The sequence below is a fragment of the Aplidium turbinatum genome, chromosome 15 (assembly GCF_918807975.1).
Source record: "Aplidium turbinatum chromosome 15, kaAplTurb1.1, whole genome shotgun sequence".
NCBI lineage: Eukaryota > Metazoa > Chordata > Ascidiacea > Aplousobranchia > Polyclinidae > Aplidium > Aplidium turbinatum.
In genome coordinates, this window is record NC_137486.1 from 22558097 (window position 1) to 22627914 (window position 69818).

General features: G+C 37.2%; 2 protein-coding genes across 2 annotated transcripts; both read left to right on the forward strand.

Moving 5' to 3' along the window:
- Positions 1–19896: 19896 nt before the first annotated feature.
- LOC145784081 (uncharacterized) lies at positions 19897–20637 on the forward strand. Its single transcript, XM_082595834.1, has one exon. It carries the CDS (start codon positions 19897–19899, stop codon positions 20635–20637), a length of 741 nt encoding a protein of 246 aa, XP_082451960.1.
- Positions 20638–25903: 5266 nt separating this feature from the next.
- Positions 25904–38291, forward strand: LOC145784083 (CD209 antigen-like protein 2). The gene is made up of 3 exons (XM_082595835.1): positions 25904–26135; positions 29695–29863; positions 38039–38291. The coding sequence occupies exons 1-3, from the start codon at positions 25904–25906 to the stop codon at positions 38289–38291; spliced, it is 654 nt and encodes a 217-aa protein (XP_082451961.1).
- Positions 38292–69818: the final 31527 nt, after the last annotated feature.

Genomic DNA, 69818 nt, shown 5'->3' on the forward strand with positions numbered 1-69818 from the left:
GAGACAATCAGAAGACGAAGACTACACCTGGTAGCTCACTACTCTACAAGTCAACAAAAAATAAGTGATATTTTTCTTTGGGATCCAAACTATGGCACTAGAAAAAGGGATCGACAAGCAAAATGGTGCATTAGCAAAGCAAACTTACAAAAAGCTTAAAAACAAATAAGTGTACACATGCTTATGTGTTAATTCTCACCTTCTTGGAACACTTAGGGCACTGAAGTGTCTCCTTTTTTTTGTCAGACTGGAGCTCGTGAACAGCTTCTTGAGCTCTCTTTTTGACCACCACCACCCTGCTTTTTTTGGTGATTTGCCTAGTATGACCAAAGGAGTTAATTTAAATACAGTGCATGCTAAATCATCACAAATATGTTTTTGTCTAAATTTTGACCATAAAGCATACACTACAGTGGACTCATAGACTGAACTAAAGCTCGACCGATCTCATTTTTTTTGGCTGAAGCTGATACCGATATATATCATGCTATAGCCTACTTCTTGATATGATACAATTTTTATAAAGAGATGAATTTCTTCAACCATAGACAGATAAAACCAAGCAACCACACGGCATTTAACAGAATAGATTAAAGTGAACGTAAACTATAAACTACGAACGTTTTCTCTTTTCGGCCATACACATTAGGGTGGGCCATTTTTGACTTATTTTCGAAATTCAAAAACGGCTAGTCATAAAAAGTGGCACATGCATGAAAAAATTACGTGTGAAAAATTTCACCAGTTTGGGGGTCCATCTTCTGCCCCCGCAGGGGGGTCAAACTTTCAATTTAAAAAAAGGGAAATTTCACTTTCCGTTTAAACATATTTTTTTTTTAATAATTTTTATAATATGTTATATAATATATATATTTATATATTATTTTTTTTTTATAATTGAAGGTGATGTTAGGTAAGATTGAATATTTTATTAAACGTTTACGTTGGAAGGCCTATTTTTTCGATCTTAACCAGCAGGATGTTTCTCAGTCTGACCATTTTAATAACTTTGGCTTTATGACTGAAAGAACACATCCACAGCATGGTGCTTTGATACCATTTGAGAATGGTTTATACGAGATGGTTCGTAATATTAAGTTCAAACCTATTTACAATTTTTTTCAGAGAAAACTAACTAATGACATTAAGAACATTAATAACTCTCCGGATCTGTTGATATCAGCAGATAAAACTACTAACTTATACAAAGTTAAAACCCAGGATTACAAAAAATTACTTAATGATAATGTATCGGCCAAATACAAAAAGGTGAACCCTGCTATCAGTGACACAATCAATACTGAGGCTAAAAGGATTGCCAAGGCGTTAAAGGTTGATGATCGGGTTGAAAAAGCATCAAGCAACCCAGCGTTTATTACACTAAAAGATCATAAACCTAACTTTACATCGCACCCTAAATGCAGGTTGATTAACCCTTCCAAGTCCCAGATTGGCCGTATAAGTAAACAATACTTGGACGCTATTTATGTAACCATCCGTGATGCATCACGACTGAATCAATTGAAAAACACAGACTCTGTGTTATCCTGGTTTAAGGCTATTCCATCTAAACGTCAATGCGCCTTTTTGAAATTTGACATTGTTGATTTTTACCCATCCATTACGGAGGAAATTTTGTGTAAAGCAATTGAGTTTGCCAAACCATTTATGGATTTGGATGATTGTATCATACAAACAATTTTCCATTCTAGGAAATCGTTGCTTTATGATGGTGGTGAAACTTGGGCTAAGAAAGATGGTTTGTTCGATGTTACAATGGGCTCATTTGATGGTGCTGAGATTTGTGAGTTGTCGGCTTGTTTTTTTTGAACGAACTTTCTGCTATTGTTGACAGAAATATGCTTGGGTTATATCGTGATGATGGTCTGGCTATTTTGCGTAATTTATCTGGTCCTAAAGTTGATCGTTTGAGAAAAAATGTCATTCAATTATTTAAACAACAAGGCTTAAATACTACTGTGGATACTGGCCTAATTGAAACTGACTTTCTTGACGCTACTTTGAATTTTGTTATCTGGTAAATTCTGGCCTTATCGAAAACCCAATAATGATCCAATTTACATCCATGCCCAGTCCAATCACCCACCCAACATTAGGAGATAAATCCCGACTATGATTGCAAAGCGATTGTCCGCCACATCATTTGGCCAAAATTAATTTGATAAGACCGCATCTGTTTATAATGATGCCCTTTTGAAAAGTGGTTTTGCGGAGAGAGTTTGCTACAACCCTGCTAATAACTTACGAACATCTAGGAAAAGGAGTCGGAAAATTTAATGGTTCAATCCTCCTTTCAGCTTACAAGTTGATAGCAATATTGGTAAGGAATTTTTCAATCTTGTTTCCATACACTTTCCGCCCCATCATAGATTGCACAAAATATTCAACAGTAACACTATAAAGCTGAGCTACAGTTGTACTCCGAATGTTGCAAGCATCATATCCTCCCATAATAAAGCAATATTACAGGCTGATAAGGAACCATCTCAGCCTGGTTGCAATTGTAGGGTGAAGCCAGATTGTCCTTTGAATGGGCAATGCTTGCAGAAGGCCGTTGTTTATAAAGCCACCATTGATAACGGCCCGAAGGTTCTTAATTACATTGGTTGTTGCGAAACTACTTTTAAAAAACGTTTTTCCAACCATAAATGTTCCTTCATGGATAGGTCTAAACGAAACAGCACTGAACTATCTTAGGCAGTTTGGGGCCTTAAGGACAAGGGCGTTGATCCTAAAATAACTTGGTCCATCCACACCTGTGCTCGGCCTTATAGTGGAGGTGGTCGTAATAATTGTGGCCTATGAATAGCTGAAAAGCAGGCCATTCTGAAGGCTGATAGTGGCCACCTTTTGAACAAGCGTTCCGAACTGGTGGGTAAATATCGTCATAGAAACAAATTAAAACTCAAAAACTTCAAAATAAAATAAATTCCTTTGATTTTCACAGGTTATTTTTTTTTTAATTTTCATTTGATTTTTACAGGTTATAAATCTCATTTAATTTTTACAGGTTTTAAAAACAGATTTCATTTCATTTGTTCAGGTTACTACAGGTTACATCATCACAGTTCCTTGTGATATTCACAGGTTATAATTTTGAAAAAATTAAATTTCATTTGATTTTTACAGTTTTTTTTTAACAAAACAATTTTCATTCAAATCAAAAAATAAAGAGCCGAAAATGTAGATACCAAACTCATGTTCAGCAAACAAACGTTTCGAAAATAAAATTTTCGAATATAAATGCTTACATTTATAACACTGAAGATGAAGACACTATAGTTTTTGAAACGTTTGTTTGCTGAACATGAGTTTGGTATCTACACTTTGGGCTCTTTATTTTTTGATTAGATTAACCAGGCGTTCCAACCATTTTGCTCCTAAATTTTCATTCATTTTGTTCAGATTACTACAGGTTGCAATGATCATCACAACTGCATTTTGCTTTTTGTGATGTCGTAGATGATGCCGTCAAGTTGCTTGGTTTCCAGTTGGACAAATTAATTGAAACGTTGTGGTAATGGATGGAGGTAGCCTTAGTAATTCTGAGGTTTTTTTCTGCAGATTGGATTACGGTTATAATATTTAATATCTTTTCAGGAATTAAAGGTTTAAAGTTTTTTTTTGCAGATTAAATTACAGTTGTAATATTTAACATCTTTTCAGGAATTATCGATTCATTACTTTTTGCATGTTTTTCAGACCTTCTGATGATCCGTTAGGTGAAACAATTTGTAAAGGCTTCAGATAGTAATAACTATATTTGATTTAATGTTTTTTTTAATTTTTTTACTTGCTAGTTATAAATTGTAAGTGGAATGTACCCAGAACTTTCTTATGTAAAGGCATGTTCGAAGCTTAAGGTTTACTGCCCCCGCATCGACGACCAAAATGCTGAATTTTCACCAATTTGAGATGCTATTTTGTCATTGCTCAATAAGCAAACTTGTCGCAAAAGGGCGAGATGGTATTCAAAAAATGGCCGATATCGCCGATACCGATATATTGGTCTACTCTACCCCATATATCGGTACATCTCAAAACAAAACAGAAGTATTTCAATCAAATTTAGACTAACAATAGCTATAAATAAAGAGCAGGTATTATGTTTTGATACTGTATTGTTATTGGCTGCTTAGCCTATTGTAGAAACACAAGCAGTTCAATTTCAAAACATTTGTCTGACAATCTGCTGCGTTTGGGACGCATAATGTCCTTTCGAAGTGAAAACATGCGTTCCACAGCAGCTTTGGATGGTGTTGGTGTGTTGTATTTCAAAAACATGTCTTGAAAACGTTAACTCAGAACGTTAAGTACTAGCAAACTTTAATATCAATCTTGTCTTCGAATTATATTAAAAACTTTCTCAAACACAAAATGTTACATTCCGGGGTTACATTCAACAACAATCAGAAAAAGAACTTCACATGAACAGGTACGTCTTATAAAATAACAATGATGCGTCATGTCATAAGTTTGGAAACAAAGTTAAATTATGTTCTAAATGGTAGTAAAAACAGAGAGAGACTGTTCACCAGGCATTTTATAATAAAAGTAATTTGCGTTCTTCTGGTGACTATTTACTAGGTTACCTCCTGATGTTAAAGATGATAACTAGCTTTTGTATTTCCGACGTTTCGTCAGTCAGCACGACTGACTTTATCAAGGTGGCTAAAACAGGTTAACACAACCTGTTCAGCAACGATGGCACAACACAAAAACGTACTGATAAAATGAATAAAGTAAGCAGCAAGAATCAGAATTAAAACACGCAACAAGACACCTAGAGGTTAAACTGAATGCAGTGAATGCCTAAAACCAGTAGGCTGCTTTCCAACAGCGTAAATTTATCTATCTATTGGGCCACCGTCAAGAAACATTGAAAAGTCATCAGACAAGACAGAAACCAAGGGAATTGGCAATAACAATGATAGAGAAGACGCACTGAGAATGGAAAAGGTGAAGTTAAAGTTAAAGTAATTTTTTGTACACAGAGGGAAAATTCTGACCATCTTTCTGGGACCAGAAAGATGGTCAGAATTTTCCCTCTGTGTACAAAAAATTACTTTAACTTTAACTTCACCTTTTCCATTCTCAGTGCGTCTTCTCTATCATTGTTATTGCCAATTCCCTTGGTTTCTGTCTTGTCTGATGACTTTTCAATGTTTCTTGACGGTGGCCCAATAGATAGATAAATTTACGCTGTTGGAAAGCAGCCTACTGGTTTTAGGCATTCACTGCATTCAGTTTAACCTCTAGGTGTCTTGTTGCGTGTTTTAATTCTGATTCTTGCTGCTTACTTTATTCATTTTATCAGTACGTTTTTGTGTTGTGCCATCGTTGCTGAACAGGTTGTGTTAACCTGTTTTAGCCACCTTGATAAAGTCAGTCGTGCTGACTGACGAAACGTCGGAAATACAAAAGCTAGTTATCATCTTTAACATCAGGAGGTAACCTAGTAAATAGTCACCAGAAGAACGCAAATTACTTTTATTATGTTCTAAATGATAAAAACCATTACATCTCAAATGCAAACTTAAAACAAAATGAGAAGCCTGTTGTTCTCTGTCCTGCACCAAAACACAGAACTGTGGTCGGGTTTTGATAAAGCTACACGCATATCATGTTGTACATTCAAACGATTTCGGTGTTTGGTTTTTATGGTAACAAAAGCCGAAAGTGCAGTTTCGCAGAGGTAAGTACAATCAAATGGAATCAGAAGTCTGATTGCTTTGCCAATGATTGATAGAATTGTTGCTGAGAGAACCAAAGTTCTTCCATAGTTTTAGTATTAAATTAAAGTTTGCATGCTCTCAAATCATAAAATTCATCTTTGTTGGAACCTTCGTCATCAACACTGTTCAAGTCAATAAGAAAAGGATTTCGAATCCATGCAACCCTTTGCTTTTCAACCTTTTGTTAGAAGTTATCTGCTCTAAGGGGGGGGGGGGGTGGGGGTTGGATCAAATTCAAACAGCTGTTACGTTTGCTATTTCAACAGAAATTGCACTTGTGTGAAAAAAAATCATTTGTCTATCAGTCTGAAAAGTCATTATTCTAAAATTTTATATATTAAACTTGATATTTCAATTTTTGTAAAGGTACCCAAAAACGATTATTTTGGTTTATCTTGCCGCCGTTTAATTACCGTACTAATCCGATTTCATGCAAAGTTCTGAAGAACAAAGAACTCGATTAACCGCACGAAGTGTGTGTGTGCGGTGGTGTGTGAACTCATTGCATTGATAAAGATTTACGACTTGCGACCATGAAAAACAAAACAAAAACGTAAAACGGCGGTATCGCCCCCGTTGAAAACCACTGTTTTACATTTTTGTCCTAAACTAATGCTTTCCAAAACTCATGGCTAGCTTCTAGTTTTATGAAACCAAACTTCTCATAAGTAACATCTTAGCCTGCTCGAATAGCTGTTTCCATCTTGGTTTGTGTATTTTCGGTCTACAATTGAGTTTGCAGTATGAATATTTTTAGTAGAGAGAAGACAATTGAACAAGCTGTTGAAATTATCTGAAATTTAGTTCAAATTAGGCGCTTTTGAAATGGTGGATTTGTGTCAAGTCGCATCACAAATATCATGCAGGCTACATCATAAGTCATTTCGCTTACGGATGCTTATAAACATGACTCATAAATTACATCCACTAAAAATACAGCATTTACATCATCAAAGCTAAGTTCAAAGCTCACTTTTTATTGAAGATCGTGTCAATCAATTTAAAAATACATTTTTAGTCTGCCAGCGTCGAAGCAATACAACAGCGAAGTGAGGAACATGCTTAAACAAAGGAAATGTGAAATAACCCACAGTCAGCAAATCTACATAAATTTAACGTTTACAAATGTTGAATCAATGTAAAAGGACTGAAATGCTGACTGGGTCCTTATTGTTTGAAACACAAAAAATACGCGTAAAGGCGACAAAGCGATACAATAGCAAAGCAGCAATTATGTTTCTGGCCCAAAAAAAAAATTAACTTTTGACTACAAAGATAAAAATGATTATAACGAAGCTTCAAAGTTTGTCCTAAAAAGTATTGCAGAGATACAATAAACATAATCATTTTCTGCCAGATTGTGAGAAGACTTCCTGGATTCTTTCCAAACATGTGCATGATTGGAAATTATTTTCTATAACTTTATATTGCCAAAAAATGGCTTGTTTGTTGAAATAACTTGCCTACAATTTTATAAAAAATTTTATGTCTACTACATTGAAGTGATGAAATTTTTTTGTGATTTTTTATAACATCCGAAAAGTAAAAAATAATAATGATGAATTATTTTACAAAACCGTGGTTTGTAAACACTTCACAAAAAATTGTTGGGAAAAATTTACTATTAGACGTAAAACGTTTGTAAAAGAAAATTGTCGGTTTACGTATTTATGATGTTTATTGCGCTGTTATCGAATTATAAACTGCCTTTGTTGTCTGTCTTTATGGTTGCCGGCCATCTTAACTTTTTTACGTCCGATGTCCTTTTAAAAGGACATCGTTTTGAATGCATCAGTATTGCATCATCATATTTTGATTGAATTATTTTGGACTTGCTAGTAGTTGTTTAGGGTCTGTTTCGGAAGGTGCTGATAAATATTTGCAAACAACATACTTTTTCTGAATTTTATGAAAGTTTATGAAAGTTTGAAAATTGTTGAAAAATGAGAAGAGCCCGATGAAGTGAAGTGAGGAGGAACATGCATATTTTATTGCCTATTGGTAATAGATATGAATTATGTTTCTTCATAGTTTGACACTCTGTAATATTGTGCTTCCTACTACACTCTAATTGGTGTAAGGTTTTGCTTCTTTTATTTGTTCATTTTGCTTTATATTTATTGTTGCCTTTTAAAAGGACACCGGCCACATGGCCACATTTTTTGGTTGTTTGTAACACTGTCAAAGAATATTGAACATTGTTTAAAAGCAGCACATTGTGCCTTGGAAGACTTAACCATCGTGTTTTCAACAACCATGTATATCTATCCGCACAAAAATTATGGTCCTACGGGCAGTCGTTCTATCCACCCTTCTCTATGCTTGTGAAACCTGGACATTATACCGCCGTGACATCAAACGTCTTGAAAATTTTCAGCAGAGGAAACTGGGTCAAATGCTAGGCATTCGTTGGGAAGATTATCTCACCAAAGATGCAATCCTTGTTCGCGCTAGGTTGCTTGCCCAGTTCAGAAGCCACCAAATTACAACACTGCCTTCGCTGGACAGGGCATGTCATGAGAAGGGACAACGAGGGGGGACAACTAGAGACAGGAAACCACCCCCCAGAAGACCAAAAATGAGATTGAAAGATCAGCTGAAAGTCTCCCTCAACCATGCAAACATTGATCTGGATTCATGGAAAAACCTTGCTAGTGACAAATTACTCTAGAGAAAAAGATCTAAAAAAGGCACGGAAATTTTCGAAAAAAAAAGATACAAAAAGTCCAAGAATAACGAACACTAGAAAAGCGAAAACTACCACGTCCCTCCCTCCATACAATCCATAGCCCCCATTCAATGTGACTTTTGCTCACGTCTTTTCTATCATACACTGGCATCCAAAGCCATATATGACATCACCATCCAAAGCCAAATTCGATTTGATGACGAAACCAATGGTCGGTCACGAGCTGGAGCCGACGACTGTCGGTGGCGTGTCGCTATGGTTTGTGCCGCCCGCGGTGGACCATGATTTTGCACCCCTGAACGTGTAAAGTAGGAACCAGCAAATAGAATTCGAGCCAAATTCGTTTCAGAAAATATTTTTACTATGCTTTTAAGTTTACGTTAAAAATATTCTGCCGCCACAAGCTTCCGACCGGGGGGGGGGACTGTCTAATGGGGGGCACCCTCCCACTGGCTACACCGATGGTTACCGTGAATATAATATGTTCATACAACAACTTTGAAACGTCCTTCAAGAAAGATCTGACAAATTTCTACTGAAACAAACACCATCTTATGTTAAGGTATCGTGAGATTTACATTTGACTATGTGGCCGGTGTCCTTTTAAAAGGCAAACAAAAAAATGCATCAAAAAAGCAAAAATCATCAAATTTTTTTAAACTAATTCAAAAGTTATGACAATACAACTTTGTGGCTGAAATATGTCCTAAAAAGAGCAATGGGAACTTGTGGCGGCTTTTAATGGGTTAGACCAGCATGCAAACTACGCGTTTATGGTATTTGCATCGTGTGATGATTCTCGAAAATTTCCCACAAAGTCTTTATTTTTATCGTATTTTTTTGTGCCTTTTCTGTCCTAAACTTGAAGTCACTGTGCAGCACAATCAACATCGGTTTTTAGACTCAGTCTTCATTGAAAACCTTTTGTGTGGTGCATCATTTCAAACAGTGTCTTTCCTTAAACTGTTACACAAACCGCCCAGAACCAGGTTGATTACACTGGTCTACAAAAAAATAATTTTTTTTTGTTCCATGAACTTTGAAGACTGATTTAGAGTAATTTTGGGGTGCTAAATCCGAGTCTGACCTCTGATTTATCCTATCACGTCAGGTTTGTGAAATATGATAACAACAAATTGTTACTTTCGTCAAAAGTGAAAGATTTGGCGTTGCGTTTACCACCAACATATGCAGTGCTGTAACGAAAGGTTAGTGTTAGACAGGCCAAAACAGCCTAAATATGGTTACTGAACAAGCATTGCCATAGGCCTGCTTAAATCTTTGTGGTTTCATGCAAAACATTGACGGGGGAGGGGGTCAATTACACTGATGGCCTCCTTTTAGCTTGTTATTACTGCCTTGTTAATAATGTTGCTTAGAAAACAAATTGGTATCAAAATTATAATTGGTAGGTGTATTTCTGCTACTTATGCACCACATGGCCTGGATTTCTGGATCTTGCACAATGTGTATGTGCAATAAACGCAATGTCAAATCTTCCACTTTTGACAAAAGTAACAATATGCTGTTATTATATCTCACAAACCTGACGTGATAGCATAAATCTGAGGTCAGATTCGGATTCAGCACCCCAAAATTACTCTCAGTTTTCAAAGTTTATAGAGCAAAAATCGTGTAGACCAGTGTTATGTATGTTACAGCCGTTGCCCGTTCGGCGTTATTGTATGTGTGGAATTATTAGATGTCTGACTAAATTCATGCCAAAGTCGAGCAAATTCTGCTTTCGGGATTCCTGCAGTTATTTGCGGCATTTCTTGTTGATCAGTTTAGGCACCATTTTTCCAAGATAAATGAAGACATCGGTATTGTTCGTCACTTAGATTTAGTTTTCTCAGCATTGTTTGTTCATTCTTTGATCCACTGGTTTGTCCCACTTTTGGTATAATCGAATCGTTTATAAATGGCGGTCTTCACAATAGCCGGCCTCTTATACATTGGCGCAACGTATCCAGATGTTTAATCAATGATCAAGAAATCTGATTTGTTGTTTGTCTTATGTGAAACCTCTCTTTATGCCTCATCTTTATGCCTTTATCAACACACAGTGCACGGTGAAACAAAAATACAGGACATAACAACAAGTAGGCGACATAATGCGGCGAAGGGCCATGTAGTCATCGAGTTAGCTGCTGCATGTAAATGGAGCCTATCTCATAAGTTTGAGTGTATCTCACAACTACTGTTTGCAAAAACGCTATTTCTCCGGCTTCTCCCAAAAGCATTTCCAGTGATACATTTCCTAAATTGCAAGTTTTGGCCAAACACGAATGAACTTTTCTATAGAACTTTTATTTCGAAAACAGGTTTTTCGTGTCTTTACCCAAGGGAAGATTTTTTATTGTAACGTTTTTAATTCGTCAATGAATATTATCTGGTTGAAACAACTGTTTTGAATAGTTTGTGGCCTACATACTATTTTGATGGTGGATTGCTAGTCTTCGTAAAGCTGATAACGCAAAAAACGTTTGCTATCATTGTTTCTAATTAACAACTTAGTGATCACTGGCTTTTTTTTGTAGCATAAGAAATCATCATCCGATCCGCCTGGCAATTTTTGGAAAAGTGAAAAAAAAACAAGTGCATGGCGTTACTGTGCTTCAAGTAATCAAAGGAAATATGAAGTGGGGGGCAAATCTGGCCTCCCTTTGAGGAGCAAAGTGAACCTTATCTTAATACCAGCTGTTTTCGTACGCGGAAAGCACGTCACGGGCGATCTTAGTCCCGTGCTAATTAAGCGCTTATTAACTGGAGCTATGAAAATCACAGAGCCAAAACATTTTACAAGATGATAGCCATGGATTGTATATTGTGTGTATATACGCGTATTGTGCCATGTGTATTCTGAGAAATATTTCACTACTGGAATAGGGCGTCCTCATAAAACCCCGTGTCGCTACAGAAAGGCTTAACCCTTCAAGTTACCCAAATTACATCCACATGAAATTAATTGAATATTGTTATTTAATTCTGTCAATTTCCAGCGCACTCACGGACCCCTGCAACCTTATCACGGACCCCTGGTTGGGAACCACTGATCTAGAAAAATAATTGCGTTTAGATTATTCTTTGACCCAACACACTGCACCATTGTTCGTCGCACTCGTTATTTGGACAAAACCATTTCATTAAAAACTAAATTTCTGTAAAAGTTAGAGTTAATCTGTAGAAGCTTTAAAATCAAGCGGCGCTGGTTCGACTTTAGGAGTGTGCGCTTGAGCAACGCATTCTTAGGACTGCACTCGATTTAGCGACAACTAGTGGATGGAATGATTCCCCGCAACAAGACTTCAACAATCAATGTGTTTACTTTGGAATCTAGAAATTATTTTGTTATTTAGACCTGTAGCCTACAATTTTTTTTATCATCCACGTCTAAAAACAAACGAGCTTTCAATTAACAATCTTAGTTATTGCAACGACCTTCATAAAAGCAGTTTGTAGAAATAAGGTTTTCCTTAAGTGGAAGAATAAATAAACTGCAGGCGACAATAAAAAAATACACAACTATTGTATGAACACACAAAATTTGCTTTGTGAATGTAAGTTTGAAAGAAAGACATTTTTTTAATCAAAAATATAAAAATCCTTCTTCCTTCACTATAGCGATTTGAAGTTAACAGAATCAAGACAAAGGAATTTCGGCCAAAAAGAAATTTTGTTTCTGGATTTGTAAATGAAACCACCATCAGTGAACATTGACCAGTCAAAGAACATACAGATCAAGGAACGTGTTTCTGAGTTCTAAAACTTTCCTGTGATTGATAATTTAAGTGAACTAATTTAAGTGAAATCTGTAATTAAACTAAACTTAAAGTATTGAAATTAATCAACTAAGATAAGCAATTTAAACAAAAATAATGAATCCAAACTGTAGATACTAAATTCATATTCAGCAAACTGTTCATAGCACTGAAGATGAAAATAGTTTAAACGTTTACTGAACATGAGTTCAGTGTCTACATTTTCAGCTCTTCCTCGATTAGAGTGACCAGGCGTTTCAACCAATTTGCTTCTAACTTGATCGCTTTCTCAATTAGTCAGTTTCATCTGGTAAAGACACAAAATCATTATTTTGATTTCGAGTTGATTTTGTTTTTAAATTTATTTTTTGTGTGAAATTTATTTCAAACAAGTTCTTCTCAGAACAGAGATTTTGTAGCCGACAAGTTATGATATGTTTGTTTCGGCTACATTTGGAAACGTTGAAACGATATAAATACAACAGTTTTAGTTGGCAAGATGATGGCTTGCTACAGTTTCCTCTTAATTGAACAAAGGTCATTTCGTTTAAGGGTATCCTGCATTTTTGAGGACTGCTCGCGCTCTTTTAGTCTTGTCCCTTGCTATTCAATAACAGCTTCTATCATTGGAGGGAATCATACTGGAAGAAGTTAGTCACGTGACTGTGAAGGAACAAACTTGATGTTGATCCAAAAAAAACAACTCAGTTTTCAGAAGCCAGTTAGACCTGATGACGTAATTATAAAGTTTGTGACGTTCACTTGTGAAATTTTCGTGACTGAGTCCGCTTCTGTCATCTGTGTTATGACGTCACACTTCATGTGTTGAAGTTCTGAACATTGCAACTTGTGGTCGTGACGCATCACGTGACACAAGTCGGTGAAAGAGCTCCCGATGTCGAATTGTTTAAAAGTATTTCCATTTGAACCAAAACTTTTACGTTGTATTTTCTACTATGTAGTTGAGGTTTGACCAGAACAAGGTATAATTTTGCAAACTAAATGCATGAAGCGTCTTTCTTGTCCTGTGCTTATTAGGAGTATGTCATAAAACATCAATGTATACATTGTGCTCAGGCCCGGATTTAGCTGATGGGAGGCCCGGGGCACTTTTAGAACGGGGGTCCCCAGTGCAAAAAATTTTTCGCGGCTACGGCGCGAAAAACCACCTCTACGACTACAGTAGCATTAATACAGCACTGCACAGCATTTTGCAGAAACGTCAAAGGCTGAAAGAAAAAATCACACAAAATCACATTTTCCACGTAGGGGGGCCCTTTACAAGTCGGGGGCCCGGGGCACCTGCACCCTCTGTCCCTCCCTAAATCCGGGCCTGATTGTGCCCTGAAATGAACGATGTTTTGTCACCAACTAGCTGAATCTGGGAGTCGAACCAGGATCGTATGACTGGAAACCAGGCGTTTTATTTGCTGCCAACTCGTGTGCATTAGGCTTATAGTTCGTCTATTGAAAATAACTGAACGTTTAAAAAATAAATAATGTTTTTAGATCTATGAATTGCTAAGTACAATTAGTTTCCTTTTCTGTCACTTATTTTTTTTGAAATCTAATTACCTTATTTTTTAAATGCAATCTTGTTGATTTGAGTCACTTCAGTCCATCTGACTCTGGAATGTTCTGAGAGGAAGTTGCAAGTTTCCAAAAAAAGATTTCGTCATAAACACTTTGCAGACCACGTCAGTGACGTGGTCTGCTTTGAGCAATATCAGTGAACGGCCTTGAGCAATATCAGTTGATCCTGTGAAAAGACAAGAATTCCTCGTTCCATCTCGGAGCACTGGAAGCAATCTTTATAAAAACTTTCCATCTAATCTCATGCCACCAAAAATAATCATTTACGCCTAACTTCTTCGTTAATTTTGAACTATTCTGGTCAACCAAATTTTCATTTCGTTTTTCTTCTACTATAAATGTTTCACCACATTTAGGTTTCCAGTCGTACGATCCTGGTTCGACTCCCAGATTCAGCTAGTTGGTGACAAAACATCGTTCATTTCAGGGCACAATCAGGCCCGGATTTAGGGGGGCAGAGGGTGCAGGTGCCCCGGGCCCCCGACTTTTAAAGAGCCGCCCTACGTGGAAAAAATGTGATTTTGTGTTGTTTTTCTTTCAGCCTTTGAATTTTCTACCAAATGCTATGCAGTGCTGGATTAATGCTACTGTAGACGTAGAGGTGGTTTTTCGCGCCGTAGCCCCAAAAATTTTTTTGCACAGGGGACCCCCCGATCTAAAAGTGCCCCGGGCCTCCCATCAGCTAACTCCGGGCCTGAGCACAATGTATACATTGATGTTTTATGACATACTCCTAATAACCACAGGAAAAGAAAGACGCTTCATGCATTTAGTTTGCAAAATTATACCTTATTCCTATCAAACCTCAACTACATAGTAAAAAATACAACGTATAAGTTTTGGTTCAAATGGAAATACTTTTAAACAATTCGACATCGGGAGCTCTTTCACCGACTTGAGTCACGTGATGCGTCACGACCACAAGTTGCAATGTTCAGAACTTCAACACATGAAGTGTGACGTCATAACACAGATGACAGAAGCGGATTCAGTCACGAAAATTTCACAAGTGAACGTCACAAACTTTATAATTACGTCATCAGGTCTAACTGGCTTCTGAAAACTGAGTTTTTTTTTGGATCAACATCAAGTTTGTTCCTTCACAGTCACGTGACTAACTTCTTCCAGTATGATTCCCTCCAATGATAGAAGCTGTTATTGAATAGCAAGAGACAAGACTGAAACAGCGCGAGCAGTCCTCAAAAATGCAGGATACCCTTAAACGAAATGACCTTTGTTCAATTAAGAGGAAACTGTAGCAAGCCATCATCTTGCCAACTAAAACTGTTGTATTTATATCGTTTCAACGTTTCCAAATGTAGCCGAAACAAACATATCATAACTTGTCGGCTACAAAATCTCTGTTCTGAGAAGAACTTGTTTGAAATAAATTTCACACAAAAAATAAATTTAAAAACAAAATCAACTCGAAATCAAAATAATGATTTTGTGTCTTTACCAGATGAAACTGACTAATTGAGAAAGCGATCAAGTTAGAAGCAAATTGGTTGAAACGCCTGGTCACTCTAATCGAAGAAGAGCTGAAAATGTAGACACTGAACTCATGTTCAGTAAACGTTTAAACTATTTTCATCTTCAGTGCTATGAACAGTTTGCTGAATATGAATTTAGTATCTACAGTTTGGATTCATTATTTTTGTTTAAATTGCTTATCTTAGTTGATTAATTTCAATACTTAAACTAATTTAAGTTAAATGTATAATTAAACTAAACTGAATCAATCACATGAAAGTTTTAGAACTCAGAAGCACGTTCCTTGATCTGTATGTTCTTTGACTGGTCAATGTTCACTGATGGTGGTTTCATTTACAAATCCAGGAACAAAATTTCTTTTTGGCCGAAATTCCTTTGTCTTGATTCTGTTAACTTCAAATCGCTATAGTGAAGGAAGAAAGATTTTTATGTTTTTGATTAAAAAAATGTCTTTCTTTCAAACTTACATTCACAAAGCAAATTTTGTGTGTTCATACAATAGTTGTGTATTTTTTTATTGTCGCCTGCAGTTTATTTATTCTTCCACTTAAGGCAAAACCTTATTTCTACAAACTGCTTTTATGAAGGTCGTTGCAATAACTAAGATTGTTAATTGAAAGCTCGTTTGTTTTTAGACGTGGATGATAAAAAAATTGTAGGCTACAGGTCTAAATAACAAAATAATTTCTAGATTCCAAAGTAAACACATTGATTGTTGAAGTCTTGTTGCGGGGAATCATTCCATCCACTAGTTGTCGCTAAATCGAGTGCAGTCCTAAGAATGCGTTGCTCAAGCGCGCACTCCTAAAGTCGAACCAGCGCCGCTTGATCTTAAAGCTTCTATAGACTAACTCTAACTTTTACAGAAATTTAGTTTTTAATGAAATGGTTTTGTCCAAATAACGAGTGCGACGAACAATGGTGCAGTGTGTTGGGTCAAACAATAATCTAAACGCAATTATTTTTCTAGATCAGTGGTTCCCAACCAGGGGTCCGTGATAAGGTTGCAGGGGTCCGTGAGTGCGCTGGAAATTGACAGAATTAAATAACAATATTCAATTAATTTCATGTGGATGTAATTTGGGTAACTTGAAGGGTTAAGTCTTTCTGTAGCGACACGGGGTTTCATGAGGACGCCCCATTCCAATAGTGAAATATTTCTCAGAATACCATGTTATGCATAGCCATGGATTGTATATTATACAATCCATGACTATCATCTTGTAAAATGTTTTGGCTCTGTGATTTTCATAGCTCCCGTTATTAACGATTAATTAGCAGGGGACTAAGATAGCCCGTGACGTGCTTTCCGCGTACGAAAACAGCTCGTATGATAAGGTTCACTTTGCTTCTCAAAGGGAGGCCAGATTTGCCCCCCACCTCATATTTCCTTTGATTACTTGAAGCACAGTAACGCCATGCACTTGGTTTTTCTTGACTTTTCCAAAAATTGCCAGGCGGATCGGATGATGATTTCTTATGCTACAAAAAAAGCCAGTGATCACTAAGTTGTTAATTAGAAACAATGATAGCAAACGTTTTTTGCGTTATCAGCTTTTTGCGTTATCGAAGAATCCTGGACGACGAGACTGCCGAGTGGCTGAAGATTTCCTGCCCTCCAATCTAGCCTGGAAAGATCGCTCATACGCCATCATCATCATCATCAGCTTTACGAAGACTAGCAATCCACCATCAAAATAGTATGTAGGTCACAAACTATTCAAAACAATTGTTTCAACCAGATAACATTCATTGACGAATAAGAAACGTTACAATAAGATATCTTCCCTTGGGTAAAGACACGAAAAACCTGGTTTTGAAATAAAAGTTCTATGTACTGTGTGTTGATAAAAACATAAAGACGAGGCATAAGGAGAGGTTTCACATAAGACAAACCAAAAATCAGATTTCTTGATCATTGATTAAACATCTGAATACGTTGCGCCAATGTATAAGAAGCCGGCTATTGTGAAGACCCACCATTTATAAACGATTCGATTATATTAAAAGTGGAACAACCAGTGGGTTAAAGAATGTACAAACAATGCTGAGAAAACTAAATCTAAGTGACGAACAATACCGATGTCTTCATTTATCTTGGAAAAATGGTGCCTAAACTTATCAACAAAAAATGCTGCAAGTAACGGCAGGAATCCCGAAAGCAGAATTTGCTCGACGTTTGGCATGAATTTAATCAGACATCTAATAATTCCACACATACAATAACGCCGAACGGGCTCTCAACGGCTGTAAGATACATAATCAACCTGGTTCTGGGCGGTTTGTGTAACAGTTTAAGGAAAGACACTGCTTGAAATGATGCACCCCACAATAGATTTTCAATGAAGACTGAGTCTAAAAACCGGTGTGGATTGTGCTGCACAGTAACTTCAAGTTTAGGACAGAAAAGGCACAAAAATATCACGATAAAAATAAAGACCTTGTGGGAAATTTGTGAGAATCATAACACGATGCAAATACCAAAAACGCGTAGTTTGCATGCTGCTCTAAGCTGGCCGGCAACCACAATAATAGACAATAAAGGCAGTTTATAATTCGATAACAGCGCAATAAACATTATAAATACGTAAACCGACAATTTTCTTTTACAAACGTTTTACGTCTAATAGTAAATTTTTCCCAACAAATTTTTGTGAAGTGTTTACAAACCACGGTTTTGTAAAATCATACATCATTATTATTTTTTACTTTTCGGATGTTGTAAAAAAACACCAGATATCACAAAAAAAATTTATTAGGCCTACTTCAATGTAGTAGGCATAACAAATTTTATAAAATTGTAAGCAAGTTGTTTCTACAAACAAGCCATTTTTTGGCAATATGAAGTTATAGAAAATAATTTGCAATCATGCACATGTTTGGAAAGAATCTAGGAAGTCTTCTCACAATCTGGCAGAAAATGATTATGTTTATTGTATCTCTGCAATATTTTTTACGACAAACTTTGAAGCTTCGTTATAATCATTTTTATCTTTGAAGTCAAAAGTTAATTTTTTTTTGTATCGTATTGTATAGGAACATAATTGCTGCTTTGCTATTGTATCGCTTTGTCGCCTTTACGCGTATTTTTTGTGTTTAAAACAATAAGGACCCAGTCAGCATTTCAGTCCTTTTACATTGATTCAACATTAATTGTAAACGTTAAATTTATGTAGATTTGCTGACTGTGGGTTATTTCACATTTCCTTTGTTTAAGCATATTCCTCACTTCGCTGTTATATTGTTTCGACGCTGGCAGACTAAAAATGTATTTTCAAATTGATTGACACGATCTTCAATAAAAAGTGAGCTTCGAACTTAGCGTTGATGATGTAAATGCTGTATTTTTAGTGGATGTAATTTATGAGTCATGTTTATAAACACCCGTAAGCGAAATGACTTATGATGTAGCCTGCATGATATTTGTGATGCGACTTGACACAAATCCACCATTTCAAAAGCGCCTAATTTGAACTTAGAAATTTCAGATAATTTCAACAGCTTGTTCAATTGTCTTCTCTCTACTAAAAATATTCATACTGCAAACTCAATTGTAGACCAAAAATACACAAACGAAGATGGAAACAGCTATTCGAGCAGGCTAAGGTGTTTCTTATGAGAAGTTTGGTTTCATAAAACTAGAAGCTAGCCATGAGTTTTGGAAAGCATTAGTTTAGGACAAAAATGTAAAACAGTGGTTCTCAACGGGGGCGATACCGCCGTTTTACGTTGTAAAACAACAAATGCAGTTTTGTTTTGCTTTTCAAAGTCCTGCAACAATATTACTCTGATTGTAACTATTTTAGAATTAATGAGTAGGCCTAGCCTACAATAAGATTTGCTCGCAAGTCGTAAATCTTTATCAATGCAATGAGTTCACACACCGCACACACACTTCGTGCGGTTGATCGAGCTCTTTGTTCTTCAGAACTTTGCATGAAATCGGATTAGTACGGCAATTAAACGGCGACAAGATAAACCAAATTATCGTTTTTGGGTACATTTGCAAAAATTAAAATATCAAGTTAAATATATAAAATTTTAGAATAATGACTTTTCAAACTTATAGACAAATAAATTTTTTTCACACCAGTGCAACTTCTGTTGAAATAGCCCCAGCGGATAACACGTAACAGTTGATTGAATTTGATCCAACCCCCCTCCTTGAGCAGATAACTTTTAACAGAAGTTTGAAAAGCAAAGGGTTGCATGGATTCGAAATCTTTTTTTTATTGACTTGAACAGTGTTGATGACAAAGATTCCAACAAAGATGAATTTATTGATTTGAGAATGTGATGAGAGGAACAACTCTTGTTACAGTACTGCATTGAGCATCAACTCCTTTCCTTGCCATTTGCTGTTCACGACTTCTGCTAAAAGCAAGCGTCCTAATTTAGTTTCTCGCTCTTTTGTTGTAAACGCTCTTTCAGTTAGTGTTGTCAGCTGTGAAGATGGTTGTGGTTTGGTGTAAGCTAGGCTATACGTAAGAGTATCTTATTGTATTGTACTTTATGTTTTCATATGTTTCGTTTTAAGTGAATAAAGCCTTATGTTAGGTTAATCTTGAGTCTACTTTATATGACAATTTATTCATTTAATAACATGAATAAGCATTTGAGGCCCAAAGAATTTGATGTTGATCCAAATGCACCTGAAGCTGCTAGGACGTGGGAACACTGGAAACTTACCTTTCAAAACTACGTTAAGAGAATCGACGACGCTACCGACGATGACAAACTGGCCGTTCTGATCAACCTTGTAAATACTTCCGTGTACTCGCTCATCAGTGAAGCCACAACCTATGACGATGTCCTGGCACGTCTTGAATTGATGTATCTGAAGCCGGTAAACGAGGTCTTCGCTAGACGCAAGCTTAATACATGTCGGCAAAAGCTGGGTGAGCCTCTCGAAGATTTTTTTCAAAGGCTGCAGAAACTTAGTACCGACTGCAATTTTAAAGCCGTTAGTCTTAAGGAAAACAAAGAAGCAGCCGTTCGAGATGCTTTTATTGCTGGAATTAACTCTGCGTATATTCGCCAGAGACTGCTGGAAGACAATGTGCTGCAACTTCAGCAAGCTTTCGACAAAGCTCAAGCACTTAACGATGCCCGGTTAAATGCCGAGTTGTACCATACACCGGATGTTCAGGATGTTATCGCTTGCCCTCTTGCTGAAAACGTTTCTACCGCAAGGACGCCTTATAAAAGTGAGTGTGCTGCCATGAAGCTAGAGATGTGTTTCTTTTGTGGTGCTAAACGGCACTCTCGGGCAAACTGTCCAGCGAAAGATTGCATTTGTTTTAACTGCCAAAAAAGGGGCATTTCGTTTAAGTTTGTCGAATGAAGAGGGGCTCCAAGGAAACGCCGAAACTTACAGCAGCTGCTTGTGACGAGTCAACAAATCTTTCTGTCTTGTGTCCTATGCAAAATTCTGATGACGACAAAGTTAATGTTGCTGTCACAATCAATGGTGTTTCTGGAAGAGGGCTCATCGACACAGGTGCTACCCGTGACCACATCAAGATGGACTTTGCTCGCCTCGCTAAACTTACTGTTGTCAAAAGAAACACGGAGAAAATTGACTTGGCAGTTGAAGGCGCATCTGTCAATACTTTTGGGTCTTGTTCTGCCTCAGTGGATCTATTAGATCGGAGCTATCGAGATATCGAATTCTCAGTGATGGATGGTTTGCTTTGGGTCCTCGGACGTGAGTTCCTAAAACAAAACCGTAGTGTCAATTTCAACTTTGGGGGACCTGATAACTCGTTACACTTAGGTGTTCTGGATGCGTTAAGAGCGGTCAAACCAGTGCAATTATTCGAACATTTGACCTCGGATTGTCGTCCATTTACTTCAAAATCTAGACGCTATTCAAAAGCTGATCAGGAGTTCATTGAAAGTCAAATTACTCAACTCCTTAAGGACGATATCATAGAACCCAGTTCTTCACCATGGCGGGCGCAGCTGGTTGTTGTCAAAAACGAAAACCACAAAAAGCGAATGTGTGTGGACTACAGCCAGACCGTAAATAGATTTACACATCTGGATGCGTATCCCCTTCCCAGTATGCAGAGTATTATCTTTGTTCGGGCGAAAAAATTACCATATTCTCTCGATGAAGTTCGTAACGTTGTACAAAGTTGTAGTATATGTGCCGAAGTAAAACCCAAATTTTACAAGCTTCCTCTAGCGCAAGTTATAAAAGCTACACAACCGTTCGAACGTATAAGTTTAGATTTTAAGGGTCCCTTGCCATCCTCAACTAAAAATCGATTTGTACTGACAATTGTTGATGAATTTTCACGTTTTCCATTTGCGTTTCCTTGTCGCAGTACAGATGCACAATCTGTAATTTCTTGTTTGAACAAATTGTTCTTTATGTTTGGAATGCCTGCCTATGTTCATTCCGATAGGGGCTCTGCATTCCTCTCGCGTAAACTCATCACTTACTTGCATAGCAGAGGAATTGCGTGTAGCCGCACATCTGTATACAATGCTCCTGGTAATGATCAGTGTGAGCGGTATAATGGGATCATATGGTCCGCAGTAAAACTTTCTTTGAAATCACGTAAACTTGACATATCGCAGTGGGAACTTGTATTGTCTGATGCTTTGCATTCAATTCGGTCACTGTTGTGTACTGCTACAAATGAAACACCCCACGAACGGCTATTTTCATTTAAACGTCGCTCATCCTTTAGTGTTTCCGTGCCTACGTGGTTGAGTACACATGGAAATGTGTATTTGAAGTCTCATAGTCGCTCTACTAAATACGATCCACTTGTTGAGGAAGTGGAGCTTGTTCATGCCACTCCAAACTATGCCCGCATTCGATTCCCTACAGGGAGAGAAACAACAGTATCGCTCAGAGATGTTGCACCGATAGGGCAGTCTTCATGTGAGCAGAATGTTTCGATGGACGCAGAACTGCCAGAGTCGTCGGACTCATTGCAGAGACATGACGTTGATGTTCCTACTGAACTTTCACGTGATGTTCCTGATAATTGTGATAATACTGATCGTGATCTTGACGTTTCATGTGAATCTAATGTACCTTCCCCTGTTGATTCCTCTCCGACTCCTCCAACTACCTTAAGGAGATCCACGCGTATAAGAAAACCTGTAGATCGTTATGAATGTGTTCCATACGTTTGAATTGTTTTTGCATAAACCTGTTTGCAAGTGTTTATGGTAATATTTTAGGGAGGATAAATGTGATGAGAGGGACAACTCTTGTTACAGTTCTGCATTGAGCATCAACTCCTTTACTTGCCATCTGCTGTTCACGACTTCTGCTAAAAGCAAGCGTCCTAATTTAGTTTCTCTCTCTTTTGTTGTAGACGCTCTTTCAGTTAGTGTTGTCAGCTGTGAAGATGGTTGTGGTTTGGTGTAAGCTAGGCTACACGTAAGAGTATCTTATTGTATTGTACTTTATGTTTTCAGATGTTTCGTTTTAAGTGAATAAAACCTTATTTTAGGTTAATCTTGAGTCTACTTTAAACGACAGAGAGCAAGCAAACTTTAATTTAATACTAAAACTATGGAAGAACTTTGGTTCTCTCAGCAACAATTCTATCAATCATTGGCAAAGCAATCAGACATCTGATTCCATTTGATTTTACTTACCTCTGCGAGACTGCACTTTCGGCTTTTGTTACCATAAAAACCAAACACCGAAATCGTTTGGATGTACAACATGATATGCGTGTAGCTTTATCAAAACCCGACCACAGTTCTGTGGTTTGGTGCAGGACAGAGAACAACAGGCTTCTCATTTTGTTTTAAGTTTGAACAGGATGCGTCATAAGTTTAGAAAAAAAAGAAAAAAAATGTTAAACATAGTACAATCTCAGCAATAAATTGGCCAAATTTGAGATGTAATGGTTTTTGTCATTTAGAACATAATTTAACTTTGTTTCCAAACTTATGACATGACGCATCATTGTTATTTTATAAGACGTACCTGTTCATGTGAAGTTCTTTTTCTGATTGTTGTTGAATGTAACCCCGGAATGTAACATTTTGTGTTTGAGAAAGTTTTTAATATAATTCGAAGACAACATTGATATTAAAGTTTGCTAGTACTTAACGTTCTGAGTTAACGTTTTCAAGACATGTTTTTGAAATACAACACACCAACACCATCCAGAGCTGCTGTGGAACGCATGTTTTCACTTCGAAAGGACATTATGCGTCCCAAACGCAGCAGATTGTCAGACAAATGTTTTGAAATTGAACTGCTTGTGTTTCTACAATAGGCTAAGCAGCCAATAACAATACAGTCTCAAAACATAATACCTGCTCTTTATTTATAGCTATTGTTAGTCTAAATTTGATTGAAATACTTCTGTTTTGTTTTGAGATGTACCGATATATGGGGTAGAGTAGACCAATATATCGGTATCGGCGATATCGGCCATTTTTTGAATACCATCTCGCCCTTTTGCGACAAGTTTGCTTATTGAGCAATGACAAAATAGCATCTCAAATTGGTGAAAATTCAGCATTTTGGTCGTCGATGCGGGGGCAGTAAACCTTAAGCTTCGAACATGCCTTTACATAAGAAAGTTCTGGGTACATTCCACTTACAATTTATAACTAGCCAGTAAAAAAATTAAAAAAAACATTAAATCAAATATAGTTATTACTATCTGAAGCCTTTACAAATTGTTTCACCTAACGGATCATCAGAAGGTCTGAAAAACATGCAAAAAGTAATGAATCGATAATTCCTGAAAAGATGTTAAATATTACAACTGTAATTTAATCTGCAAAAAAAACTTTAAACCTTTAATTCCTGAAAAGATATTAAATGTTATAACCGTAATCCAATCTGCAGAAAAAAACCTCAGAATTACTAAGGCTACCTCCATCCATTACTACAACGTTTCAATTAATTTGTCCAACTGGAAACCAAGCAACTTGACGGCATCATCTACGACATCACAAAAAGCAAAATGCAGTTGTGATGATCATTGCAACCTGTAGTAATCTGAACAAAATGAATGAAAATTTAGGAGCAAAATGGTTGGAACGCCTGGTTAATCTAATCAAAAAATAAAGAACCCAAAGTGTAGATACCAAACTCATGTTCAGCAAACAACCGTTTCGAAAACTATACTGTCTTCATCTTCAGTGTTATAAATGTAAGCATTTATATTCGAAAATTTTATTTTCGAAACATTTGTTTGCTGAACATGAGTTTGGTATCTACATTTTGGGCTCTTTATTTTTTGATTTGAATGAAAATTGTTTTGTTAAAAAAAACCTGTAAAAATTAAATGAGATTTATAACCTGTAAAAATCAAATAAAATTTAATTTTTTCAAAATTATAACCTGTGAAAATCACAAGGAACTGTGATGATGTAACCTGTAGTAACCTGAACAAATGAAATGAAATCTGTTTTTAAAACCTGTAAAAATTAAATGAGATTTATAACCTGTAAAAATCAAATAAAAATTAAAAAAAAAATAAGCTGTGAATAGCTTTATCGTGTAGCTTTATCAAAACCCGACCACAGTTCTGTGTTTTGGTGCAGGACAGAGAACAACAGGCTTCTCATTTTGTTTTAAGTTTGAACAGGATGCGTCATAAGTTTAGAAAAAAAAGAAAAAAAATGTTAAACATAGTACAATCTCAGCAATAAATTGGCCAAATTTGAGATGTAATGGTCTTTATCATTTAGAACATAATTTAACTTTGTTTCCAAACTTATGACATGACGCATCATTGTTATTTTATAAGACGTACCTGTTCATGTGAAGTTCTTTTCCTGATTGTTGTTGAATGTAACCCCGGAATGTAACATTTTGTGTTTGAGAGTTTTTTTTTAAATAATTCGAAGACAATATTAATTTTGAAGTTCGCTAGTATTTATGAATAATAGCAAGCGTAGTTTTGCAAAATTATTGGTTAGTTATGGTCAGCCTTAAAAATTTGGGGGGTTCGTAATCTTGATAATTTTTTGAAAGGAGTCCGTGAAAAGTGAAAAAGGAGTCCGTGAAAGTTCGCGAACCACTGGTCTGGATCCACCACTGCTTAGACTGAATTTCATACGAAACAAAGTGAAGTCAAAGAAGCTTTTGTTGCAGTAAAACATTTCGAAAGTTGGTTGTTGTTGTGATTCCATGAACGAATAATTGACAAATCAAAGCAGAAAAGCTTGAAATTAAGACAAAACCAAGAGGAATTGGAACAATTTGTTTAGTGTGTGTCCAATACAGTTAAATAACATTGCGTGAAGATACAGTTGTTATTGCCGCTTAACTATTGGGTGAGGTGGATGCCAAAGATTTGCAATGGAATGAAAGCACTCAAACCTCACCACTATTACCGCACATGCATTGAATCAATCTTCTGAAGCATTACGTCATCGGTAGGCCTAAGTGCTTCTGGTGACAATCGTGATTATCATCTAAAGAAGCAAAATAAGCTTCATCGCGTATTAACGGATGTGACGTAAATGAAGCAATTTCACGTTCATATATGGCTCGAAACGCGGATATATTTTGTCCACAATCGACTGAATAAATCATTTTTACAATTTTTTGTCTCAAGGTACAAGTCATAGTTTAAAATCTAACGCTGTTTAACATTTCTACGATCAAAATGAACAAGTTTGTGAAATGGGTCATTTTAGCTCTTTGCCTTTCAATTCCAGCAAGCCACGAAGAGCCGACGACTCTATGCAGAACATTTGATCCTGAGAAGGAATCTCCACCAAGCAGCAAGTGTGCTGAGACCGTGTATGTGCACTCAAACATCCAGCAAGGTGGACAGAATTTTCTCGGTGAAAGCAAGGAAGAAGATATAAAGCAAATCACTGAGCAGATCGTCAAAGGTAAGTTGTTGCTTTTATGTTTATTTGAATTATTATTGTTTACTAATTTGCTGGCTAAGTTGCATATTGGTACGTCAGTGTCCTAGTTAATGTTTTTGTTATTATTATTATTATTGTGAAACGAGTTATTTGCTAGATGATAGAAATTGTTTATGTGATGAGCAACAGATAAATGGAGTAACAAGTATGGGCCTTTCATTTCATTTCCCAAAATGTTAGCAATCAACTTTATTGTTCAGATAAGTTAATGGACCAGGAAAGAAGACTGAAATCAAAATGTACAGGTAAAAACAAAAATAATAGAAATGGGTTGATCATTAATTTAATTTAAAGATTAAATTTATCAACAATTTTGTAATTTGAAAAAAAAAAAACGCTTCTATTGCAAAAACAACTTTCAAATAAAATGTCTGAATGTTAAAACAAAAATAAAAACCAATGTCACAGAAGCGTTGTTGCCACATTTATTATCTTCAAATGTATGATGTAAATTAGTGAAACACTAATTATAAATTTTCAAATCTCCACATTCCTTAATTCTTATAAAACTAAATATAAAACTTTGTGGAATTGCTACCATTTTATCGTGTATGTTGAGTGCTGACTCTTCGGCATCGTTTGTTACTTGAGCACTCTGGCAGTGGCACTGTGGTTGTTGTTGTAGACATAGGTGACTGCTGATGTACACTTTCATTTTTTTATTGTTAATATAAACGTGATGTTTATTAATGTCGTATTGTTATTGTCGTATTATATTGTTATTGTTTCAGAGGAAATATCTTCGCTGCATGAACAACTCACAAATCAATCGAGTAAATAAAAACTGTTTATTTTAACTTTTTTTTTAAACAGTGTAAAACTTTGTGTGAAAAGACATTATTGCTTTCTCTATTTTAACTTGCAGTTTGCATATTAACTTTCAATTACCGTTCTCAGCACAAGCACTCTGACAGTAATGCTATTGAAGTAGGCTAACTACTTGGTGAACCATTCATTCAAAAGAAATCAACCAAAATTTTGTATGTAATTGCTGACGCACACTTTCATGTGTTAATATAATTGTGATGATTATTTAATTCGTATTGTTGATTCACTGTTTCAGATGAAATATCGTCTCTGAATGAACAACTAACAAATAGTTCAGGTAAATGTAACTCTGTATTTTAAAATCAGAGTGAAACTGTTCACCAGGCGTTTGATAATTAATGTGTCTTGCATTTTTCTGGTGACTATGGGATACTAGGCTACCGCCTGATGTTAAAGATGATGCCTAGTTTTTATTGCAGACGTTTCGTCATTCACACCGGGCAACCTGTTCAGCACCAATGGGACAACACAAAAATATACTGACGAAATAAATAAAATAGCAAGGAGTCGTGCTGACTGACGAAACGTCGGCAATAAAATCTAGGTATCATCTTTAACATCTGTATTTTAATTTTTATTAAATTTAAAATTTAATTTCAGGAGGTTTAACATGATGCATTACAATCACAAATATAACATAATTAAAAACACACTCTAACGTTTTTGACACGTACGTGTGTCCTCATCAGGAATTACATATCTGCAATATACCTAAAATGAAAATTGGAAGGTAAATTTGACTTTGCACTATAACTGTGACTGTATACCAACGACACTTCAGACTGAAAAGCACAAACTGAACAAATGACACAGGAATGATCACAAGTAAATTATACGGTGGAAAACAGATCATATGAGGTGTAAACTACAGGTATTTGACAAACAGTTAGAACACACACAAAAGGAACGATGAGCCACAGGCGAATAACTGCCGGTTGAGAGACGGATTATTACGTTTGATTCTTAAGGCTTCCATGATCTTAGTCTGAAAATCAGATCTACCTCGAGAGATGATTTTCAAAGTGCAAAGTCAAATTTACCTTACAATTTTCATTTTATGTATATTGCAGATATGTAATTCCTGATGAGGACACACGTACGTGTCGAAAACGTTAGAGTTTATTTTTAATTATGTTATATTTGTGTATGTAATACATCATGTTAAACCCGCTGAAGTTACTTTGTTTTATTTCTCTACGGTTCAACAAAGCAAAATCTCTACCAAAGCTTTAAAATTTAAATATATTTTAATTTTAACTTGGGTATTTTTTGGCATTACTCCGTTTCTTTTGTGTCTAAAAATGGCAACAAATTTATTTATTTTTCAGACAAGATAGCGGCTTTAGAAGGAAGACTGGTGTCCCAATTTACAGGTAAACACAAATAGACTCGACTTTATATCTGTTATTAAGCCTACTTCTTTAGCCAGTCTAATATTTGATATTTTGATACCACGACTCGACATAATCATTCCGAAAAATGAGAACCTTTGGCAACTTGACCGGAACAAATGGTCGATGCGCTGGGGCGATGTCAACTCAAGAATTGCACAATCCAAACAAGCTTTCACCAAAATGGCCAATCTAACTCAATATCTCAGAAGACTAGGATAAGAATTTTGCAGGTGTGCAAGTGGTCAGTTCTGGTGTATGGCTGTGTATTCTGGACTATATGACCACAGATGGAAAAGAAGATCAACGATGCAGAAATTTGCTTCATACAGAGAATGATGGGAATTAACTGGATGGATAGGATCACTAACGAAGAAATGAGGACACGCACTTGATTTACTTCTTGCAACCTCATAAGAACTGTTATAACAGCCAAATGACATTTATCGGGCACGTCTATCGCAAGTGCGGAATTAAGCATTCGGAAATGATGGGACGGTTTCCTAATCAGAGACATACCATGACATCAAAGGTGGAAATGAAATGGAATGAATGAAAACGGCTGAATTTTAACAGGGATTTTGTTACGAACAATGGACAATTAATAATAATTAGACAAACAAATCGAATTTGTTCCTGTACAGCATTGATGATAGATTATTTAAAAAGTATACCTGTTGAAAAAAAGGCTGTAAACAATCAAATGGTTTTCAACAACTTTTGAACAAATATTAAACATTGTTCCATCGGTTCGATTGCCCCTTCTGGGGTTTGTGTTGCGTTATTTTTACGTTATTTCACCTTTATTTTCAATGGCGTGACCTGCATGCTAACGCATACGTAAGAATTGGATCAACGCTTCTGCATTATAGGCTACTCACGGCAATTGTGTTAAGAAAAGTTGCGTCCTTTTGTGCTGAACCTCAGTGTTTGTTGAAATGAGATGCTGCATGGAAAGCTTTTAGGTTGTGCGATTTCTTAATTTGGATTTATAGGACGGTTTGCCAGTGATGGAGTGCAGGCTGTAGTTCGAGCTCTTCTTCTACCAAGAAGATAGTTTATTCTCACCAAGTATCCAGTAAAGAGAAGTTAAAATTTCGCTTATGGTATGATTTCAATCGGACAATATCAATAAACCATTCAACCCTTTATTCCTTGTTTTGTTTGTGAGGTAGATAGAACCGCATCAAGCCCTTGGTGGTTACGACCCGGCTCTACTAAAATAAGCAACAAGCAAGATAGAAGATCTGGTGGAACCAACATAAATATCTCAACTAAACATTATAAAAAAAATTTCTTAGCAATCCGAAACGGATTTGTAAGTTTGGATAACGGATGGATTGGACTGACCAATGGATGCCAATATAAAATATTACTTGACGAACAAAATTATACAACAAGCAGACAATCCTGCCAAGAAATTGGAGCTGATTTAGCAGTTTACGGCGTCAGAACTATGGAGAATAGAAGGTGAGGCTACAAGCACTGCTTGCAAAAGTTGTAAGATTACTAACAAATCAGTTTATCTATTAAAAATATATAAATACTTTTGTAACTAAATTGAATAAAACAGAGTTTCTTAACTTTTTTGTACTCGTAGCCTACTCCATGAGATTTAGTGAAATCTCCTTGCCCCTTGCCCACTATAGCCTAGCATATACAATGACGTACTGTAGGAGTGTAGGCATAGCCTACTTGCAAAACCTGCTGTTTGGAACTATTTAAAAGAGGAATTGACTGATCAGAAACCAGAACGAGAGACTGCATAGAGAATAGAGACCGCCGTTCTAATAGAGACCTCACGCCTTTGAGGAGGAGGAAATTTCTCCTTGACATCATTCCATTATGATATCACAATAGAGTTAGTTTTGCAAATTTTAGTACCTATGGTTTTATACTGACAAGAACCTTCAACACATCAACATAGGGCTTGTAATGAAAAAGGGTGGTTTGGTATGGTTTATTGGTTTATAATGGTAAGAACCGATTTTATTAAAGTGGTTTTGATCTCAATGTAGGCTAAGTTATAATTTCAAATTTTCCAACTTTGGCGTGGTTTGCGCTTGCAAAAATCGAATTACTTTTAATCGCAATTTAGGCTGACTAATAAATTGAAGAACATCTTGAAACAGCGAAAGAAGTTTAACATTTCAAATACGTAATTAGGCCAACTATTTGGCTAGCAAATCACATCAAGTGTTTAAGCTTTGAAACGCTGTCTGTTGCCGTCTTGCCAAATAGTAACACCATGGTGGCTTGGAAGTTTTCAAATTGCAATTTCTGGATTAGTCTTCACATTCATTTGGAATAAACATAGTTCTTTACTTGCTTTTAGGTAGATTCAATTCTTCATTCACACGTTAGGCTACCTTAACTGTAAGATTCTTTTGGCAAAGACCATGGCACATAACAATAGACTCGTAATGGCCAATGAAATTCAATATAATTTAGCCTATTTATTTATTAAGCTTTAATTTCAGACCTTGCGATTCATATGAAGCGAAGAGAACAAATCAGGCCCGTAGCCAGCCGGGGGCCAGGAAGGGCCTCGCCCCCCTGGCAAAATTCCAACATTCTCGAACAATAGCTACAATTATAATGATTTTGCCCATCTTTCCCGTTGCAGAGCTCTAACCTAGGCCCAATTAACTACAATTGTTTTGTTTAGTTAACAGCTAAGATGATTGAACAATTTCGTCCCCCCTACCCCCTCCTTTGGCAACCTCAACATCAGTGTTGTACGTTGACGCTGTCAATTTGACGGCGTCATTTAACGGCGTCAACTTTTTGTTGACGCTGAGGCTAGCGCCGTCAGTTTATTTTTTAGTTGACAGAAGTGATAGCGCCGTCAATTATTTTGTCGATTTTAAGCGTCAGGCGCTATGCGTCATTTTTTGTTTTCATGGAAAATCTCGTTTCGCAATAAGAGTTTCACAATGTATTCTGGCCAGCGCGACTTATCCTAATTACTCGCTTCCGCGTTGGTTGGAATGACTACCTGAAATACAAGCGGAAGAAGTTCGCCAAATGGTGATCACTCATATCGTGAGCAGTATCGAGAACGAGCGATCAGAAAGAGAAAGCAAAAAATCCATGAATGTCATCGCGGTGGTTGAAGGTACTTTATTTCAAAAGCTCTATGCCCTTGAAAAGAGCGATGTTGGTGCAGTGGACCTCGTTAAAAGATTTATATATGCTAAGCCATCACAGCACGCTTGGAACAGTGATAGGCCTACCTTTCCGAGTAAACGTTTTCAAGACTTGTTTTTGAAATACAACACACCAATACCATTCAGCGCTGCTGTGGAAGTCATGTTTTCACTTGGAAAGGACATTATGCGTCCCAAACGCAGCAGATTGTCAGACAAGCGTTTTGAAATGCTTGTGTTTCTACAAGGAAATAACTAAAAAGCTAAAGCAGCTAGTTATAACACAGTATCAAAACATAAAACCTGCTCGCTTTATTAATAGCTATTATTAACCTAAACTTGGTTGAAATACTTCCGTTTTGTGAGACCCTGACTAAAATAGCGCTACAAGTTAGCGCTGACGCCGTCAATTTCTTTAAGAGCTTACGCAGTACTTTACGCCGTAAAGTTTTTAGGTAATTCGCGCTGACGCTGACGCCGTCAATTTATTTCATTGACGCGTACAACAGTGCTCAACATGTTCAATTTAACCAAGGCCAACACGTGTTACAGTAGGTTGGTAGAAAAATTGTCAGAAACTGTGCAAAATGAAAATGTTTTGGGAAAGAATGATAACCTAACAGAGGGAATGGTTTTCCAGCAGGCCTACAAACCGGTACAAATTAGGCTATAGCCTAGTATTTGATATCAGCTCTCGCTATTCTCGGTACCATACCTAATTCTAAGAGTTAGTGATAATCAATTTGTGCAGTGATAAATCGCAAAATGTGCAGTGGTAAAGCAAGTGGTTTTTGAAGACAACGCGTACAAAATATAAACCCGTATTCTTTTAAGCAGTGTTTATTTTTTCTCGATTTAGATTTGTTTGTGAGACGGTTTGCATCGAAACATCCGCGACTGCAATTGCAATAGACTAGCTCACGGGTGTGTATAGGCGGAATGTAGCCTAATCATATATATCAAAATCCTCGGCACTAGCTTCTTCGAGCCAGTTGAAGTTTTTGCTCATAACAAGTAGGCTACCGCTACTTATACAACAAGTCAACAATTGCTGTGTTATGTTGGTCATTGTAATATGGTTGCCGTGATTTAACTAACGGATAAAATAAGAGACCAGTGTTGGTCTTAACACTAATCTGATATATTGCAATTTTTGTGGATACCGGTATTCAAGAGGTTAAAATGCAATTTTTGTGGATACCGGTATTTAAGAGGTAAAAAAAAGTTGGCCCTCGCTTGCTCTGTGGTCTGGCTACTGCCCTGCAACAAATTCAGTTGCATGCCACATGCACTATAAGCAGAGATGGGCGTGATCTTGATTTTGATCTTCAAGATCACTTTTTTTTGGTGATCTTGATCTAAGATCACTTTTTTTTGTGTGATCTTGATCTTGAAGAACAATAAGATCAAGATCACTTTAAAATTGAAGTTTACTTCCTAGATAGAGGCATTTTTTTAAAACTCATACTGTACAAAGTAGTTAGTGGCGACTGCCACTGCAGTGGTATGTGTTGAAACAATGGTATGTGGTATGTGTCGTATGGTATGTGTCGAACAAACGACGATTTAAAATCTCCTTTTAATCTGGTCAGTGTTGCCATTTCAAAATTGAAAAAGTTTTCGGTGTTGGTCATAATAAAGAAGTCAACTTCCGTGTAGCCTACTTTATGTTGACGTATAATAAAAAATGATTTAACTTTGTTCACAATTTCCATGTGTCAATTTTAAAGAAACGTTTGCTTTCTTTGACCCAATTTTAGATGTTTCAAAAGTCTAGAATGGCGGTGTTAAAAAATCTGGACTCTAGCCGACTTTGGTCATGTAAAGTGGTTTATTGCAGCAAAACCAGACCAAGACTTGTTTAGGGTCTGAGTATGGAGCGGTTTGTTTGACCACAAACCTCTGGAACTTTTTTGATAGCAGACAACAGTATCAAGGTTGTCAGATGGATAAATGGTGCAATAAACATTGACATAGGCCTAATACAGTAAAAGTTAAAACAACTAAGGAACACGAATAAAAACTCTCACATAAACCAGACAAAAATGTGGTAAAAAATGATGCAGTTCAAACTTTATTTACAGTAGAATTCGCCTATAGCGACACCTTTAGGGGATTGCAAAAACTGACGTTATAGCCGAATTGCCGTTATAGACGAACTACCACAAACTATTCCAAAACTGTATTTTTATTAAAAAAAGAGGTGTATAATCCAGTCAGGTTTACTGTGTACCACCAAACTGACAAAAGTCACGCAGAAAATACAGTAAACAAAGAAATTGTTTAAAAAAAATAACCTACAGCGAAAGGTACAGGAAATTTGCGCAATACAGCTCGTTACGTAGGCTACAGTAGTAGAAAAAAGGCATTGATCTTCAGCTGTTTCGGTTTTGACACGGATTTCTCTACCACATAGCGTTCAGCTTTTGCTAAATAATGTAGGATTTTCTCGCTATCGTCGTGACTTCGGATTTTTTCACGCGGGAAAAAAAGTTAACTCGGTTAATTAGTTTATACAGTAGGCTACTGCACGTACAACTGTTGCTTTGAGTTGTTTAAAGGTCAGCTGTAGAGCTGCCTTTTACACGTGATAGTTTTTCAACGGGGAAAAAAGTTAATTCAGTTAATTAAAGTCCCTGCTGCGAACGATCGACGTAGCAAAATAAAGGGAAGACATTTTGCAAGCAGCAGCGCTAACTGGATTAAAAGACTGACCGTTCATAGTGAAGGTGATGGCTTAAAACTTAAAGTGACGTTATAAACGAACAAAAGACATCTGGGGACCAATAAAGGGTGCTGTTACATGCAAATTGACGTTATAGGCGATGCTGTTGTAGCCGAACTACAATGTACGTAAAAGATAGGAATTCTGCCGGGACGGAGCGAAATGTGACGTAATAGGCGAATTGACGTTATAAACGAAGCCGTTATAGGCGAATTCTACTGCATTATAAATAAAACGCATAAAACTAATTGCTTTTTCAGTAGGCTACTACTGTAATTAACCTCGGCCTTGGGTGTGACGTTGCGATTCTACGCAAACTACGTCAACAATTGATAGGCCTAATAGCAACAGTCACTAACTCATTACAATTCTTAGGCCAGCGATCGAGTAGTTAAAAGTAAAAGTTAGCAATACCAACTATACACCTTTACCCAGGTTGCTTATACAGTAGTAACTATTTTTTGCAACATCATTGATCAAAAACTTTATTTTTTTTCAAGTACACAAAAAGTGATCTTGAAAGTGATCTTGTTCTTCAAGATCACGATCTTGATCTTCAAGATCACTTAGTTTGGTGATCTTGATCTTGATCTTCAAGATCACCAATACTGGTGATCTTGCCCATCTCTAACTATAAGACATGTAGGCTTGTGCAAGGGTGGTCGGACCTCTCGGCATGCGACAACTCAGCAATTCCATTTCAGCTACTGCCAAGTCAGCAGATGAGATTTACGTGCTCACGTCTGACTTGCTTAGTCATCGCTTGTTAAACTCATTTTGTTGACTTTTAACATGCCAAGTTATGGCTTGCTTAGTTTCATCATTTACCAACTTTAAAACTTCTGACAAGGTGGTTAAGAATTCAGGGGTACGACTGGGAAGTTTGAATGCGGGAAGCTTGTGTTGTAGGCTGCACTACAGGGCATTGGAGGAGTTTGGATTTTGGTAAAGGAAGAGTTATATAAAAATGTTGTAGAGGTTTTTAGACAAAGTGACATAATAATGGCGATGGTGTTCGAGCACGTAGCGTAATTTATACTCATGCAGCACAAAGGGATAAAGACCAGGCTTCTTTGAAGCTAAATTGATGATGATGATGAAAGTGGAAGATCCGATGCAGAAAAGGAAAGATTTTTAACAAAATGGCCCATATTTTTAACAAAGATTTATGACAAAATAGCCCATGAATGGAGCACAAAAAGTGATCATTAAATTGTATTGGGTCTTCGGAACTTTAGTGGGCACGTTGGCAAGCAAATAGATAAGTAAAGCTGTCAATGGAGGGTTTGGCGTGAAAGAAAGGAATCGTGATGGTAAGAAATTGTAGAAATTGTAATGGAACGCGACTACTTGAGTTCTGCGACGACAAGGACCTGCGTATTGCAAATACCTGGTGAAAGAGGAAGGAAAAAGAGTGACTTTCAGTGCAAGTGGAAATAAAACTGAAATTGGCTTTGGGTTGGTATGGAGAAAAAAAACAGAAAACTGGTGAAAGATGTAAAAGCGATACAATGCGAACTTCAATATAGAAGAACATAGCAAGAACATATAGAGGTGATAATGAACGAGGTCAACAATGGGATCAAATGGGCAATGAAAGCATGATGGCAATAAAAACATGATACAAATTCGTTATAATTACAGTATTTTTGCTGAAAATTGTTTTATTTTGAGAGGAGGCCCATTTTAGCATTGTTTCCCGACCAGTCTTAATTTTTCCCAGAGGCCCTGCCCTAAATGAGTAGCCTAAAGATACCCCTGGTTAAGAATCTCCACTGGACTAAACAAACAAAGTGTTCATTTCAATATCAGCAAACTAAACAAAAATATTTTGTTGCGATAAAAAAAGAAATGTCTCCAAGTTTCACTTAAAGAAAATTCATTTCGTTTGTTTGTAAAGTCAAAACGATTTGCCAGTTATATAATCTGACAAGTGACTAACTCTAGAGCAAACAACATGTAAAAAAACTCTGCTTTACTTAGAACAATCTTTATGCGGCGCAAACCGACAAATAAACAGGAAGAATAGAAATATATATTTTCGGGTGAAAGCCAAAGAGACAGGCAAGACACAACAATACCACAGGGTTGAGCATTATAACAATCATGGGCATGGCCAATATATTTTACGTAGCCTATTTACAAATAGTTTAACAGTCACACGTTTTCGGCTTACCTTAAGCCCTCATCAGGAGTATGAAAATATTTATAAAATGCAGTAAATTTCAACTTCTTTGAAGGTGACTAACTAACTGGCAAGAAACACGCAACGATTAAAAGCAATAGTGTGGACAGACAGACAGACGGAAAACAAATTACATTAGGAAAAGGCAACTGCGTAACTACAAAAGAATTTGCACCACGGGTACGTAATACAATTAACGTAAATTCTTTTGTAGTTACGCAGTTGCCTTTTCCTTAATGTAATTTTTGTAATTTTATAGTAGGCTAGCCTACATACAGCAAACATCAAAAAGGAAAATTCTTCTCTAGTTAGGTCTTATGTTAAACATTTTTTATGCACAAACCGAAAAATAAACAGGAAGAATAGAAACGCTACCAACTGTTGGGAAGCAGTAGCGTAGCCAGGAATTTTGAAAGAGGGGGTTTTGATCACCCAGCGGCGGGGGGTCTGGGGGGCCTCCCCCAGAAAATTTTGAAACTTTACTTTGAATTTGGTGCATTATGAGAGCATTTTCAACAAAAATGTGGGTACGAATATTCCTGTAAAATGGTGCTGTTCGGTGGCATAGCAAAACGATAAGATCATGTTTTCTTCGCATTTTTTGGAAATAAAGCTAAGTCTCTATATTTTCTTGTTGCTAATTCCTGGCTGAGATGTTTGGTATTGGCAAAACTCGCTCTATTAATGCAATTTTGTTTAAAATTAGGCAATTTTTTTTAGACTGAAAGCTTCATTTTCAATATCGTGACGTCACACGCATGCCAAAGGGGAGGGGTTGTAACCCCCAACCCCCCCCCCTCCCTTGGCTACGCCACTGGTGGGAAGCAATCAGTTGAGATTGTGCAGTGTAAAAATGTCTACAACTATTTACTGGTGAAAATTACCGAATAATATTGAATTAGGTTATGATGTCACCAATACTGGCAAAACTGTTTTACAAACTCAATATGACTAAGAGTTGATTTTGATTGACATGCTTGGTGAAACTGCAACATGTTAAAAGTACATAATATGGTAGAAGGGAATTTAGTAAAAAGTATTTGTAGATTTTTAGACTAAATTGTTTCCGAGTCTGCGTCTCGAAATTAGTTCTTCTACTTTATTGATGCATAGAAGGATCTGCAGTAGCAAAAAATTCTATTTCGCTGAGTCATAGATCGCATCTTCTGGATCCACATTGGTTTGGCTTCGGACTGGCAACAATTTTTTCACTTGATTGTAAATTTTCTGGTTTGATTTTTTAATGACCAGATTAATTAGCAAAGTTCAGTTTCACTTTTGTATATTGAATAATTAAAAAACCTAGCACGATTTTGAAATCTTGTTTTGAACTGACCTTTGACCATTTAACCTAAATCTGATTTTCTCTGAATTCATAATATTTCTGCTCATTGCTTGGTTGTTGCAATATTGTAAGATTTCGAAACCATGGAAATATTTTATACTGTATTAAGCAATTACTTATCTACAGTAATTGTTTAACATCACAAATACAATTGAATGACATGCAGCCATGAAAGCGGTGGTTGGTTATTTCATTTCCAATCTGCTTCATTGTTCTCATTCTTTGTTCACTGTGTTCTCAGGATCATACACGATGCTTTGAAGCGTCCAAGCGACATCGACATATGGATTGGAATGAATGACATCGACAAAGAGGGAACATGGAAATGGATCAATGGCGAACTTGTAACTGATCCTGATGCTGTGTGGGGAGGTGGGCAACCAGACGGTCTCATTTATGAGGATTGCGGGTCTATGTACTTTGACTCCCTACACAGCTACGACACCAGATGTTCGATCACCCTCCGACCTCTATGTGAAAAAAAATGGAATTAAACAATTACTAGCATACTTTACTCAATGAATAAAAATCTCGAGTGGAACATTATCGATTGTTACATGAAACATTTGTCCACTCATTGTTACGAAATAATTGTTATCAGCAAATCTAATAACGATTGACAACTTTGAATATTTGCGTTCCATATTCAACGTTGTTATTCGTTATTAGATTTGTTGACAACAATTATTTCGTAACAATGAATTGACAAATGTTTCACGTAACAATCGATGATGTTCCACTCGGGATTACCATTGTCATTAAGTTCGCTAGTAGTTGTTTTATAGTTTTTCAGCTTCGATCAAAAGTGAAAAAGATCGTGACGTAGTATGTGAATGTGTCGCAGTAAATTCCGAAATTTTTGGTGTGCCGTAGTCCAAAGAAGTTTCAAAATCACTTCCTTAAAACAGACACAGTTCAACAACAATACGAGATTTAACTTTATAACACAAAACTAAAGCAAACATTTTCGGCTATACGTATAATCTTTATCAAGCGTTTAAAAGAAAAAGTAATTATAGGCAATAATGCATAAAAAATACTAGAGAGAGACCCGTTCACTCCGTTAGCTCAGTGGTTACGCGTCTGGCTGAAGATCACGCGGCACTGTTTCGACTCTCGGGGTGTGCGATTGAGCAACGCATTTCAGGACTGCTCTCCATTCAGCGGCACCTAGTGAATGGAATAATTACCCGCCAACAAGACTTCAACAACCGGAAAACTTCACACTTCCAACCTCGGTAACCGGCCTTGCGTCAAGAGCCTCTACTAGTATGCGAAACTGCCAGGAATAACCTATATCACGGCTTTGTCAGTCCGAGCATAAAGATTCAAAACCAACTCTACATTGTCTACAAGTATGATAAACTATCAGGAATAACCTATCAAGGCTTTGTCAGTCCCAGGATAAAGATTCGAAACCAAACAAACCAAACACAGTGTAACATCAAAGGTATTGTTTAATCTTATCATTGAATAACTGCCTATTCTGCTCCCATACAAAATGACTACACAACACTTAAATATTTGATGGAGGAAAAGTTCAGAGGAAAAGTATCGAAGCAGATTGCGCAAGATAGATTAAAGCACAAAACGAGATACTTGCACAAAAAACAAAATCCAAAGAGTGAAGCACACAGAACTACAAACTTTATTTCTGTGTTATAATGGTACATGTCGTGTTGTTACTGAGCTATGTCTGTTTTAACCTCACTACCCAAGTTTGCCTTAGAAGGCTGCTGAAATGTGGTTAATTATTATTATTTCCACAAATTTTACAATGCTCTTGTTATTATGCCATAGTGACTTTTGTTAAATATATTTTGTTATTTGACAGCCATCAATACTAAAATCACATGACGTCATTGTTTCGAAAGCTCGTTTGTCTTTCACACAGCGCCAGATTCTTTCACACACACACAGACACACACACAGCGCCAGTGTCTTTCACACAGCGCCAGAGCCGCTTGTTGGCTCTTGACGTAATTGATTATGCTCGCGCCTTGCTTGAATATTCTCAGAAGATTTCACCTGATTGAAGAGTTGATTGGTACGTGGACCGCTATAATGGCATCTGGACTGGAAGCCAAACCATCTTGCCAGCTAATATGTCGAATTTATATCGTTTCAACGTCTCCAGACGTAGCCGGGGCAAAAAATATCATCGCTTGCCAGCTAAAAAATCACTGTTCTCAGAAGAACTTGTTTGAAATAAATTTCACACACAAAAAAGAATTATAAACAAGATTTACTGGATATCAAATGACTTTGTGACTTTACTGTGAAACTGACAAATTAAGAAAGTGATCAAATTAGAAGCTGTGATGAACCTTTAATTTATTGAAAGCTTTAATTAACTTAGAAGTGAAACATCTAAAAACACAAAGAGTTATTAAAAATAAAGCAAAAAACTGAGAATAGAATTAGGCATCTGACTAGCAACTTAACACTTGTAGCCTACAACTGATTGATTGATTGTTATGGTTTGTTTTATGTCGCTTTACATCATCTAAGCCCTAAGGTCTTTACCGACAGTCACTATTATAATTGCCATTTAGCACAGTTAGAACACAACAGGGCATAGTGAGGGGTACAATACGGCACAACACAACATAATCCGATGCAGTAGTTTAAACACATCATTAGTGGAAACGAAATTCTTGTAGGAGGTTAGGCCCACGAAAGTCAGATACTTCTTTGGAATTGCAGGTTCAGTGTAACAAACGGAAACAAAATAATGAAATCCCAGCCAGCAAGTCAATCACCTTCCACACCTAATCAATGTCTGTAGACGTTGAATCAATGCAAAAAGCGATCGATCTCTGGCTGGGAGCAGACAAGACACGGGTGCACTACAGTATAACATGGATGATTACAGTGATTAAAATAATAATTTAAATGAGCTTAATGCAGGAGTTTATAAAAGCCAGCAGATGTTTAATAAATGAAAAAAATAGAATTTCAACACTTTAAACCCTGATTAACGTAAAGTCAATAGAGGATCCGCGTAAAGCAGATAGGCTACAAAAGCATCTAGTTTAGTGAAAAAAATTGAATGCAGTAATATTGACGACATTCTAAAGTATATGTAGTTCAAACAGAAATAGAAAATGTTGGGTGGAAATTCAATGTTCATGACAAAGTACAAATTGAAATTCTTCTGTTGCAGATCGCGATTTCGGGTATTGAACCCTCTTCAGAACAACTTTATTAGCTCATAGCATCAGTAAAATTTACAGCAGTTCACTTAAGAAAATGACTAAAAATATTTATATGGTTGCTAAGGAACAAATTAGTCTGCGAAATTAGTCTGCGAGCAGTAATAATGACAATTTCTATGCAAATTATGAAGATTATTAGGTCATACAACCGACAGATGCAACAATAAAAAGCACGAAAATATTAAACATTCAGGCGAAGTATTTAAATTCTAACAACAAACAAAGGGGTCGGTCAGTCAAGCTGACATGCGCCTAAGCCTGGAACCAGTCAAGCCGGCCTCCTGTAGAATGATCCATAAAGGATGCGAAATACTTCTAAAATAAATGAAAAAAAGAGACTTTCGACACTTGAAACCCTGATTAATGTAAAGTCAATAGAGGATCCGCGTAAAGCAGATACAAAAGCATCTAGTTTAGTGAAAAAAATTGAATGCAGTAATATTGACGACATTTTAAAGTACATGTAGTTCAAACAGAAATAGAAAATGTTGGGTGGAAATTCAATGTTTATTAGGGTGGATCAAAAGTGGCAAAAAAAATTTTTTTTTTCAATTTTAATTGGCTAGATATGGCAAAAGTTGCCAATATATCACCATAACACAATGAAAAAAATTGAAGAAGTTTGAACAAGTTTTTGATCTCCTCCCGCGACATACAAATTTAGGCACTTATACATACAAGAACTGCATGGCAAACTTTTTTTCGATTTTAACTCGCTTTGCAGACATGGCAAAAGGTTCTAATATAACACCAAGTACAATGAAAACGTGTGTACTTAAGAGTTTTGACTTCACCCGCTTTCAGCATATTAATTTTAAAGTGACTTGGCGGATGCACCACCCGTGGTTCCAACAGGTAAACGCCTATTAACCATGACCATCAGATGGCCGAGTATAGACTCACAAGCTTAAACTTTATATGACTGGGTTGACAGGTGGCCCATTGACAAAGTCACTTCCTATTAATTTATGCGCTCATGCATACAAAGACTGCAAGCAATATAATAAACAGTTACAAATTGGAGTAAAATCACGTTTAGGCTTATATAAATGTTGGCATAAACTGACGAGAAGCAATTCGGGCACGAATGAAGCCGTCTCGATATTTCGGTCCACAAACTGCTTTAGATGCAACGGTAACCAACTTCGCGAGCCTTTCAACAGCCTGCGTGTGACATGGAAATTCGGGAAAAAATACAGTGGGAGTCACATCTATCATGATGAATTGCAGGAGCGCAGCATCCGTCATTATTTTAATTACAGGAGGCTCCGTGATAGGAAGATCTGTCCAGTTAATCAATTCGAAGTATTTCACTGCATCAAAATTAAGCTTTGAGGGAACTTTAAATTTTTGTATTTTTCCGCTGGGTTTTGCAGCTCTAGCTTTCATCACTCCACGCAGGCCTAGTTCTCGAGTATGTGGTCGATGGTAAGTTATCATAGCCAAAATTATATTTTCCGGATGAGCAAAGTATGAGTTGCGGTGCACTGCATAACTGGGTCGATAATTTTCTTGTGCTTCTGACTAAGATATCGTTATGTGGCTATCATGTGATGAATGTGTCTAGCAGCTCCATCTTTGCAAGATGAGTGTGATTTTATTGTAAACCACATTGGAGCATAAACACGGATAGTGAACATAACCAATGCTTGCCGTCTCCCATACGGATTGTTATTGCTGACATATAATCTAAGGGTTCTATTAATTAGCTGTAGTCACTAGTCAGCTATCGTGAGTGTCTGAGTGATACAAGCATCAGGGGCGCCGGAAGCGGGGGGGGAGGGCAGGGGGGGCGAATGCCCCCCTGCCCTCAAATTTTCTGCAGATGGAGGGGCAGGGGGGGCAATGGTGCCCTTTTAAAGTCATCGAAGCTGCTGCACATTTTGCAATATAACAATTTCTGCTATTCGCTTTTAGTCTAATTATAATCTTTCATTTTTGCCTCAAAATAATATTTACGGCACAAAATTTTGCAACACAATACAGGCCTTAAAACTCGTTTTTTTTTCGGCAGCCATCGTGGCCTACCGGGAGCTCTTTCTCGGCGGCCAAATCTGCGTGCTTGGAGGCCAAAATAAAAATAACGATAGCACAAGTAAATATAATTAAACTTGCAACAATGCTAAAATAATCACTTAGCTTTGTTGAAGTCTGGGCCTGGGCGACGTCCTACAATAGAATCGTTGCACCACGCAATAACTGCTTTATAGGGATTGTAATCCAGTACTATTCAAACAACACTCGCACGAGTGTCTCCAATGTGGCTGATTTTATAGAAGTTCGTCACTCCCCTAGAATTCTTTTTAGCAACGAAAAACAACGTTCGACATGACTGTGTTGACGATGATGGCAAGGTAATAAAATAAGTATTTCAATGATTAAAACATTACTTGTAGGCTTTAACTGCCCTTTATCAGAACTGACGACGCACTAGCAAGTGCGAAATATTTTTTCTGTTACATCTACTGACATCTGATCCCTGTTTCCTTAGCAATTGAGGTTTTAGCTATTTCAATGATGTACATTAATAAAAGAAGCATAGTTTTTGCAAAATATGATCAAAAAATGTTTTCCCCATTGATGTCAACTAACTTAGTTCTCCTTTTTAACAACGGTTCAATGCCCGACAACATCGAATCGATATAAAAACGACAATATTGCCAGCCGATGTAAATTAGCACTTCGGATTAACACTTTGTTGAAATAAACGTTGGGAATTACAAACAAGACTTACAGCGCTGGTGATCGCAGATAGATATATTCCATCAATAACAAATATTCCCGCACAATGCAACAGTGGCGATTATGACGCGCTGACCTAATTTTGCGTCACTCATTGATACTACATATTTTCGACAGTGAATCCACGATCATTCTATTGCGAAATTAAATAATTGGCTAGAAGAGACCGGCGGCCAAACTTGGCCGATTGAGGAGGTAGCACCGGCGGTTTATACAAGCAGGCTGCTTGAAGGCTTGACAGTAGGTTACATCATTATAACATAGCATAGTGCCCTTCTTTGTATACCGGATTATCATTATCGCTATATTTTATCTTAAAACTTGAAAAAAAAAGGCCTTTTAGTAAACAAAAGTGCCCCTTTTTCGTAATCTTGCCCCCCCCGTCAAAAATCGTTCCGGCGCCCCTGACAAGCATCCTGGGTTTCTCATCGCCAGATCAATGCTACATTCACCAATGCAGTCAAACTGGTACGCTGAATGGTGAAGATTGATGAAGGGAGTACCAAGTAATATTAAAACTAGGCCATCGCCCAGAAGGGTTACCCGTACTAGTCTAAGTGAACTGCCTTTTAATCTGTAAGAAGCGCATATAACTTTTATTAAACTTTGTGGAACCTGCAGTGCAAGCAAATTCCAATAATTGTAGGCTACTATAAAGCTTCTTTTATATCTAGAATTGTTTTGAAGAATCAAATGCTACATCAGCTAATTGTTTAAATTTGCATCGCATGCACGTTTTAAACTTTTGTAGTTTTGCCACCTTTTCCTTTTGTTGGTTTTGTTCCCGTTCACTATTTGTCACTTTATCATTACTGTTGTTTTCCGACAAAGAAAAATAAATTGAATTGAATTGAATTGAATTGAGATACCCAACCAAGTATTTTAGCAATGGTGATAAAACGGTCAATTGTAGCCTGTCTGTTTAAACACAAGTCGCTTATTATGACATCATAAAGCGCATAAGTGAGTCACACAGTATTTATGCTTTTGACCAATTTTGTGGGAGACTTTCTCCAACCCGATATTAGGGAAATAAAACCTTGCGGGGGCCGATCAAAAAATTGTCAAAACCAAAAAAAAATTTGCATGTATGTTTTTATGGGTATTTCGCACCTTTTTGACATACTAGCTTAGAAAAATAAAAATTTTGGATTTTTCGATCCACCCTAATGGGTAGTCGGACCGCTCGGCATGCGACGACTCAGCAATTACATTTCAGCTACTGCCAAGTCAGCAGATGAGATTTACGTGCTCACGTTGGACTTGCTTATAGTCATCGCTTGTCAAACTCATTTTGTTGACTTTTAACATGCCAAGTTATGGCTTGCTTAGTTTCATCATTCACCAACTTCAAAACTTCTGACAATGCTGTTAAGAATTCAGGGGTACGATTGGGAAGTTTGATTGTGGGAAGTTTGTGTTGTAGGCTACACTACAAGGACTGAAGTGAGTGAAGATCTGAGAATGAGGAAGGTAGAAGTTTGCTGTTTGCAGAAAGTCCGATGGAGGAACAAAGGAGCCAGGTTTTTGGGAGTCAAAAGAAGGAGATACAAGCTGCTGTGGTGGTCGGGCAGTGACATTGGCACCGGAGGAGTTAGGATTTTGGTAAAGGAAGAGTTATTTAAAAATGTTGTAGAGGTTCGTAGACAACGTGACATAGCAATGGCGATGGTGTTCGAGCACTTAGCGTAATTTATACTTATGCAGCACAAACAGATAAGGACCAGGCTTCTTTGAAGCAAAATCGATGATGATGATGAAAGATGATGAAAATCCGATGCAGAAAAAGACAGATTTTATAACAAAATGGCCCATGTAAGTGATCATTAAATTCTATTGGGTCTTGGAGACTTTAATGGGCGCGTTGGCCAACAAATTGATGGGTTTGAAGGTGTCCATGGAAGGTTTGGCGTCGGAGAAAGGAATTGTGATGGAAGGCGACAATTTGAATTCTGCGATGATAAGGACCTAAGTGTTACAAATACTTGGTTTAAGAAAGAGGAAGGTAGAGGTGACTTTCAGTGCAGGTGGAAATAAAACTGAACTTGACTTTGGGTTGGTATGCAGGAAAAACAGAAAACTGCTGAAAGATGTGAAAGCGATACCATGCGAACTTCATCATAGGTTGGTGGTTATCGACTTGGACAAGAACGGTCTGAAGAAAACTCTAAATAAAAAAGTGATAAAAAAAAAAATTGGAAGTCAGGCTATGCCGACACAAGGGAAAACAACAGGCAGGATGGATCGAGGAGATACGTGGTGGAGGAATTAAGAGGAGAAGAGGTGAGGGAAGTAATTGGGGAGAAAAAAGTTGCATACAAGGATTGGTGCAGAAATAGATCAGAAGAAACTAAGCTCAAGTACAAGCAATTGAAAAATCGGGCAAAGAGAATAGTTGCAAAAGCTATGAAGAAAGAAGCTGAGCAGTAATTGACCAAATTAAAAAACAGTCCTAACAAACTATATATAGTTTATAAAGGTTCTGAAGCGGGATGGGAAAGATGTGGATGGTGGACGATGCATTAAAGGAAGGGATGGACAACTTGGTTTCAGTGAGAACGTGGAAGAATTTGGAAAGAACATATGGAGATCTTCTTCTTCTATCGAGTCTTCTAAAGTTCGTTGACACACCACAGATCGACACATTCTTCCGCAACGGAGTTATACACTGACAGGTCCCACTTACTGCACCGGGTGGCAAGCCGAGGGCATATGGAGATGGTATTGAACGAGGAAAAGGATTGAAATCAAACAAAGTGTTCATTTCAATATCAACATTTACCAAACAAAAATATTTTGTTTTCATAAAAAAATCAATTTCTCTAACTTTCGCTTTTAAAGAAAATCAATTTCGTTTGTTCGTAAAATCAAAACGATTTGCCAATTATTCAAGCTGACGAGTGATTAAATCTATAGTACATAGGCTACAGCAAAAAGGAAAATTCTTCTCTACTTAGGTTTTATGACAATCTTTATGCACAAACCGAAAAATAAACAGGAACAATAGAAACGCTACCAACTGTTGGGAAGCAATCAGTTGAGATTGTGAAGTGTAAATATGTCTACAACACTGGTGAAAATTATCGAATAATATTAGGTTATGATGTCACAAATACCAGTGATGTACGCGCATACAAAAAATATTGACGCCGTCAGCGCAAACGCAAACGTTCGAAAAACCATACGCCGTATGCGTCAACGTAACTTGTAAAAAAAAGTTGGCGGGGTCAGCGTCAGCGCATACACTAGCGTAAACTAATTTTGTTTTTTAGATGCCAAACATTCACACGGTATAAACCACTCGAAACAAACAAGTTTTATTTTGAATTTCCACGAAGATACACAAGCATCTGAAAGTGTTCATCTGACATTTTGCTGTGTTTTGGTTCCAATATGTCTTTGCCCATTGAAAACATTCTTTCAACTGCAGCGCTGGAAGGTATTGGCGTGTTGTAGCGAAAAAAATACATTAAAAAGTATGCGTTGACGCTGTGCGCTAAAAAACCGCGAAAACTTTACAGCGTAGCCTCAAGCGCAAACTATCCAAAAAATGTGGTCGCAAGCGTTAGCATAAACAAAAAGTCTACGCCGCAAGTATGCGGCTTTGCGGCGTATACGTTTGCGGCGTATACGCACATCTCTGACAAATACTGGCAAAACTGTTTTATAAAGTGAATAAGATTAAGAGTTGATTTTGATTGACATGCTTGGTGAAACTGCTACATGTCGAAAGTCCATATGGTACAAACGAATTGAGTAAAAAGTATTTGTAGTTTTTTAGACTAAATTTGTTTCCGAGTCTTCACCTTGAAATTAGTTGTTCTACTTTATTGATGCATAGAAGAATCTGCAGTAGCAATAAATACTTTTTTGCTGAGTCATAGATCGCATCATTCTCTGGATCCACATTGGTATGGCTTCGGACTGGCCACAATTTTTTCACTTGATTGTAAATTTTCTAATATGATTTTTTAATCACCAGATGAATTAGGAAAGTTCTGTTTCACTTTTGTATATTGAACAATTAAAAGACCTAGCACGATTTTGAAATCTTGTTTTGAACTGACCTTTGATCTTTTAAACTAAATTTGACCTTTGACCTTTTAACTGACCTTTGACCTTTTAAACTTTTAAAACTGATTTTCTCTGAATTCATAATATTGTTGCTCAGTGGTTGGTTGTTGCAATATTGTAAGATTTCGAAACCTTGGAAATATTTTATTTTAAGCAATTACTTATCTACAGTAATTGTTTAACATCACTAAATACAATTGAATGACATGCAACCCTGAAAGCAGTGGTTGGTTGGTTATTTCATTTCCAATCCGCTTCATTGCTCTCATACTTTGTTCACTGTGTTCTCAGGATCATCAAGGACGCTTTAAATCCAAGAAACTTCAAGCATCCAAACTTCCACAAAAACTCCATATGGATTGGAATGACTGATATCGAGGTGGAGGGAACGTGGAGATGGATCAATGGCGATCTTGTAACTGATGCTGATGCTTTGTGGGCAAGCGGACAACCAGACAGTATACATGAAGATGATTATTGCGGGTCTGTGTACTTTGACACCCAACTCAGCTACGACACTCTATGCTCGAGACCTATCCGACCTCTATGTGAAATGAAATGGAATTAAACAATTAACAACCAACTTTACTCAATGGTAATAGAAATCCCGAGTGGAAAATCATCGATTGTTACGTGAAATATTTGTCCACTTATTGTTACGAAATAATTGTTATCAACAAATCTAATAACGAATAATAACGTTGAATATTTACGTTCCATATTCAACGTTGTCATTCGTTATTAGATTTGCAGATAACAATTACTTCGTAGGAATGAGTCAACAAATGTTTCATGTAACAATCGATGATATTCCACTCAGGATTTCTATTATCATTGAGTAAAGTTCGCTAGTAATTGTTTTATACTTTTTCGGCTTCGATCAAAAAGTTAATGAAAAAGACAGTGACGTAGTAAGTGATATATATATGTCGCAATAGATTCCGAAATTCTTTGGTGTGCCATAGTCCAAAGAAGTCTAAAAATCAATTCCTTAAAACAGACACAGCTCAGCAACAATACACTGGACAATGGACGCTGGACGAACTACACATGGAACACGGAGTGGCAAAACAACACCTCCCGACTCCGTGATTTCCTACCCGACGTCGATCCCCACCCTCCGGGAATGTTCCTCGCAAGACTTGCGTGGGTTCGGCTTAACCGCCTACGAACCGGCGTCGGTCGCTTTCGTTCAGACATGTGCAAATGGGGCCTGGCTCCCTCACCGGGATGCGAGAGTGGCGCCACAGACCAGACAGTAGATCATGTCGTCCATGACTGCCCAATGCATCAACCACCACATGGAACGCTTGGACTGAAGGCCCTGGATGACGAGACTGTCGAGTGGCTGATGACATCATGCCCAAACATATAGTCCGGAAGAACAGCTCATACGACGAAGAAGAAGCAACAATACGATTTTTGCATTACTTCAAAATACTGCATCAGATATTGTTTCAGTTGCATCATCTTTATGCATCATCTTATATCTGATGCAGTATTTTGAAGTAATGCAAAAATCGTCATAAATCAAGTCGGGTCTTAAACTTTTGGCTACGACTATATGTATCTTGTGACGTCACAGCATATAGCGTCACGGCTGGATGCGCGCGAGACCTCGCAAACGGGTATCAAACAAAAGCGGCCTTAGCGAGACGAGGGCAACAAAATTTGGATTTTTTTTGTTAAAACTCATGTTGTACACAATGACATCATGTTGAAACAAAAACTAGCAAAGTTAATTTGGGTTTCCCGCCCGTTAAGAAAAATAATTATACAATCCATAAAAAATACCAGAAAAACAAAGTATAGCATCAAAATATTGTTTAATCTAATCATTGAAAAACTGCCTATCCTGCTCCCATTCAAAATGACTGCACAACACAACGGATCAAGTATTTGATGGAGGAAAAGTTCAGAGGAAAAGTATCCAAGCAGATTGTACAAGATGGACCAAAGCACAAAACAAGATAATTGTACAAAAACAAAATCTAAAGAATGAAGCACACGGGAACACAAACTTTATTTCTGTGTTATAATGGTAAATGGCGTGATGTTACTGAGCTATGTCTGTTTTAACCTCTCTACCCAAGTTTGCCTTAGAAGGCTGCAGAACTGTGGCTAATTATTTTCACCAATTTCACAATGCTCTTGTTATTATACCATAGTGACCTTTGTTAAATATATTTTGTTATTTGACAGCCATCAATACTAAAATCACATGACGTCATTGTTCCGAAGGCTCGTTTGTCTTCACGCAGCGCCAGAGCCGTTTGTTGGCTCTTGGCGTAATTGATTGTGTTCGAACTTTGCTTGATTATTCTTAGTAGTTTTTACTTGAAGAGTTGATCGGTACATGGACGTCACTATAAAAGCATCTGGACTGGAAGCCAAACGCTGCCCTGCAACATGAGGCCTGAAAGGGTTATACTGGTGTTTTATACCAAATTTAAGAAATTTTGCGTTTTCGTTAAACATTGAATCAAATAATTTTTAAATTCCATCAGCTCCACGATATTGAAACAATGATGCAATGAGCGTCCATGTTTGCTCTATCGGTGGTAGCACAAAATAGCACAAAAACGCGGTTCGTGTGAACTGGGGTTGAAAACATTATTTGCAGCCAGCCGATATTTTAGGTTGTTGGAATACGTCATGTGAGGAAAGTAATCAATTGACGTCACACGATCAGTACAGATTTGTGCTTTCGTTCACAGTTGATATCTCAGTTCGTGCAATATTTTTGAAGTTGCGTTTGAAGAGTGGCTAGATCGCTACAATAAAGAAGATGATTGTTTGGTAATAAACGAGTTCAATTGCGTTTCTGCACAGACCGTAGCTCGGTTTCAAACATACATCGTAAGAATATCGCGCTGTGTTGCTTTGTTCAGTTTTGTGAAATATTCTAAAAACATTTAAAAACCATCGTAAACCTGAGTATCACGTCACTGACGCGTTCTTGAAAGTGTCTACGTTAAAAAATCAATGTTTTCAGAAGAACTTGTTTGAAATAAATTTCACACAAAAAAATATATAAACAAGAATAACTCGAAGTCAAATGATTTTGTGTCTTTACTGTGAAACTGACTAATTGAGAAAGTGATCAAGTTAGAAGCAAAATGGTTGAAACGCGTGATGTTCAACCTAATCAAAAAAGAGCTCAAAATGTAGACACTGAACTCATGTTCAGGAAACGTTTCGATAACAAACTATTTTCATCTTCAATGCTATGAACAGTTTGCTGAATATGAATTTAGTATCTATATATTGGATTCATTATTTTTGTTTAGATTGTTTATCTTAGTTGATTAATTCTAATACCTAACTAATTTAAGTTAAATGTGTAATTAAACTAAACTTAATAAATTACTTGAAAGTTTTTAAACTCACACTTTCCCTTGAACTGTATGTTCTTTGACTGGTCAATGTTCACTGATGGTGGTTTCATTTACAAATCTAGAAACAAAATTTCTTTTTGGCCAAAATTCCTTTGTCTTGATTCTGTTGACTTCAAATCGCTGTAGTGAAGAAAGAAGGATTTTTGTATTTCTTTTGAACTTAGGCTACATTCATAAAGCAAATTTTATGTATTCATTCAATAGTTGTGTATTATTTTATTTATCATACAATTTTGATAATGAGGTGACGTTCTTCAACCATAAACAGATATAACCAAGCAACCACACGGCATTTAACATAATACATTAAAGTGAACATAAAACTATAAACTACGAACGTTTTCGGCCATACTCACGTTCGCCCTTTTCAAGTAACGAAAAATAACTGATTTTCATCTACATTGAAAGTAAAAAGCATATCTAGACAATTAGAGCAGGAGCCAGGTCGATTTATTTGACTGTCTGGGTCAGTAAGGTTTGACAAGTGTTTCTAGACTGAAATTTTGCGTAGATTTCGAAAATAAACTTCTTACTTGCACTAGCCTGACCGTTTTCTCTGTAAAGACCTGTTGTTATACTCTTATCAAGAAAAATGCGTATTTCATTGTGACATGATTAACACGCAGTGAAACTTCACTGATCTTCGAAATTATATTCCAACTTAGCTTGAAATATGATATTAATGCTGTTTTCTCGTTGGGTTAATAAAAAAGTCATAAACTCCTGAATTAGTCTTTGTTTTACTCTGTCTGGAGTCATGGCCATTAGTCATTGCCGCTCGACATAGTGCTATAGACTATTATCCGATTACAATATATCTCCCAGCATTCTACTGAAGTTTTTGAAAATATTATTAACAGGGAATTTAGTAGTAACATGTGAGAAACAGGAACGCCGGATACAATCCATTTCGGATGACATTGTATTTGCTGTGACCAGGGGGCTAGTTAAACCTCAAAAACATCTTTTGTTTGGCCTCATGGTCTGGGTGTAAAATCCATAACTGGCGGTAGGAAACTACTCAATATACTTAACAGATTAAGACATTCCATAAGCTATACAACAGCAGTAGAAACTGACTTGGCCTCAAACATCGCAAATAGGAATTCTGCTACACTTAATGGACTACTCAATATTGCAAATTTATCAACCGGACTAACTGGCTTTCGACAATTATGATGCATTGACTGAAACATTGGATGGAAGCAATTCTCTTCACGACACCCTCGGTATAGCTTATCAAAATATTTGTAGGGAAACAACTAGGATAGTGAAAGACAGAAAGCTGTATGACAACACAGAATATGGTTCACACACAGCTGAGGATAAAGGTGTATCTGTAGCCACAACTGCATACAACTCTGAAGACACAGATTTTCATTATCAATCACCAGTAAAGAAGGAAAAAGTGACAAAATCATCAGCTGTTAAACAGAGTGGGACGCCATCAACTGCCAAAGCTTGTCTGAAGCGTAGAACTCTAAACGTTCAAGATTGTAATATTCCACTATACATTGGAGCCAGCTCTAAAGTCAACCAGTTTAAGTTTCACATTCTCGAGGCTGTGGTGCCATCTTGACTTAAGAAGTTTGAACGAAGAGACAATACGTGGATGATATCTTGTAGCTTTGTTGACAAAACTCCAATGTGGTATGGGTGGCATTCTCTGGTTACTAAAGATGACTTTCCAAGTCAAACACTGACATACATGGAGTCAGTTGGAAATCCACCAACAAGTCTTGATGTTGTGCAGCACGCAATGAATACTGCTATTCGAGTTGCTGATGCATGCCATGATTCACACATACCTGTGACCTATGGCTTAGCAATTATAAAGCCTGCATTACAGATCCAGTCCTATAAATCACCAATGTTTGACAGACTATTTGTATGCTACGGAGCCTTCCATATCCAGTTAGCACACATCCTTTCTGGTTCGGATGGTGACCACATTCTAGTGGAAAGCGGAGTGCCGTAGGCTACTTGCATTAGGCTCACTCAATGGTCTTTTGAAAGAAACATTTTACAATCGAGCAAAGAGACTTAATCCCCTCCTTGCAGTCGCTTTCAGAATAAAGTATCTGGAAATGTTCCTTCTTCAAGCTGACATATCCATTGTTCCAGTGATGAAACTTTTTCAGCTACTTCTCAACAACCCTTCACCTGACCTGATGAACGAAACTAAGAGTCATGAAAAGTACATAAACTTTCTCTCAGCTTATGAAAAATTCACAGATGATACTCTGAATGGCAAACATGGAGCTACAGCTCAGTTTTGAATGCAGTATTGTAAGTTGGTGGAGCACTACCAAATGTTTACAAGAGCTCTGAGGATCAGTAACTTAGATTTGTTCACTTGTTCTCCGAACAAGATGATTCCCTGTTCTTTGCAACTGGTCACCACAACTATGCCAGATGGATGACCCTGCATGTAATGAAGCTGCTAAACATTGAGAACATTCACCCTGGTTTGAAAAATCAGTTGTAAAATGAGTCTTTCAGCATCAGACGAACATCAAAAGCATTCAGTCGATGTGATGTTGATCTCACGCTGGAACAGACCGTAAATGCCGATGCTGCATCAAGATTGACAGGGATATCATCGATGACACAGAATTTTGGTGCACGTAAGAGGTTTAATATTCTTAGAGCAACAAGAAATGCTGTTGTTGAAAGCTTGATGATGAAAGCAGGATTAGCTCAACTTGAAGAACCTGCTCATGAGCTGAAACCATCAAGAGTCCAGACTCAAGAGAGATTCATCAGATTTGGAAAAAAATCCTCAGTGTTGTGGACACAACTATGAATCCATTTGCAGATCCTGTTGAGAATGATGTATTGTATCCTTTGGAAGTGGAAAATCTGCATCTGAGGAAGTCACAAGTGAGCTTCTGCAAGTGCAAAGGATTGCCTAGAAGAATTAGCCTACTCTGAGTTCAAGACAGATTGCTTGGTATCCACCTCTAGGTTTGAGTCACCAATCCACAGGAAAGTAGTCAAAAACTCTTATAATGCTGTAAAAGCAAATGTGGTGAACAAGAAAAGAAGAAAATAATAGAAGTGAAAGGTACAAGAGACCTGTTTGGGCGACTACTTTTTCTTGCTGTGAGAACTCATATTGAGTTAACAATTGTCTTCAAGTATCCCTTAACTCCTGTCCCTTTGTGCCTTGGAAATGTCGATGGTTCAATGAGTTCTACTGCAAAGTCTACACTTATGCACTTTTGCACTTCTTCAAACAACAACAGTCGCAGGTACATTGACGTAACATTGCTGGCAGACACTTTTGGAAAAGAACTTTGTGAAGCATTACCAGGTTTGCATACGTTCACTGGCTGCGACTACTCTCTCTCTCTCATTTAAGGGCAAAGGGAAAGTACGTCCATTGAATATTGTAAATAATTCTCCACGGTTCAAAAAAACGTTTGGAGAACTTGGCTCTTTAACAATGGATGAAGACTCCTACCTTGTGTTAGAAGAGTTTGTGTGAGTTTTGTATGAACAAAACAAGGTTAAAGACGTTAACATTGCTCGCTTAAGCCTCTTCAATATGAAGTAGGCTACCAATCCAAAGACCCTAACACTCCTTTGCAAAATATCAAAGGAATGGAGCCATCTATGCTTCCTCAATGCAAAGCAACCATCAATCAACATGCCCTTTGTGCAAACTTCATTGCCAACATGTGGAAGTCAGCAGATGAAAGCGACATTCATCAGCTTGAACGTGGTAAAGGATGGAGTAAGAAAAAGGGAATGTAGCCTACATGCTGAATTGGTTCACAGTCCTATGGTTCCTGATTGTCTCAGCGATCAAATTGAAGAAGTTTCAGATGAAGAAAGTGATAGTGAAAGAGAAGCTGAGGAAACTGATGACTTAGATAAGAAAATTAATTGTTCAATGGAGATATAGGTCTGAATCCAAATGTATGTCCCTGATTTAGCTTCTGTTCAGCTTTGGCATAAGTTGCAATTCTAAAGTAGCCTACAACACCAACGAAATACCTTCTGTATGAATATACTGTGTTATTCCTTCGAACTTTTGAAATGTAGCCTATCGCTTGTAAACTTAAATCGGTTTTCGTTTAAAGCTGTCTTTTGTAGGTAACTGTCATATAGGAGGCTACGGTGCATACAAGGGTCTGTGATAGATTTGCTTCAGCTCTTGGAACTTTGCTAACATTAACATGTCCATGTTCATATGTTTTATCTAAGATATAAAATCTAAACTTTCTATTTACCTTTCATAGTTACTGAATGTAGGCTACAGTACTAGATACCTGAATATGGAAATGACAAATTATTTTATCTGGTGAGTGAAACATTTTGCATGTTACCATATTGCGTATAATCAGACAAAAAGTGCTCATTTTGATCATACTATCAAGTCATGTTGTTCCTATATCTTTAATTTAGAATTTACTTTTCATTAAAATCATCTTTTATTGCCTCTTACTGTTTCCTGTGAAGTATACCATCTTGATAAACATTCAGTCACATAACAGACGGATATACTGTAGCGATATTGCCAGATAGGTTTTCATCTCGGAAAATGCTTAATATGACAAAAACGGTCAAGCTAGTGCAAAGTAAGAAGTTTATTTTCGAAATCTACGCAAAATTTCACACTAGAAACATTTGTCAAACCTTACTGACCCAGACAGTCAAATAAATCGACCTGGCTCCTGGTCTAAATGAATTGAATAATAAAATGCAAAAGAACGAACGGCAAAGCAGAGGAGAAAGGCACATCACATGGTGGTTAATTCCGCGAGGCAAAAACGCATCATATGGTTATAGGTAAATTGTTCGTAAAACAATTGTTCGCAAACAGTTGTTCGTAAAATTAAATGTTTGTAAAACAGTTCTTCGTAAAGCAATTCTACGTATACATCAATTGTTCGTATAGGATAGGTGAATTGTTCGTAAACAGGAGATAGGTCAATTGTTTGTGAAAAATTTTTCGCACCAGTAAGGTTTGTCTTGAAAGTTCCGATGAAGGTGCATAATGCAAATTTTCCACAATAACCAAGTTACGATGACATAAAAAAATAAGCACAATGAAAAAGCGCATTTTTTGTTATTTTTTTCGAATACAACAATTGTCTGTGTATAGCAATTCTTAGCTTACACTACCAACACTACTTTAAGTAACTTCGTACAAATGGTCCACCAACCAAGTTTAGTATGAAGTATTGTGTGCAATTCCACGCAAGTAATCACAAATTTCATCATCTTGAAAGTCTTGACACCAAGTTTGGACGACTCTAGTTAGTCTTTCTGCACTGTCCTTGTACTTCTTCTTTGGAGGGGTCCTGCCTGGCCACTGACATACTGTTCAATACGAACCTCATTTAGGTTTTGCTCTCGCTTGATTGCAGATATGAACTTCCAAATATCTGGATGATTTGCAGATACCTGGAACATAAACCTTCTGTACCATCCTTCAATGCTGTTATTAGTTTTGGGAAGGCCATTGAGGACGCCATCATAGCAGTTCCACATTTGAATTGCAAACATTGGAGGACGGCGCCCTTGACGACGATCTGAGCGCCTAACCCAAGTGTCCACCTCTGGATTGTACAATGGCTGCCATAGCAGTTGTTGCTTGTGCTGGACATTTCTTTTGAAAGTGCTCACATGTCCAATAAGTAGTTTCTTGCCCTTGTGCGTTACGTGCACTATAATCTTTTTAATAAAGCTGGCCACTATACAAAAGTTTTGGCTTTCCTTTTTCGCTGCTCACAAACTGTAATGCCATTCTGAATCAGGGACTCCACACTCTGTCTGCTCGTCTACACTCTACAACACGTCTTAAGCACGATTGTAACTTTTGTTTTTTTTAAACTGTAGTCTAACTGTTTTACAAACAATTGTTTACAAACAGTTGGTATTACGGTCAATTGCATGCACGAAGAACTGCTTTATACTGCACTTATTGAACTGCGCGTCATGCGAACAAGTGAACTTGTACAAGACATATGAACACAAGCAGTCCTGAGGGAGTCTTAGATTTCGATTTAATCTAAAAATAATAACCCACTGGCCACTTCAAATGTTTTATATACATCCACATTGAACTTCATTTTATTAAAAATTGACATATTGCTGACGAAACGTTTCGATGCTTTACCAATAAAGGGAACCGATACATAGTTTTCAACTCACGTTCGTCCGCTTGAGAGTGCGTGAAACGTGAATCCAAAACTCCCTGAGCACTTCATTGAAAAACTAAAGTGCCTGCTCAAGCGAGCACAAGATATTTGCTCTAATGTCGATAGTTTTAATAATGAAGTCAATCATTTACGTTTTAATTTTAATGCGAACAACTACCCCACATGGTTCATGCGTACTAAATCATGCGTACTGTAGAGAAAGGCGGGGGGACACTCGGACAGATTTTTTAATTTTCCTTGGTACCCAACACGATGCCAAATTAGTGAAATCCTTCTGTGTTTATAAAGGAAATGGTTTGAAACAGTTCCAACCAAGAGATTTTTTGGTTTTTATTTTAAATCTTTATCCTCGGACTGACAAAGGTTTGATAGGTTATTCCGGGTAGCATCGCATACTTGTGGCCTGTGGGGGCTTTTGACGCAGGACCGGTTGCCGAAATTGACAGAGTGAAGTTTTCCGATTGTTGAATTGTTGTTGCCTGGGAATTATTCCATTTACTAGCTTGATCTTGAAGGTTCTGTAGGCTAACTCTAACTTCTACAGAAATTTAGTTTCTGATTAAATGATTTTGGCGAAATAATAAAACGGAACAAAAGTGCAGTGTGTATTGGGCCAAACACTAATCAAAATCGATTTTTTGTAGATCTGCTACTACTTAGATTCAATACAATTTAGGTAGATTCAATTTAGTCCGCCACAATAGCTTAGTTAGTTAGCATGTGACTTTTGGAACAAAGAAGCTTCGAGATCGAGCGGCGCTAGTTCGACTCTCGGGGTGTGCGCTTGAGCAACGCACGTCACGCTTTCCATTCAGTGGCATCTAATGGATGGAATAATTCCCCGGCAACAACACTTTAACAATCGGAAAACTTCATTCTGTCTATCTCGGTAACCGACCCTGCGTCAGTGATTCAAAGCCTCTACAAGTAAAATGATTGAAGTATGCGAAACTGCTAGGATTAAGCTCTGCAAGAAGCTTTCCCAGTCCGAGGATAAAGATACAATCAATCAATTCTAAACAAAATAAAGTGCAGTCAAAGAAGCTTTTGTTGCAGTAAAACATTTCGAAAGTTGGTTGTTGTTGTGATTCTATGAACGAATAATTGACAAATCAAAGCAGAATAGATTTGCTTTCAAAATAAAACGAAACCAAGAGGAATTGAAATTGGTGTTTAATAAGTGTCCAATATAGTTAAATAACATTGAATGAGAATGGGTTGTTATTGCCAACAATTTGCAATAGAATGAAAGCAGACTAAAATCTCACTACGATTACCGCACATGCATTGAATCAATCTTCTGAAACATGACATCAACAGTAGGCCTAAGTGCTTCTGATGACAATCGTGATTATCATCAAAACAAGCAAAATAACCTTCATAGCGTTTTAACGGATGTGACGTAAATGAAGCAATTTTAAGTTCATATATGGATCAAAACGCGGATATATTTTTTCCACAATCGATCAAATAGATCAATTTGTTGTCTCAAGGTACAAGTCATAATTGCAAATCTAACGTTGTTGAATATTTCTGCGATCAAATGAACAAGTTTGTGGAATGCGCAGTTTTAGCTCTTTGCATTTCAATTCCAGCAAGCGACCAAGAGCTGACAACTTTATGCAGAACATTTCATCCTGAAAAGGAACCACCACCAAGCAGCAAGTGTTCTGAGACCGTGTACGTGCACTCAAACATCCAGCAAGGTGGACAGAATTCTTTGAATGGGTGCAAGAAAGAAGATATAAAGCAAATTATCGAGCAGATCGTCAAAGGTAAATTGTTGCTTTTGTGTTTATTTGAATTATTATTGTTTACTAATTTGCTGGCTGAGTTGCATGTTATTACGTCAGTGTGATAGGTAATATTTTGTTATTATTTTTATTATTATTATTGTTAACCCTTTGACCGCCACCAAAAATTTACCCTACCGTCACGCATGAGTGATCACGAGTTTGTTGGCCTTAAATACCTCATGTATGACTCCCCCCTCAATAACCTTCACATCAATGTCGAAGAACAATTCTTTCTCTTTTCAAAAATGTAAAAAGATTATTTTATACAGTTATATTAATTAATTTTTGACCTCGCAAAGTTATCTGCATTTTTTTTCATACTTTTCTCACTTCAACCCCAAATAAAAGGTAATTTTCAGCTCTTTTGGTGTTGAAATTTAATAAAATGTTTGAAATATTATCGGCAACACTGAAAAAACAGTTTCTAGCGCGACGGTAACGCTCTCTCGTTTGAAGCGAGCGCGAAAAATCCAAGCAAAAATTTTTGTCCAAGTTTGGCAGTAAAAGTCTCAAAAAGTCTAAACACAAACCATATTTTTTTAATATATATTTCACTTCTCCATTGCTTTATCTTTGATTTAAAAGGTCAACGAGCATCAACGATGCCACCGTTTGCAAGATGTTGTGGTTTTTAGACTTGCACTCAAATATGAGTGCTGGCGGTCAAAGGGTTAAACGAGTTGTTTGCTAGATGATAGAAATTGTTTATGTGATGAGCAACAGATAAAAGGAGTGACAAGTATGGGCCGTTCGTTTCAATTCCCAAATGTTAGCAATTGCCTTTACGTTCCAAATAAGTTGGTGGACCAGGAAAGAAGACTGGAATCAAAATTTAAAGGTGAAAACAAAAATAGTGGAAGTGGGTTGATTGGTTGATGATTAATTTAAAGATTAAATTTGTTCACAATTTTGTAATTTGAAAAAAAAACGCTTTCATTGCAAAACAACTTTCATATGAAATGTCTCAATGTTAAAACAAAAATAAAAACGAATTTCACAAAAGCATTGTTGTCACATTTTTTATCTTCAAATGTGTAATGTAAAATATTAAAACACCGACAATCAATTTTCAAATCCCCACATTCCTTAATTCTTAATATTGAATTTAAAAAAATAAATTGCAAAACTTTGTTGCATTGCTACATTTTATCGGGTATGCTGACTCTTTGTCACCGTTTGCAACTCGAACACTTCGGCAGTGGTACTGTGGTTGTAGATATAGGTAACTGCTAATGCACACTGTCATTTTGTTATTGTTGATATAAATGTGATGTTTACTAATGTCGTGTTGTTATTGTTTCAGAGGAAATATCTTCGCTGTATGAACAACTTACCAACCAATCGAGAAAATAGAAATTGTTTATTTTAACTTTTTTTTAAACAATTTAAAACGTTGTGTGAAAAAGCACTATTGCTGTCTATGTATTAACTTGCAGTGTGCGTATTAACTTTCAATAACCGTTCTTAGCTCAAGCACTCTGACAGTGGTAAAGTAGCTACTTGGTTAGCCATCCATTCAAAAGAAACCACCCAAACTTTTCTATGTAATCGCTGATGTAGGCCTACACTTTCATCTGCTGTTGTTAATATAATTGTGATGATTACACTGGTCAACAAAATAAGAAAAAAACTTTTTGGCAGGACATCTAAGAGTGTTTTCTGGGGTTTTCAAGGTCGCTGATTACGAATATGACATTGGTTTTGCCAGATTGACTCTAGGTTAGAAGATACCTATTACCCCTAGATTAGCCAAATTAGTGTATTTACCCCTAAACGTCTCACCAAAAAGGACGTAAATCTTATCAATTTGTTTGATATAACATAATAATTAGTAACGAAAGCTAATTTAGAAATTACTGTAAAGTCCTACATTTTGCTCCTGTACCAATTGGACATTCTACCAAGATGAAAGAGGAGTATGATGCCATCAAACTTGTCCTTAAAAAGCTTGACTACAATACCCGTAAGTGGCTCATCTGTGTTGACATAAAAATGGTCAATTTTCTAGTTGGTCAACTAAGTGGATATACCAAGTATCCTTGCTTCCGGTGTTTGTGGGACAGCAGGGCGAGAACCCAGCACTGGCGCAAGAAAAACTGGCCAGAAGGCATCAGTGTTCAATTTGTGACAGCCAATGTAATCAATGAACCTTTAGTTTCCAGGGATAGAATTGTATTTCCTCCTCTGCACATCAAATTATGGTTAATGAAGCAGTTCGTCAAAGCATTAAACAAGGAGGGGAATTGCTTCAAATACATTTGCAGTCAATTTCCTGAACTCTCCGATGAAAAGCTTAAAGCTGGTGTCTTTGATGGACCTCAGATTCGAACGTTGATGAAATATTCGGATTTCACCAGTCACATGAACAGCAATGAACTCACTGCATGGAACTCCTTCAAGGATGTAGTACAAAACTTCTTGGGGAATCACAAAGCACCTAATTACAGAGAATGAGTTCGGAAGATGTTATCTGCATTTGGAAAACATGGAGCTAACATGAGCATTAATGTTCACTTCCTATTCAGCCACCTTGACAGATTTCCTGACAATCTTGGTGATTACAGTGAGGAGTAAGGGGAAGGTTCCACCAAGACATCAAGACAATGGAAGAAAGATATCAGGGCAGATGGAATGAGCACATAATGGCAGACTATTGCTGGAACCTGTTGAAAAACTGCCCAAAAGTTTCTCACAAGCGAAAATCTTACATGAGACATTTTTTCGGCGCAAATTAGTTAATAGTTTTAATCTTATTGTATTTCATACCATTGTTTTCAATTTACAATGAAAAAGATAATGTGGTTCCTTTTATCTAAATTTTATGATACAAGGTTGATTGACTGATTTAATGCAACATTTTTTAGTGTTTTATGCACATGCACTTCTGTACATATTTGTGTATTTTGTGTATATGACATCGGTAACATCAAGTTTTGAAGTATGACAAATCTAATATCCCTAAAAAGTTCATGATGTTGCTGTATTTAAACTTAAAACTGTCTTTACTGCTCACAATTGACCATTAAATTGCATTTCTGAAATATCTATTATGGTTAAACTATTTTTTCGATCTAGCGCATAAGGCTCAAATATGGGATTTTGGTCAAAATGACCTTATGCAATATCTCCAAAACTAGAGCCAATTCGAGAAAACTAAGGCCATATTCGGAATCAGCGCCCTTCAAAACCTCCAAAAACACTCTAACTTTGTCTGCCAAAAAATTTGTGTTGACCAGTGTTATTGAATTCGTATTGTTGATTCACTGTTTCAGATGAAATGACGTCTTTGAATGAACAACTCACAAACAATTCAGGTATATGTAACTGTGTATTTCAATTTTTATTAAATTTAAAATTTAATATATTTTAATTTTAACTTCGATAATTTTTTGGCATTACTCCATTTATTTTATGTGTCAAAAATGGCAACAGTTTTATTTATTTTTCAGACAAGATAGCTGCTCTAGAAGGAAGATTGATGTCCCATTTTACAGGTAAACACAAATAGACTCGACTTTATATATGTTATTAAGCCTACTTCTTCAGCCAGTCTAATATTTGATATTATATAACTCGACATAATGATTCAGCAAAATGAGAACCTTAGGCAACTTGACCGGAACAAAAACCACATGGAAGAATATTTCAGCAAAGGAAATAATTCCTGTATGCACAATCACGATACAGAATACACCGGTCTCACAAGTAAATAGTTTCAACTATCTTGTCTCCATAGTTATTTCGAATGGGTGTTGTCAAATCAAGAATTGCACAATCCAAACAAGCTTTCAACAAAATGACCATAATCTCAACTCAATAAATCGAAATCTAACTCAATATCTCAGAAGACTAGAATAAGAATTTTGCAAGTGTACGATTAGTCAGTTCTGCTGGCTGTGAATCCTGGACTATATGCCCGCAGATAAAAAAGAAGATCAACAGTGCTGAAATTTGGTTCATACGGAGAATGATCACAATATTGCAATAATACTATGTATTGGGTCAGCAGGACCGCTATTTAAGCCAGGGCACGCGCGTTAGTGATCAATGGAGTATAGGCTGCAAAAGAATGGTTTGAAACACAAAGCACAATATTGTTTTTCGCCAACAAAACCAAAATAAACTGCACCGAAACGTGTTGAATAGCAGTAAAGGCTGTAAACAGTCAAATGATTTTTAACAACTTTTGAGCAAATATTAAATATTGCACCATCGGTTCGATTGCCTCTTCTGGGATTTGTGTTGTGTTGTTTTTATGTTATTTTACCTTTATTTTCAATGGCGTGACCTCATTGTGCCATTTCCTAGTTTGGATTTATATGACGGTTAAGTGCAGGCTGCAGTCCGAGCTCTCCTACTACCAAGAAAATATTTTATTCTCAAAGCTGCCAATAAATAAAAGTTAAAATTTCGCTTATCGTATGATTTCAATCGGACAATATCACTAAACCATTCAACATCTACAGTCTACACCCACGACCTGTCAACCACGGTCTCCGCAAAACACGCTTATGCGGACGATCTGGCAATTCTCCACTCCACAAAGTCGTGTGAAAATCTAGAAGACACCTTGAGCCAGGACATGAAAACCATCTCAGCTTACCTCCAGAACTGACGACTGAAACTCAGCGAAACCAAAACTGTGGCGGCAGCTTTCCACCTACACAATCGGAAAGCTGATCGTGAGCTACATGTCCACAACAACGGAAAACATCTGTCCTTCTGCCCGAGCCAAGGTATCTTGGGGTGACACTGGACAGATTGCTCACATACCGCCACCATTTGGTGTCACTGCGCAAGAAACTCACATCCCGCGCTGCACTACTGAAGCGCCTGGCAGTCTCTAGCTGAGAGGCGAGGGCTGACACTCTGCGAATAGCAGCCTTAGCCATTGTATACTCTTCTGCAGAGTACTGTGCACCTGTCTGGTGCCGCAGTGCTCACTGCCACACAGGGCCTGATTAAGGCTCATGGGGGCCCGAGGCACAGCTAAGTTTAGGGGCCCCTGTTGGCAATCGCTTTCAAAGCAATGCCATGTAGTCTCTGCGAATGATGAAATATGGGCTAAAATATAGTTCAAGCAAAACTATAACTTCATACATACTAATTTAGCCAATTTACCTACAACTTTCTAACAGTATGAACACTTTTATACTTATTACAAAAATTATTGGATGAAAAATCTCTCTAACAGATTGGCAATTGAGCTCATTTTAATTTCATACAGGAAACACTAGCAAAATATAGGCTACATTTGAATTTGAACTAGCAGAGTTTATTAATGGTTCCTTGAAACCAGTGGTGTGTTAAACCTTTTGTGGGCCCCGGGGCCAGAATAATTTTGGGCCCTCTATCGTCAAGCAGACCTATAATATTGTGTATATTTTCACTGCATCGACATGGAAATGTGGTTCATTTCAATAAACTTTCTCACCAGTTTAGAAAACAACACAAGTGTAAGTAACCGCAAACACAGGTCTATCATTTCTAAGCTACACCTTTGCTAGGAATGAAAGCCAAAAGTGTTACCAATTTCTAATAAAAAAAAAAAATACTGGGGAGCTAGTACACAAGTCCCCCCACCCTTGGCAACTCATGATAAAAAGGAATTGACCAAAACATGTGGATGGAAGTGTGTGAACAGTAAAGCAAAGGTAAAGTAATTTCACCCTATATGTTTGGTTGAGTCCTGTCTTTGTCATGAGTTGCCAAGGGGGGTGGGGGGGGACTTATATACCAGCTCCAATACTGGCAATGGAACATTATCGGTCACGACGCGGTCATACCATCGTACCACACAAAATTTTGACTGTTTTAACTTTGCCCTGCTTTGCCGCCCGGTACCGCGCAGATAAAATCTGGGGATAAAACCAAATCTGTAGAAATTATTAATTTCCATTCAGATTTGGTCATCTGATAACATTATTGTTTTTCACTATTTTTATGTTTTATCTGGCAACATTACTTGTTCTGTCAACCAAGGTGAAAACATTGTGATTGTACAGTAACTTGTAAACAAAAGCAGTGTAAAGCGTTTTGAGGATCAGGTGTTCAATTATTTTTATTCAACATTATTTCATTCCAAGGCAAAGCTTTCATAATTTTATGTAGGTATTCAAGTTAATTAAAGTTTTTAGGGTATGGTAGCCTAAGTTAGTGGCAAGAATAAACAGGTCCCTTGTGTTAAAAATGATTTTTGTTTTGTACCGTACAACATGTGATATGCCAGGCTTATAAGGTATTTGAAAATAATTGAGCAATTTCATGTGCATATATTCAGAAAAAGTAAATACAGAAGAACGTTTCTGCTAAAAGTACAGGACAGGTTTTTCCTGCTCGCAACATCACTAGTCAAGGATATTTATAATTATGGTATTGTAAATGTTAAAATTGAAATGATAATTAAACTATCTGAAATGCTATTTTGCTTACAGCTTACAATTTTTTAAAACAAAGCACTTTTATTGATGAAAAGAATCTGAATATGTGAATTCAAAGGGGCCCTCCAGTTGTTGTTTTTTTTATTTCACTATTTGTGCTTTCCAATTTCTTTCAATGTCTTCTAAATGATACTTAAAAAAAAACAGCCAGATTTTTCAAACATATTGGTAAACACATAAAAAATACTCTATAAATTTTTCCATTGATTTTGAAATGGGCCCAACTACAGCAATTGCACTTCAACTTCTCTATAGTTTCTCCACAGAATCCTCAATGAGTGAACTTTTTAGGTATGATGCTTCTTACCACCAGTATGTTTAAGCATGTAATCATTATCGAAGTTTCACCACAAAAGTAAATGACCAAAATAATTAAAACAGTTGTGCCAAAAACACTTTGTGGCAATTGGGCCCTTTTTGAATTCATATATTCAATTGCATCCAATACATTTCTGCAGAACATGTTACTAACTTTATCGCATTTTGTTTTTAGATAGCAATGGTGTTTTTAGAGATGTTTCAGTGTAGTTAGGGCCCAAATTTGTAAAATAGGCCCCAAATTTGAGATGTTTTAGTATAATAAGGGCCTACATCATCTTCTTAATGGACAAGTACATGCAGTGAACTTTAGCAACTCAAAAACTACTTTTCTGAAATGCAAAAATCTATTATTTGTGGGCCCCTTGAGATGGTGGGCCTGGGATCCGGGCCCCCCTTGACACGGCACTGCTTGAAACCTATAAAAGTATTGACGCCTACGGTATTAATGTAAAAAAAATTGGGGGCCCCCAAAACCAGGGGGCCTGAGGCCTGTGCCTCGTGTGCCTCATGGTTAATCGGGCCCTGCTGCCACAACATCGACACTGCCATAAACTGCGCCCTGCGCACAGTGACCGGATGCCTGCGTCCCACACCATTGGACAATCTCCCCATTCTCGCTGGCATCCAACCTGCTGAGCTTCGTCGCAAAGAAGCCACTCTGTCCCTCGGTCGACGGACACTGGAGCCTAACCATCTTCTCCACCACAAGATCTCTGCCTTCCCAAACGGGCACCCCCGCCGACTGAAATCAAGACACCCATTCGCGCCAGCCGCTCGGCTTCTGATCAACGAAGCTGATGAACAAGACATCTCTGCGTCTACTTGGGCGGACCATAAATGGAATTCTGAATGGAGGTCAAGCACCACCAGACTCCATTCATTCATCCCCGACGCCGACACACGCCCCATCGGCCTGACACTACAGAGACAGGCATGGGTGTGCCTCAACCGTCTCCGTACGGGCGGCGGGCTTTTCCGCTCAACCATGCACCAATGGGGAAAGGCTTCTTCCACCTCTTGTGAATGTGGTGCCGGAACAGACCGCAGACTACATCATCAATGACTGTACCATCTTCAAGCCACCTAACAGAGTGGAAGGTCTGCGCGTAGAAACTAAAGACTGGCTGCTCTCTAGTAGCCTTCCAGTGTAGTCCGGGAACATCGTGAATCCGGGGTGGTAAAAGGATAGACCCTCGGCCCTAGAAGCTCAGACGACAACGACGACGACGACTAAACCATTCAAGCTGTTATTCCTTGTTTTGGGTGTGAGGTAGTAGAACCGCATCGAGCCCTTGGTGGTTACGACCCAGCTCTACTAAAATTAAGCAACAAGCAAGATTGAACCAACGTAAATAACTTATCTCAACTAAACATTATAAAATTCTTTTCTCAGCAATTCGAAACGGATTTGTAAAATTAGATAACGGATGGATTGGACTAGCCAATGGATACCAGTACAAACTATTCCGTGACTATCTAAATTATACAGAAAGTAGACAAACCTGCCAAGGAATTGGAGCGGACTTGGCAGTTTACGGCGTCAAAACTTTGGAGAATAGAAGGTGAGGCCACAAGCACTGCTTGCAAAAGTTGGAAGATTACAAACAAATCAGTTTATCCATTAAAAATATAAAAATACTTTTGTAACTAAACCGACTAAAACAGAGTTTCTTAACTTTTGTACTTGTACCACATGAGATTTAGGGATATGTCCTTGCCCCTTGCCCACTATAGCCTAACATATACAATGGCATACTGTAGGCATACTTGTAAAAGCTGCTGTTATTGGGCGGTGGTAAGATGAATTGAATAAACCGTAACCGTGAATGAACCGTAATCAGAAACCTGGAAGCGGTTCACACTCTGAGGAAATTTCTCCTTGACGTCATTCCATTATAATATCACAATAGAGTTAGTTTTTTAATTTTTGGTACGGTACCTATGGTTTTATACTGACAAGAACCGATTTTATTGACGTAGCCTACTTGGTTTTGACCGCAATGTAGGCTAAGTTATAATTTCAAGTTTTCCAACTTTGGCCTGGTTTGTAATTGCGAAAATCAAACTACTTTTAATCGAAATTCAGGCTGACTAATAAATTGAAGAACATCTTGCAACAGTGGAAGACGTTTAAAATTTCAAATACTTATAATTAGGCCAACTATCTGACCAGCAAATAACATCAAGAGTTTAAGCTTTAAAACGCTTTCTGTTGCCGTCTTGTCGAATAGTAAAATCATGGTGGCTTGGAAGTTTCCAAATCGCAATATCTCGATAAGTCTTCACATTCCTATTGAATAAACTTAGTTCTTTACTTCCTTTTAGATAGATTCAATTCTTTGTGCCTACCTTAACTGTAAGAATCTTGTGGCAAAGACCATGCCACATAACCAGGGTTGCCATCGACATAGGCCTCAAAATAAGGACAACCTAAAACTTAAATTTTCATACGAAACGAAACAAACGTTTTTGAACAAATCTTTGCACTCATACGAGCTGCCTATGATATATCAAAGGCGATACTTTTTTGCCAGAAACGATCTGTTCCAGCAACTCCTTGTTCGTAGAAAGTACTTTCTGCATTTCATGACAGCTCAAGTCTAGGCTTACCTTTACATGTAGCGGAGATTTCACTGTCATTTCACTAAGTCTGCTTCTTTTCTTGGTTCACTGAGCCGAAGCAAGAGAGAACACCTGCTCCTCAAACGCATTACTGACCGGAAGAGAGACGATGACGCTAACCAACTTGTAGAGAAACAGAAAATTTTCGTCTCTAGTAAAGATCTTCATCCACTTGTCCTCAGGTTCATCCTTACGGAACACAACATCTGGAATCTTCTTGAGCAGAGCAATGACAGCTGAGACCTCATCGAAGAAGTCATGCTTCATTTCCATTGGCGGATCAATTTGTTTCGCTAACCCTTTAACATTCCCATACTCAATTGTTTGATCTCTCAGCTTAGCAGAGTCCAGTTGATGTGTATTGTAATGTTGGATGCTCATCAAACTGATACCACTCATTGATATAATCCCCAAAAAAAGATAGAAGATTTGTAATTGTTAAAAATAATACAAAATAAGGACCCAAGTCAAAAACAAGAACATTTCTTAGAAATAGGCTAAGGATAAATAATTTTCTAAGATATTGGCCATTAAAATAAGGACAAATCTTAGACATAAGGACAGTATGGCAACTCTGCACACAACAAAAGACTCCTAATGGCCAATGAAATTCAATTTAATTTAGCCTATTCATTTAGTATAAGCTTTTATTTCAGACCTTGCGATCCATATGAAGCGAAGAAAACAATTCAATAAATTCACTTGCATGCAACATGCGCTATAAGACATAGGCTTGTGCAAGGGTAGTCGGCTAGTCGGACCGCTCAGCAAGTGCTTCAACTCAGCAATTCCATTTCAGCTACTGCCAAGTCAGCAGATGAGATTTACGTGCTCACGTCGGACTTGCTTAGTCATCGCTTGTCAAACTCATTTTGTTGACTTGTGACGTGTCAAGTCATGGCTTGCTTAGTTTCATCATTTACCAACTTCAAAACTTCTGACAATGCTGTTAAGAATTCAGGGGTACGACTGGGAAGATTGAATGTGGGAAGTTTGTGTTGTAGGCTACACTACAGGGACTGAAGTGAGTGAAGATCTGAGAATGAGGAAGGTAGATGTTTGATGTTTACAGGAAGTCCGAAAGAGAAACAAAGAGGTGGAAGGAGATACCAGCTGTGGTGGTTGGGTAGTGACATTGGCATTGGAGGAGTTGGGATTTTGGTAAAGAAAGAGTTTGGTGTACTGTATATACAGATATTACTACAGATATAACGATATATTATATACAGATATTGTA

What these genes read in the sequence shown, in the direction of transcription:
- LOC145784083 (XM_082595835.1), top strand. Translation starts at nt 25,904, where the DNA reads ATGAACAAGTTTGTGAAATGGGTCATTTTAGCTCTTTGCCTTTCAATT. An exon ending in CACTGAGCAGATCGTCAAAG is followed by an intron (nt 26,136 to 29,694) that starts GTAAGTTGTTGC and finishes AAAATTTCTTAG; the next exon opens with CAATCCGAAACGGATTTGTA. An exon ending in AGAACTATGGAGAATAGAAG is followed by an intron (nt 29,864 to 38,038) that starts GTGAGGCTACAA and finishes CTGTGTTCTCAG; the next exon opens with GATCATACACGATGCTTTGA.
- LOC145784081 (XM_082595834.1), top strand. Translation starts at nt 19,897, where the DNA reads ATGAATAAGCATTTGAGGCCCAAAGAATTTGATGTTGATCCAAATGCA.